This window comes from Ictidomys tridecemlineatus, chromosome 6 (assembly GCF_052094955.1).
Source record: "Ictidomys tridecemlineatus isolate mIctTri1 chromosome 6, mIctTri1.hap1, whole genome shotgun sequence".
NCBI classification, from domain to species: Eukaryota; Metazoa; Chordata; class Mammalia; order Rodentia; family Sciuridae; genus Ictidomys; species Ictidomys tridecemlineatus.
This window is the reverse complement of record NC_135482.1, coordinates 145,922,593-145,994,681: the sequence shown is the minus strand read 5'-3', so window position 1 is coordinate 145,994,681 and position 72,089 is coordinate 145,922,593.

Genomic DNA, 72,089 nt, shown 5'->3' with positions numbered 1-72,089 from the left:
ACGATCACTTTTTAAACCTATTGGCTATTGCACATTTTATTTTGAAATGTCTATTCAGATCATTTTTCATTTTAAAATTGAGTTATTATTAGTTTCCATACTTTTGAGTTATTGGAGCACCTTACATGTTTAGGATATTAACCATTTGTCAGACATAGATTTTGCAAATATATTCTTCCATTCCACAGTTGGTTCTTCACAGTGCTGATTGTTCCCTTTTCTGTATGTCAGAATTTTTACTTTGATATAGTTCCAGATGTTATTTTTGCCTTTATTGACTGTGCTTTTTAGGGTCATACCAAAAATGTTATTGGAAATGCAAAGTTGTGAATATTTTTTTCCAATCATTTTTCCTAATATTTTTTGATGGTTTTCTGATCTTACATTTAAAGCTAATCCATCCTGATATTATCTTTCTGTGTAGTATGAAATAAGGATATAATATATTGTGGATATTTAGTTTCTCACCTTCATTTATTGAAAATATATTCATATCCATTGTATGTTCTTGACATTTTTGTTGATAACCAATTGGCTGTAAATGTGTGGATTTATATCTGAACTCTTTTACTGTTCTATTGGTGTATATTTGTTTTCATGCCAGTGCTATATGCTTTCAATTACTATAAACTTGTAGAAGTTTTGGTTAAGCTGGTGTATGATTCTGACTTTGCTTTTATTTTGCTTAAGAGTATTCTGACTCTTTGGGGTCTTTGCTCTTTGAATTCTATATAATCTCTGACAACAGAATTTACCTTTTGCTGAGTCCTTTTCGTAAAATTCACAACTTCAGCAAATTAAATCCATGAACCTCGGCTGTCAATTTAATATATAGCTGACATTTTCTCACATTGTTAAATTTGTTCATCCAAAGTAGAATGTGATGTAGAGAATGATGAGTTGTTAGATTATTTGTTGACAGAAATGGAACATGCTGGAGATGAATCAGATCTATGCATCCAGTAGTATTCAACTGATGTTTAAGCAAAATTAGGCCATAAAAAGATACTGAATTTATTATTAAATGGATTGAGCTTAACAGTTTGATATATACAGTGCTTCAAATATATATATATATATATATATATATATATATATATATATATATAGAGAGAGAGAGAGAGAGAGAGAGAGAGAGAGAGAGACGGGATTAAGGAAAAAAGCTGTTTTTTATAATACTTGAATAGACCCTATATTATTAAGTATGTAAAGTTAAAAGATGAATTGTTGAACATAAATAAAATATTAAATAAATCCAATAGAGCTACAGAAGTTTATTATCAAACTCTTCACAAATAGAATCTACTCTTTGGTTATATTAAATTCTTGGTCATTCACAACATTGTCTAATGTATATTCTATTAAAATGCATATGCATAAAATCAGGAATTTATAACACTTTTTAATCTCTTTACCTATTGGCATTTAAAGATAAATAAGTTGCTATTCATGCATGGAAATAAAGCCCATTTTATCACTGTATAGACAGAGTAATAAGCACACGTATACATGCATGCTTTGATTTTAATGTGTACCCTCTAATGCAGGTATTAGAAAGTAATGGCCAATGTAATGGTATTAAGAAAGGGCCTCTAAGAAGTTATTAGAGGTTGGGTCCTCCTCACCCTATAAATTCACTCAATGCTCTTATAAAAGAGTCTGTATGCAGCTGTGGTTGGTTTGTTCTGAATCATTCCTTATTTATTATTTCTTATTTTACTTTTGGAGAATAATATGATTTTTCTATAACTTTTTATATGTTAAAAGCTATAATTCAGAAAATTGATTTTATTTATATTTTTAGTTTTAGGGAATTTTGTACTTTGTTGCTTTGTTGATGATATTTATTTGAAGAAGAAAGAATTACTCTATCAATATAAAATAAAAGAGAAATCCTTAGCAACTATTCATTAGTACATGCCCTATTAAATAATTCAACTTAAATATTGCTTTGAATTCAGGGTATTTTTTTCATGTCACAATTCATTAATTGCATTTAAGATAATATGTCAACATTGACAAAATATATATTCTTCCTTAAATTTGGGGGGCTAAAATGAGCCATTTTACAGCCTTGGGATGTTTAATTCTTTTTTTAAAATGAATTTTATTAAAATATTGTATAATTACATAATTACATACTGCCTTGGAATGAAACATAAAAAATGAAACATAAAATATGATTGGAAAGGTAAATGATGGGTTGTAGAGGCACTAGGTGTTGATTAAGGAAAAAATTGAGAATTATTTTTGGCATTTATCTCTATTCACATTTATTAAGGTAACAGGCCTTTAAGCAATTCTATCTCCAATGGAAAAATGTTACTGTGGAGAGAAAACACAATAAAAGTAAGCAAAACTGATCAATGTTCTCTAATTGAGAAAGGATACTATATAGAAGTATACTGATAATCAAGGTTCATCAAGAAAAAAAAAACCAATCACCTACAGACTTTCCATCTTAGCAACATTTTATTTGAACACACTTAGAAAAGCCACAAATAAATTCCTTTAGAAATATTGGACAATATTGTAGAAATCAGAGGAGAAAGAAAAAAAATTCCCTGATGTGTGTAAATGGTTGTATTTCAGATAATAAACTCAATGTTGGGTTTAAGCTACTGTGGGAACTAATTATCTGTAAATCTTCCTGTTGAAAGCTTAGATAGTAGCAGGTTGGATGTCAGGGGCTACAAACCCTATCCTCAATCTAATTATTTTAGTAGTAAAAGCTACATATCCTATTTTACAGGTGCAATAACAACCTATAACTCATTGGATCAATACAAAACATTACAGCTGTAAAGTTTGCTTTTTATTTCAGTTTTGAAACATTGGGAAATGTGTTTAGTAAAACATTAACATAAACAGATACACACACACACACACACACACACACACACACACACATATATATATATATATATATATATGTTTATCATACTAAATTTTAATTTAAAAGAAGATTGGGCCTCTATTTACAAAGGATGGTCAGGTTAGGAATGAGTGAATATTCTCTTCCCCTTGAGAAAGGTGAAATGCAACATTATGTACATTTATTTCATTGTGCCTTTCTGTAATATTTTTTATGGCTCCTTTTTTTTACCCACCATATTCTTTAACATGTAGTCCCTCATGCAGAAATATCTTGCATATCTAAATTTTTAGAATATATTTGACACTGGAAAACTTTTGATTAATGAGCTTATTGTTATTTGCTTTAGTTAGATCACATTGAACAAAAACATCCTTTCCTCAATTTCAGCCAAAACTTATTTTCAAGGTTACCACTGAGACACTCAAATGTAACCCTACATGAGTTTTCTTATACCTTTATGAAGCAGAGCTTCAGAACAGGGTATGATGATGGGCTTCTCATCAGCAATCCTTTCCTTTTTGTTCAATCAGTACATTTGTTATGTAGCTAACATGTCTAAAGAGTTTTACTATTTTTATTCAAATATAGTTTGTTATCTAAATTAAACTTTGTGATCATCATTTGAGTGAGTACACTATCAGAGAATCCCTAATTCATTCAAAAGTTTCACTTCTATTTATTCTGCTTACTGCCCAAGGGATTTTTATCTTAATCACTGTATTTATTAAGAGGAATTTATTGTAATACCTTACTTTGTCCATAATGTTCTGAGTGTAGTAATTATTTTACAAGAGTTACAGATAGACATTATTTAATAATATATAAGAAACCTTCATTTGAGTGAAAGCAGGATAAATTGGAGAAAGTTAAATTTGGCATAATTGAAATTTACTTGTCTTTTCAGAAAATATGAATGTTTTTCAATTAAGATGCATATACTTTCGGTAACTTGGGAAACATTCACACTTGAATTTCATTTTATGTTTATAGAACAAATAAAAGATATATTTATTACTATTTATGACACATCATTAATAGTTAATCACTAATAAGTTAGAATTTCCTTAATAATTATCAAGCTTTTATTCTGAGGGTAAACTGGACAAGGGTATGTCAATTCATTTATTTTGTCTGTCTTCATCATTCACACACACACACACACACACACACACACACACACACACAGAGAAATACATATATTTATAACCGGGAGATAGATTATCTAAGAACATTGTGTATGTGTATGGTTTTGTGTATTGTGTGTATGTGTTGCTGTTGTAAAATAGATCAAAAAACCACTGCATCAGTTTTTAAGATGGCCAAATAAACAGCAGAGTATTCATATGTCTAAAACCAGTGAATTTTTCAAAGAAATCCAACAATATGGTATGAACTGAAAGCAATTAAAATATAAATATAAAACCTTTGTTATTAATTCAGTTGCAATCTATCAATTATCTTCATATTTGCTTATGTTAATATATTTGCAACATAATATGGTTTCTGTGAAACAAATTATGTTACTTTTGCATACTTCATTTTTAAATTAAAGTATTAACTTTCTTGTAAGCAATCACTGGTTCCACAGAACATTGGGGAACATATTGGAAATTAACATAATTATATCAAGAGTTCCCTAGTGGTCAAAAACATTAGTACTCAAATTGCATTATGAATATGCAAACCTAGTATTTTTTATTTAGGTCATTTGTCACTAGTATCAGAAATCGTAAGTCATTGCTACTATCTAAAATTTTTTAAATCTTTTACATCACTAGGGAAAAAATTCAAAAGAAATTCTGATTCATCCACAATCTCCCCAAACAGCTTAAGATTCATTGATAGGCATATTTTTAATATGTTATTTTACTTAAGTACGAATATTCATTCTTTTTTCTATCCACCTCATAGTTAAAAGGATGCAAATGAATTGAATGAAGAATAGTTTACTGAAACTGGTTGGATCAAAAGCATTCACATTTGGATTCAGAATCAAACTTCTATTCTCTTTGCTTGCCTAGCTAGTGCTAGCTAGTGGAAGGATCACTACTTTTTAAAAGTGGGTTCAGATCATTACTTTATTAATTTTAACCGTGAATTCAGATATCCAGCTTGCTGTTGGATTTATATAGCATGCAAACACTTGTTCAGAACATAAAACTTGGACAGGTCATAAGTGCACAAATGCTATTGCTAGATAGTGCAGGCTATGACAAACAGGTGCAGCTCAATGAGTTGGATATTAAAATGTTATATTGTAATATAATCCAACCATTCTAGTGAGGAGAAGGCCACTGCTATTTGCATACTAAATATTTCTCTGAATTAAGTCATTTGATTTAGATGCAAATATGTGAAGGAAAAGAAATAAAATAAATGAATGATCAATAATTTTTAAAAATCGAAATTAAACAATAGTGGTCAGAAAATAGCTCAAATGTAGGTACTTCCTTGTTCCATAAATTTGTCAAATTGTATAAACTCTTCTGTGGACACAACATCTTTGTTTGTATGTGGTGCTGAGGATCGAACCCGGGCCGCATGTATGCCAGGTGAGCAAGCTACTGCTTGAGCCACATCCCCAGCCCTGTATTTATTATTTTTAAGAAGTATGTATCTGAAATAAGGAGTATTGTCTATTATTTTACAACTACCTCTCTGACCTCATTTCCTATCAGTGTTCCTCTCACTAAGACCTACTCTCATAACACTGGATTTCCTTGCTTTTTGGATACTTCAGTCGCATGCTTTACATAGGGCCTTTGCACTCACTAATATCTCTTCTGTATCTAGACATGTGGCTCACTTCCTCACTCCTTTCAACATTTTGCTCAAATACACTCTAGCAATGAGGGGGCTTAGAAAATAATATATGACATTAAAATATTTTTTAAAAACTCTAAGTAAAATAACAATATCCCCACACCTATCCTTTATAGTTTTCTTTGTTTTTTAAGAAATCTTCACTATTTAGTCTATAATACATTTATTGTTCCTTAATTCATTATCTTGTTTTCTAACTTCCTATTCTAACTAAAATGAAGATTGTTAGGATTTCTAAGAAAACTGTCCCATTGATTGAATGTCTTATCTCCAGTAGATACAACATCAAAACCAATAAATCATTTTTAAATGAATAAATTTAGCACAAATGCATTTTTTTACTATTAAGCTACTAAACATAAATTAATATACTAAAATATTTGTTAGATATGATCTAGTCTTTATGTTTGAATCTGAATCAATGTAAATCTAGATGTTCTCAGTTTCTAGAGTAGGTTTTCATGTTCATTTCAAATAATTTCTAAGCAGTCTTAAATTATTATTTTTTATTTAATAGATGCAAAATGCATCTGAGGGTTTTATACTATGAATCAACAGCTGTCAACAACATCACTTCTAGATAATAAAATTATTGATTGCTGGTCTCCATCTTGAATGCTAGGCTGGAAGAAAAAATATTCTTTAAGTATGCACACTAAGTTTACACATTGTTTATCAAGGGTAAATTGTATATGTTATAATATAATAACCTCATAGAAAATAAAAATAAATACAAATGCTATTTCCTTGAGACTATATAATATCTTAGAGATTATAAGATACACTTAATAAACAGTATAAATTATAGACTATTATGAATTAAATAAAAAATGTAAAATATGAACCTTGAAGAGGTATTTCTTACATATTTGCAAAATTATCATTGAGAATGGAAATTAGGTCTTTGTATAAGAAAAATAATTTTACTCTATATAATTATTTTTTAAAATTTCTACTCAATATCAGAAATATGGCTTCCATAAATTATGAACCTCACAATACAATTCAAATACAATTGAATGCTACACAAATAATTTTTTTAATGTGATTAAGAAGATGCATAAAATATTCATGTTATGATTCACCAGATATGAGAATTTTATTGCCAAAAAATGTTCTGGAGAATCTTATCAGTCTAATTATTATTAACTATTTCTTCTCTCTTTTCCTAGTATATTGCTTATTTCTACTAAATATATTCACAGGTAAAAATAATGTGAATTGCAGCAAGTTAAACACAAATGTCAAATACTGCACACAGCATTTCTCTGTGGCTATTAGTAGCAGGGTAAAAAGGTCAGCCAGTACATTAAAACTAGATGATATGAAGTGAAGTTCTGTATCAACAGAAATACTTACCATCAAAAAGAGAAGCTTATTAATTAGGCACCAAATCATCACAGTACCTTATATTGCTTAAATTTAAGATTTTTCAAAAGAAATTTCAATTGTAAAAAATATCAAATCCATTTATTTATTAAATTTTGTGCTCTCAGCAAATATGACCAATGTAAGAATGTAGAATTTAAAAAATTATTTTAATATAGTACATTTTTTAATTTGCACAGAAAACCATGATGTTTTAAGTACAATGCAAAATGATTTCAAAAATTCTAAATGTTTCTGAAAATAACCTAAATTTGTTCATTTATTCTTAATAGGAAGTGTCATCTAAGTTAATATTTGCAAGAATCACAATTGAAAGATTATTTGGTCTAAAGTGAAATTTCTTAATAGTGAAATGTGTAGACCAATCCTGACTATGTTACTTTTTTTCTTTTTAATCTTTCAGTATATATAATCCTTGAATCTAATACATCAGAATTACAAAATAATTGCCAAATTTTCTTATTATCAGGGAACACATATCCATCCTTAAACACCATCATTAAAAAAATGCTACCCCCAATTTGTTAATAAAATCTCTTATTTGCAGATATTTATTTAAAACAAAAGATTAATTCACTGTAATATGATCATGTTCATTTCTTTATATATAAATAAGAAAGTCTTTCTTAGATGTTAGAAATCACAGCAATTTCCTTTCATGAAGTTACTTCATTTGCCTCTATCATACTCCTTTACAAAACTATCTGCAACCATTTTGTTATTATTACTTATTTTATTTAGTTAATGTGACTTCACAAGATAATTCTTTTTAAAACTTTCACAGTTTTAAAGCATATATATATATATATATATATATATATATATATATATATGCATTTATTCCATTGCTCAGCCTTTTATAAAGTGAACAATTTCACAGTATTTCTTTCAAGGAATTTATTGTGATTTTGCCAGATGATGCTTCCTTAAAAATTTTTTATAGTATTTTAAATATATATCTGAGTGTCAAGTATTTTATAAGGCAAACATATTTTGTATGATTTCTTATAAAGTGTTTTTTTCTGATAAGGGAAAGATGACATACGACATGCAATCTTCACTCACAAATCTCCATGATCTCTACACCTTCTCTATCCTTTGAATAGCCAAAGTCTTTCTCACCTCAAGACTTTCTTTCTTGCTGTTCTAACTACCAGGAATGCTCTTTCACTGGATGCTCAAAATTATTCCATTTTTCTACCATTTGATCTTAAGGCACATCCTTACCAGAGTGATTTCTGATGATATTATTCAAATGAACTTGTCTCATCTTCCTCATCAAGTCATATATATGAATGTAGTTATGTATATATGTATGTGTGTGCATATATGTGTGTATGTGTATATAAACACATATATATAGTCACGTTCTGCTCTGTTTATTTATTTCAGAGCACTTTTCACGAGATACAATTAGCTTATTTATTCACTTAACCTTGAATCTCACCTTTCTTCTGCAAGTAAATCTTACTAGAGACTGAATATTAATTTCTTAAATTATTTTGTTTAATTCTTCAAAGCTAACACCAGCCTTCCATAATTTTTTTAAATACATACATTCATTTACAGAGGTTCAAGTTTCTCTGAAGATGAAAACTAGATAAAGTTTTATAGATTTGATGACATTTAAGCTGGCTACTATAGAATTAATTTATCATTTCCAGAAGAATGAAAATCCTTCAAAGTTTTTGTTTGTTTGTTTTTTAGAGAGAGAGAGAGAGAGAGAGAGAGAGAGAGAGAGAGAGAGAGAGAGAGAATTTTAATATTTATTTTTTAGTTCTCGGTGGACACAACATCTTTGTTTGTATGTGGTGCTGAGGATTGAACCCGGGCCGCACGCATGCCAGGCGAGCGCTCTACCGCTTGAGCCACATCCCCAGCCCCTTCAAAGTTTTATGTAAGTAAAGGAAAACATATCTTTTAGTGGAAGTTTTTTTGTTTTCAATTAAGAAAGCATGAAGCTGTGAGTATTTTTATCTAAAATGAATGCAAAGGCATCATTTGTACCAAAAGACCCAATTCAAACTTTGTGAAAAATATAAGGTAATACTGCAAGTTTACACATGTATGTGTATTGTCAATTAAGTTCCTTTATGTTTGGTGTACTGTACACCATTTACAACCAGATATATTATTCTATAGCATAATAATAATTTAATATAATAATAATCATGACAGTGATGTGAGTCTAATGTAAGCGACTTTTGCCCCAGATTTCTGGTGTGACATTACTGTATATAATAATGGAGAATCTCCTTACAGAGCATTGTCTTTTATTCTGCTCTTATCAGCTATATTAGATGAAAATTGTCATTGGGTTTCCTTCCCAAATCTAATTACTGGCAGGGAGCATATGTCAGGGTGAATAGAGAACATAGTATGGTTACTAGTATGTTTGACTATCAACCCTAAAGAAAGGCAAGCAATTTTGAGCATCAGTCCTAGATAACAGATTTTGCATAGTGAAATTGGATGTCTTTTTATATTCCAGTATCATTACCATTAAACCTGAACAAACCACCTGCAGAATGTTTAATCTTGTAGCCATAATGAAATTGTTACAGAAAATACAGTTCTCATTTTAAAAAATTATAATCCAAGAACAAATGCTGCAACTATTGGACTTCTGACTTGTAAGTGCACCCATATCTATATAAATTTGTAACTAGAATTTTAAGCCAATGTAATTTAAAAAAAAACATTTTTAATGAACATGGTAAACAACATTTGGTATCATCATATATACTGTGCATAATGAGGAATGATATTCTGTAAATAATATTTATTATCTCAAAATGTTTTCACCTGGAGCTAAGGTTAAATTGTAAAATTTAACATGTTAGGATATATCACTGGGTATCCAAGTTCTGAGGATGTTCATCAGGTGAAAAAACACTAAAAGGTTGTTTTTACTGAAAAAAAGTGACTCCATCTATACAATGCACTGCCAGCCAGTGTTTCCATAGACAGCAATATCTTCATTGAATTATAGACCTAATGATATAGAGATATATCTTTGACTTCCTTTTATGTGTAATTATCAGCTGAGTACATAATTCTACCAATTTATATATTCATGAGAATCATTTGATGTTAACAGGCTAACTTCTTCATCCAGTTACTGTATTTTGAACAACACCTGCTTTTACAAGGAAAAAAATATTAGAAAACCATGTAAGCTGATTCTCTGCTTCTTAAAAACAAACAAACAAAATTAAAAAAAAACAAAAAAAAAGCTTTTTTAGAGAAAAAATTCACTAATCTTTTTTATCAGAGGTATTCTAATAATATAATCTTTTAGAGAGAAATGTGTAATATAGTCATATATTAGTTAAAGACAGTAAAGAAATTTTATTCCATATAATTGCAATTGGGGAAAGAATTTACAATATAGAACTGGGTTTAATTTCAAATACAAGGAAGCCAAGCTTGGGTTTATGGCCAAAGGGCAGAAGAGGGGATCCATAGATGAAAGCTGACTACTAGAGAATCAATTTAGCCTTTCCAGAAGAATGCAAATACATCAGAGATTCATGTAAGGGAAAATATCATTGATATGGAGATATTTGCTAAATTGACTTAGGCTTCTTGTTAATGGAAGGCCAAGATGGATCAAATATCAAGGGCAGGGGTTGAGGAACTTGAACAGAGATAACAGAGAAGATTATGAATCAAGGGTGAGAACATTATTAACCCCTGTACATAGTAGGATTCCTTCAAAAGCAGAGTAGTAAAGTTGTACACCAAGGTGAGACCTGGATGAATAAAAGGGTCTCTTAAGCCAGTTGTGCTGGCATACATATGCAATCCCAACTGCTGAGGAGGCTAGAACAGGAAAATAACAAGTTTAAGTTCAGCCTCAGCAATTTAGTGAGGCTCTAAGCAAGTTATTGAGACCCTGCCTCAAAATAGATAGATAGATAGATAGATAGATAGATAGATAGATAGATAGATAGATAGAGCCTAGAGATGTGGCTTAGTATTAAATTTCTCTTGGGATAAATCCCTGGTACCCTTTTGGTGGGGACTCTTGGAGTCTGTCAAAGTTTGGTGAACAGAGAATCTTTATCAAACCTCAAATTTTAAAGTCAACAGTGTGAATTGGATTTTTTTAAATACATTTTTAAACTTGATTCTTTCCCAGTTTCTCATCTCATTAAAAGATACTATTGATCATCTAGTTGTACATATAAAATCTCAAAGTCCAGTACACCAGGGAACCAGTTAGTTCTACTTCACAAGTACTTTTTGAACCTTCAATCTTTAATGCCAAATCCCTAATCAGTACTATTATTAGTCTCACACTGTTTCTTGCAAAAACCTAACTGATCTTATTTATTCCATTTTTGCTACCCCATAACCTCCCAGACAGAACATGCTTTAAGAGTAAACAAAATTCTGCTCAAAATCCTTCAATTGCTACTTATTGTGCTTACAATAGCATCCACAACTTTTTTTATTTCTGAAAATGTTCAGCACAATTTCACTTCGGCCTAGTCTTCAGCATTAACTTCTACCACTGTATTTCTTACTACTCTCTGAACATTCAGCCTCTGTAGCATATTAGTGATGATTTAACAAACTTTAATGTGAGTCCAGTGTTCTCCTTCCACCAGTGTTATTCCCCAAAAACATTCTTCTTTGGAGAGTAGATGGAGCATGTGACATATAGAAATGAGAATATCCAATAGCTATCTAAACTCTTATGTTCAGGACAGCACCATTCACAGTAGCTAAGTTATGAAATCAACCAAAACAATACAAGATTAAATGATAAAGAAAATAACAATATGTATATAAATTGGAATATTTATTCAGCCTTAAAGAAAAATAAAATCCTCAACATTTGCACCGATATGGATTAAATTTGTAATGGTTAATCTGGATTTTCAATTTGATCAGATTAAGAGGTGCCTAAATTAAGAGACTTCTGATGTGGGTGTGTGTTGATGAGAGTGTTTTCATAAATGAGTGGCACATGGACAACACAGAGAAGGGTGAAAACCGACCTGAATATGGGCAACAAAGTTCAATAGGCTTTGGGCCTGGATGGCATAAAAAAGGAGAAGAAGAAGCTCACACAGATTCAAATGCAAGTCTTTTTCAGCAGGCACTTGGATTGCTGCTGATTGTCTAAGGAACTGGGCCACTAGCTCTTTCACTTTTATAATGTGAATGGACTCTAATAAGTTTCCAAGGAGTTCCTAGGCCTTTCATCCTGGGCTGGGGCTGCATCTCTGGTTCCTTTTGCTCTGAGACTCCAGTTCCATGGACTGAATAGCTAGAGAAAGCAGTGTTCCTACAGAATTCATAGATTCATATTTGTTCCATTTATTGATTTTTTTCTAGTTTCACTCAATAAAAATGTGGTACTTAGAAGACTGAATATTAGGATACATTTTTAATTCTCTAGTAGACCTAGTAAAATGTGAGCATATGGGAAATGAAAATCTTAATTGGAGAACTGACATTATGAAAAATAAATAAGTAGGAAAATATTTCTGTTAAATACACTTGAAAATTAACACAATTAAGTCACTAATATATCAGTTTACATAATTCTTGAACTTAAAATTGTGTTTTTAATTTTATGTAAATATTTTAGAATCCATTAATGTTTAATTTGGAGAGAGATTGATACCTAGTAAAAGGAAAAGGTATAAAGTATTGTTTAATAATACCTAATAATCTTCACTAACAAAAGCTACTGTTTTTAATCGTTTTAGTTTCTTTTGTCTAAAGGTAATAGCAAAGTATTTTTTGTCAATATAAATTATGGACATAAGATAAATACATTTTGTGGATTTATTTTATTTAATTTTATAGTATTTTCTAGTTTCGTTTCCATTACCTCTGGGGTTGTTTCACTAAGAGCAAACAGAAAGACTATAGGAACATAATTTGTAAGTTTCCTCCAGCAGATTGATTGATCTTGCCTTGGTTGGTACAGACTGCCACCATAATAAAATAACTATAACCTTTTTGTTGTAATTAAAAATATCATAGCCAAAAAGATAATATTTTTGGAGGAAAGGAAATTCATGTAAACAAGAGTAATAGAGTGAAAGAAGACAGGTTTATTGGAACAACAAGCACATATTTAAATAGTGAAAGTGATAGATGATATATAAAGTTTGCATGAGAAATATGCATTTTTGTAAACAAATTTTCTGACTCTAGTGTCTCAAACAGGTAAACAGGCATCTTGGTACTAAATAAACTGAAAACTTAAGAAACCACATTGCTTTTATCTCCACTCTCAGAAAACATTTGGGGGGGGTGACAAAGATTAAGAAAATGTCTATATTCAACTACCTTTTAATATGGCTTCAAAGTTTGTGTCTTGGATGAGTCCAGCTATAAGTATTAGCACCCTTTTATTGTTTCTAAAAATGTGTATGTTGTCACAAGTCTTCTTTAGTAGTGGTAGTATACAGATGTACTTTTGATTATGGAGGAGTAACAGCGTGACTTAACCATAGGGATCATTCCTAAATTCATTGTTCAAAATAGATAACAGTGTCAACTGCCAGGCCTCCTGAATTGAATTCAGCTCTTTGTGTTAAAAATATATGGTATAATCATGATTCTTTAAAGGTCACTCATCATTACCAGATAAATTTTGGAATAGCTATACTGAATTACAATGGGTACCACCACCACAACTTTTGTCATCCACATCACCTGCAGAGTCCTTCTGCGCAATCAAAACACATCACTAAGTATAGTATACTGCCACTCAGCTGGAGGCAGTGCTGTATTTCACTTGGTAATCCTTTCAATGTTCTCATGAATCTTAGGAAACTCAGAGATTTTAGATTTACTTTCTTACACATAAGAAAAATGAGCAAGAGATAATTTGAATAAATATTCAGTTTTTCATTAACAAATGGTAGAACTGAAAACAGTTGCCATTGTTAGTTGCCTCCTATCTGAAAATTACTCATGCAGTTAAAGGCCAAATTGTCTTAAGATGTAGGTTGTACAAGGTAAAGAATGCATGTGTGTGTGCGTGCACGTGAATCAGTATGAGTTTATAAATATATGTGTGTATGTGTTTCCATATTGTTCCTCACATGCTTGAACAGTGCTTGGAATACAAAGATGCTTAATGAATATTGTTAAGTGACTGTATGAAGGTTAATATTATAAGTAAAGATGTGTGAGTGTATGTTTGTGTGTGTGTGTCTGTGTGTGTGTGTGTGTGTGTGTGAGAGAGAGAGAGAGAGAGAGAAAGAAAGAGAGAGAGAGAGAGAGAGAGAGAGAGAGAGAGGGTGTCAAAAGTGAATTTTTTGGCTTAGAAAAAAAGACTAATGTGGTTAATTTCAATTTTTCTTTCTTTTTATTTTCTTGTTTTTATGAAATTCCTACATAGCAGTTCTGAAAGAACTCTAAACATATAAGTGTTATTGAATCAAAACATGGTCCTTATGATATTCTTAAAAACTAAATAAAGAGTTGAAATTTGATATGTCTGTTAAAGTGTTACTTGCATCTGAAAGGTGCAGATTATCCAGTTGCAAATTTAGAAGAGAAGAAATGTTCTCAATAGGAGCAATAATGTGACAAAGCCATCTACGATTTACTCAAATGTTGCAATTCTGTATGGCCAGCATGCATGTACAAACATAAAAAGAACATTTATGTTTAATACATAATCAGTTGGTCTTTTTTGTACATAATATAATTGCTAATACTGTGGGGTAAATTCAGTTTTAATTTACAGGATGTGTAAATGAGCAATCATAAGGCAGTCCCAGAAATGTAGCATTGCATTGTACCTAACCAATTACTTAAGACCAATTTTAGGTTTTTTCCCCTTCATTTGCTATTTATATGTTTCATTAAACAGAACACCTGGCCACTTATTTCTTTTGTATTAAAAATGTGCCTTATATGGGAAAAAATCAACTAGTTGGCAAGTCAGAAATAAAAATAACTAATCAAAGAGAGCTATATAACATTTCTAATCTTGGTAATGAGATAAATAAATTATTTCAATCTACATTGCAATATTATTAATTTGTCTATTAGAAAATTATAAGGGGTGGATTTTTACATATCTGATATAAAAATTCCAAGTAATCTCAATTTAGTGAATCAGGCATGGTAGTGCATGGTAGTGCATCCCAGCAGCTCAGGAGACTGAAGCAGGAGGATTGAAAGTTCAAAGCCAGCCTCAGCAACAGCCAGATGATGAAACTCAGTGAGACTCTGTCTCTCTATAAAATACAAAAATTGACTGGGGGTGTGGCTCAGTGGTTGACTGTCTCTGAGTTCAACCTCTGGTACTCCCCCCAACCGCAAAAAAAAAAAAAAAAAAATCAAATTTAGTGAAATTCATCATCTAAATTTGGAGATTTCCAAACATTTATTAAGGTTTTAAGTAACTTTCTGTAAAAATGTAAAGACTGTTAATATTATTTTAAGCCCATAAAATGAAAACAAAATACAGGTTCAAAGTAAACTGAAACATTTATTTTAAAAATCCTACCCAAACTGAACTTTTAAGATAGTTATGTAAAACATTCCTTAAAACAACAGAATATATATAAGTTTGCATATTAATGAGTTCAAATTATCAACTTCTTACTTGTATTTCTTTGGTTTTCCAAGAACATAAACAATCATTTCAGTTTTCTTCTGGTGGTAAAATATAAAGTTTTTACCCTGGGAACATAAATCTATTGTGACTTTTCTATCCAGTTTCAGTTGTTTTACTGCTATTGATTCCAACATGCCACACTGTGTAGGAACAATGGAAATTAACACTACATTGAAACTGCCAAATTCATTTCACACAACAGTAATCACAATAATAATCAAAATAATATATAATCATTCTTGAGAATAAGCACAATTCCATCAATCAGAGTCCCAAAGAAATCAGTTTCAGTCTAAAGAAAGGAAGACAAATGTTTTTAAAGATACTAATTATTCTGTTCCTTGATTTGTTTTCATGAGCATCTGTTATATGGGAATCAATTTTGTTTTACAATTTTGACTTTTTTAAAAGCAGGCAGATGTTTGTATTTTTTTTAGTCTACTATTTGGGGGAGCAATTAGAGGTAATGAGAATGGCAACAATGAGGAAGTTTGCCAAAATATCTTGGTTGGGCTGAATTTTCAAGAAACTAAAGGTGAAACAAATTTTACTTTATTTACTTATGTAGAATAATTAAAAACACCTCATATTCACAGTTTGTCAGATATTGATTTTGCTGGTTAGGTAGATGCAGTGTTCCAGTTTTTGGAAACTATACAATGTGAGACTGGGTCAAATCTAACTTATAGAAGCATGTGAAATTTCTGATCTGTCTTTTTTTCATTCCTATTCTCTTTTCCTTCAATTAACCCTATCTAAAAATCCTCCTTCTTTTTTCAGACAAAAAGCCTTCATAAGCCTCAAATCAATTGTGCATTACCATATTGTAGATACATAGTATGGCTGTACATTTTTTTCCAATGCGCCTCAATTCACATGTATGTATAAATTCAGAGGGTGATCTTTGAAGTATATTAAGAAATGCTGATGTATTAGACCTCAAATGACTCAGCATGTAAAACTAGGCAAATTTACAAAAAATATGAAAAATATTGACTATAGTGACCAGCTTCAAAATATATGAGAAATAAATATATAACATTTGCTGTAGGGGACAGTACACATTCATTCTCAAAAATAAATTTTTAATTTTTTAATTTATTTTATTTAGGTATATATGACAGCAGAATGCATTTTGGTTTATTGTACACAGTTGCAGCACAGCTTTACATTTCTATAGCTGTACATGATGTAGTGTAACACCATATACGCAGTCATACACATACCTAGGGTAATGAAGTCAGTCTCATTCTACCATTTTTCCTGCCTCCATGCACCTTTGCTGCATTCTCTCCTCTTTGTGCAAAGTTCCTCCATTTTCCCCATGCCTCCCTCTTTCCCGTTATGGATCAGTATCCAATTATCAGAGAGAACATTCAGCCTTTGTTTTTTGGGGGATTGACTTACTTTGCTTAGCATGATATTCTCCAGTTCCATTCATTTACCTGAAAATGCCATAATTTTATTCTCTTTTAATGCTGAGTAATATTCCATTGTGTATATATACCACACTTTCTTTTTGTAAAAATTAATTAATTTATATATTTTAATTTGGTATATATTACAGTAAAATACATTTCGATTCATTGTACACAGTTGCAGCACAACTTTTCATTTCTCTGGCAATACATGATGAAGCTTCACACTCTATGTGCAATCATACATGTACCAAGTAATGATGTCCATCTCTTTCCACCATCTCTCCTGCCCCCATTCACCGTCCTTCCCCTTTTCCCAATCAAAGTTCTTCCATTTTTCTCATGTCCCCCTGCCTCCCTTTTTTGGATCTGCATCTAAGTGTTACAGAAAACATTCCATCTTTTATTTTTTTTTTGGCATTGGCTTATTCACTTAGCATGATGTTCTCCAACTCCAGCCATTTACATGCAAATGCCATGATTTTATTCACTTTTAATGCTGAGTAATATTTCATTGTGTGTGTGTGTGTGTGTGTGTGTGTGGGTGGGTGGGTGGGTGTGTATCACAGTTTCTTTATCCATTTATCTATTGAAGGGTGTATCTCAGTTGCTTCCACAGTTTATCTATTGTGAATTGAGCTGCTAGAAATATTGATGTGGCTTTGTTACTATAGTTTGCTGACTTTAAGTCCTTTGGGTATAGACCGAGGAGTGAGATAGCTTGATCAAATTGTGGCTCCATTCCAAGTTTTCTAAGGAATCTTCATACTACTTTCCAGATTGGTTGCACCAATTTGCAGTCCTACCAGCAATATATGAGGGTGCCTTTTGCCCCTCATTCTTGCCAATTTTTATTGTTGTCTGTATTCTTGACAACTGCCATTCTGACTGGCGTGAGATAAAATCTTAGAATAGTTTTGATTTGCATTTTTCTAATTACTAAAGATGTTGAACATTTTTTTATATATTTGTTGATTGTATATCTTCTTCTGAGAAGTATCTAAAAATATTTTTAATAAGTCAAAAAATTTAAGCATGCAGAAAAGCAATCAATATATGTACATGTATTAAAATAAACTGCTTTTTTGGTATGTAGTATCTTATAAAAAGTGATCTAATGAGAGTATATATTTGCAATATGCACAATATATTAAATAATATATTATTAATAGAAATAATAAAAATATTTGTGAGTTATAATCTATGTTTCCATATATTTAAAAATAAAATACAAATAAGAAGAAAAGTAGGTAAAAATAAAAAAAGATCACAGAAAAAGCAAATGCATAGTCAATAAATACAAAGAGATCCTCAGTCTTACTATTTATTAGAAAAAATAACAATTAATTACCAATATTTATTCAAATAAACTTGAAAATAATAAAAAATGAATCAAACTTCAGAATCTGTAAGGTTCTGACAAACAAAACTCATATGCCATATTAATGTAGATGATTCGGTCTTAGTGAAGAATAATATGGCAGTTTTAGTTGAAGGGGAAATGCATATAACACAATAATCAACTCCATCTACAGAATCTGTACAGTGTGAAAATATAGAAGATATAGATAAAATACACTGGGTTATTAACTATAGTATAAAACATGTAAGTAATGAAAATTTTTCTTAGCATTGGATGAATAAAATGAGTCACATTCATAACAATGTACACTATATGAGAGTTAAAAGAAAGTATTTTTTATAATTAACCATAGGGACGAACCTCAATTGAAGGTCTTAAAAAATTTCACATATAAATACTCATGACAAATACAAGCTAGACAAAATTACAAAAATCTCAGTACTGTCCAAATTAAGAAAAATGATTTTAAAGGAGGAATAGCATTAAAATCCAAGTGAAACATTATCTAAATTAAATTTAAAAGTTATTAGTCATTGTCTACAAAACATAATAGGCTTTTAACATTGTTGGCAATCTGTGGAACATTTTACATCAACTTACAAAACTTGTTTAGCTTTGTAGCATAGCTGCAAAAAGGAAACCTTTACATAACAAGGCTCTTATACAACACCTTGCTCCTTTCTGGATATTCACATTTGCTTATGTTAGAATAAACCAGAAGAGGAACCGATATATGGTATCTATACTGGATTTTTTAGATTTTAAGTTTTCAACATGGTTGCAAAAGGACCACATAATCAGTTCAGAGCAGAATGTGAAATGTGTCTTTCAATTGCACTTATCTTCAGTTAAGAAACTCCTTGAGAAATCTTAGTAATTTTTACTGATTATAAGGCAGGTACAATGCCTGATATATTTCTTCATATTGTAATTATGAAAATGTCATACTTAAGAAACATTAACTGAATTCATCTAACAAATTCTGAGTTCATATATCTAAATCAGACATATACGTAGAAAGAGACAACTAAGTTGAAAAATCTAAGGAACATCGTTTGGATATGCAATGTCCTCCAAAGGCTTATATGATAGTTTTGATCATCTTCTTACAGCTCTATTGGGAAGTGGTTGAACCTTTAGGAGGTGTGGACAAGTGGAAGTATGTCAAGTATGTCAGATTATTGGGCATATGCCCTTGAAGGGGATATTAGTATCCCCATCCCCTCCTTCTCTGTTTGATTCCTGGCTGCCATAAGATGAACAAACCCTTTACCACTTGCTGGTGGGAAAATCAGCCATGATAGATTGTCTTGCTACAGGCCCAAAAGCAATGGACCAAACAATCATGAACCCAAACCTTCAAAACCATGAGACAAAATAAATATTTTCTTCTTTGAATTGATTATTTCCAGTATATTTTCACAGAAAAAGAGAAACAGCACAATCTATTATAACATAGTTTTTGTCAGTCACTATTATCTTCTGCTTTTTCTTCTCCATTATTCTAATCTTTTATCTTAATTTTCATTTGCAGTCACCACTATTTGACATGATTGTTTTCTGTCTGTCTTCTTTTCTCCCACCATTGTAATATAATCTCATATTGTTTGGACAACGAATGCTTATCACTACTACCAATGTGTATAAACATTAAATAGAATGACTGGTTGATTGCATCAGTGAGTAAAAAATGGGGTGAAACACACAATAAGATGACATCTAACTTTTTATTTGGAGCAGTGTAGTGGTACTCATCACTTTTGAGTGAAATTTGAGTAACACCAAATTATCATTTTAGGAAAAAAGAAATGTCCTTTCTATAATGATTTAAATCTTTCATTTCTAATTGGAAACACATCCAATAATTGGAAAGACATATTTACTACAGGATGGAGATGTACATTTTAGCTGCAAATTATTTATCCTTGCACAAACAATCCTATATCCTAATGATCTTATAGTTATTTGAACAATGTTTGTGAAATCAAGTTCCTCTCAATCATTAATATTATGTCAGTTTATTATTTGTGTATATATACATATATATATATACACACACACATATATATTTATTCTTTTTAAGCATGAATATTACTGATGTTTCAGCCTCTGTTTTTCTATTTTTTTTGTTGTTGTTGTTGTTGTTTACAAGTCTCCTCATGCACTTATTTTTTCTTTTGGTTTTTACTGGTGCAGTTAATTATACAGAATGGTGAGTTTCATTGTGATAGATGAAGCATTTCAATTGACCTCCATTGTTCCACAAAATGTTTCAAAGTAACTGAAACCTGTAGATAATGTACTCAGTATGTAGAACAGGAGGAGTGGCAGGTGGAAAAGCCTTCAGATTGCTTAATTCCCAGATATTATATACCATTTTAGCAAGGAATACAGAAATCAGAGAGATTATAAATTTCAATGGAAGTATATTTCTGATTCAGAGCAATGTATGCATTAAATTATGCTTGTTATTGCCGAGGGTGTTGTATCTGAAGTTGAATTTTCCCAATTTCTCAGAAGTGACAGTTAAGTTATAATCTCAGCATGTTCAGCATGCTTAATGAACTCCTTGGGGAGACCAGAATATCTGTAACACAATTAACTTCCCATTCTTATGTAAATGAGGAGTTTCAGAGTCCCTGATGGAAGCCTGCTTTTTGGCTACAGTTAGCAAATGTATGCTATTAAATGACACACAGAGCCTTAAGCTGAAATTTAGACTTCACTAATTTGTGCTGTGACATGTGCAAAGTGCTTTGGAGGAAATGTGAAACCCGGTTGTTTAAATGTAGTTGATGAAATAGGGATTATCACCCTTGGCTAAACTGTCATCAGCAGCCTGACTGCTTTCGCTATTTTCTGCTCTTACAGAGGAGTATTTGACATATCTTTCACTTGCAATATTTACTTTAATATTATTATTATTTTCTCATTAAATAACTGAGGTTATTTATCTCAGGTAAAATAAATACAATAAAAAAAGTTTTTCTCAATTATCCTCAAAAGAAAATAATAATTCATCCAATTTCAATATCTAAAATATGCCATTTTATTATTTAAAATTATTAAAAATTAAAATATAAATAGCATAAATAATATCAAGAAGAAAAGTATAATAAATAAAATTAAATGTTACTTTTATATCATTTATTTTACATTTCTTTTTTAAAACTTCTTTTTGTGTAATTTTTAATGTGTGTAGTATCTACAGAAGTTATATTCAAACTACTTGATAAATCAAAATATATATCTGAGAATTTTTTTTTTAATTTTGATATGGACAACACAAAAATAATACTTAGAATTAAACCATCTAGCAGAGAAATAAACAAACATGAAAAAAATTCCAAAAATTTCTTTACCTATGAAGAAGCTGGATGGCTACTTAATGGACAGGAGATTTTCTTTGCAGTGATGAAACGTTTTGATACAACATAGAGATAATGATTACATGGCACTGTGAATGACTTAAATACCGCAGAAATGTTCACAATGAAATTATTAATTATGTTATATAAATGTTGCTGAGAGCCATAGCTAAGTAGGAATGACACATGGCATTTTTGGTTGAAAGCAAAAGAGGGAATTGGAAAGGGGTATATATCCCCCAAAGATAAACTTAAAATAACCCTTTTTACTCTAAACTTTTAAAATTTGGATTCATCAGGGCTTAGTGCTGCAGAAAGGCATATGTATTAAAAAAATGTACATAAGCCTAAGGTACTTTGGAAGGATATTCTAACAGGACAATGGAAAGGTTCTGACCCAGTGATTGTCTGAGTCGGGGTTCTGTTTGTGTGTTTCCACAGGGAGAACAGCACCCGATTCGGATTCCAGAGCGACTAACCAAAGCGATTTCTACAGACCAAAAAGAAGAGTTTTTAAACATTGCAATGGAGATTTCACCTGTGTAAAGCTACAAGGCCTTTACTATTGTCTTATGTGTTGTATGCTTGTGTGCACACTTGTGTTTTGTTTTGTATGTCTGTGTGTGCGTATGTCCATATATCATATATAAGGAGCGCTCATGAAAAAATGGATCCGAATTTTTTTTATTCATGTGATTTAAATGGCTAAATTTAAATTGGGTAAACAGCTGTTGAGTATTGTTTTAATATGTGAACAAATAAGGAGATTAACAGATCTGTTTGTTTACTTTCACCTTTCCTTTTCATTATATTTAATAATTCTATTCAGGATAATGTAAATTGTTCAGCAAATTGTTTTCTTAGTGCCTGTTGGAATGTTACATAATTTTTTTTTTTAGCCATCATTGCCAGATTTCCTAACTTCCTCCCAGTGCTGGTGAAGACAAAGATAAAATCAAACTATAGCTTCTTCAATAGCTATCACAGTAAACTGTATAAACTGATGCATCAATGAATAATAACTCAACAAGTAATGCTCAATCAAGGAGTCGATTTACTTTGGGAGGAAATGGACATATTGATAGATTCCTCCGCTTTGAACTGCTTGCAGAACTTGCCTGGACTATGTATCACTTGTATACATTGTGAACTATCTGTTGGTACAGCGAATTCTGGTAGTGCTGGCGTATCTTTGCTGATGGTGTCACCAGTGATACAATTTTTCCAAAGGAGCCATCAATTGGCTTGGTGTCATGGCATTTCTGTATCCTCTTCTCTTCTACTAGTGATGGTCTAAAATTTGGGGGCCAATAGAGGTGAGGCAAAGAACCTCACCACCCCCCACTGGCACCAAGGCCAAATTTGGGGGCCAACAGAGGTGAGGCAAAGAACCTCACCCCCCCACACACTGATGCAAAGGCCTATCCACAAGTATGGCTGTATAATGAACCGGTAGTCAGTGATGGATGCGATTCAATTGCAGTGATACCAACCTAAGAAAGGAGGCTGACGCCTAGAGGTCAGCTCATCGAATGATGGGTAAGTACCATTATGTTGTATTGGACAACCTAACAGGCACGGTCCCTAAGCCACATTGCTTGTTGATTAATTAAACAGAAGGGGGGAGATGCTGAGAGCCATAGCCAAGTAGGAATGAAGCATGGCATTTTTGGTTGAAAGGTAACACCAGCAAGCCATTGAGATGATAATGATTATGTTAAGATGTGCATTCAATTGGAGATTAGACCCCTGCTGTCCACCTCAGCCTGCTACTTTGGAGCTCTCTTGGGACTCCCAGAGAGTTCCCATTGGTTGGGGAAGTGAGGTAGGAGGGAATTCCAGAGGAGGGATTTCCTGTTGGTGTAGTGTGTCCCGAGAGAAGGCTGCATGAGTGGTATTTGAGGGAGTTTTGGAAATAAAGTTTGTTCCTGCTTGAGTGGCTTGTGATTTTCTGCCCAGCCAGACTGCGGCAAAATGTAACATTAATTATTATTAAAAAGAAGAATGAACCTAAATATATTGTGCTCATCTTAAAAATATAGAATTTAAAGCTAGGGTAAAATTTAATTTATTGGTCTTGAAATTTAAGCGATTTATAAATATAAATGCCTCAAAATATAAAACATTACTTGCCTGTGTTAACATCAGCTCATAAGCCTAACAAGTAGAAATTTGAGTCTTGTCTTATTCATTGGTTCATAAATTCCCCACCAAACCTTATATTCAGCACTTAGCATGGAGGCTTGAACAAAAACCAAAAGCCACAAGTTTCTTTGATTCAAAATAAATATCTGATTTGAGTTAAAATATTGAAGATAAATAAATAAATAACAAATAAATAAATAAATAAATAGAATGTGGTCTTTGACATCTGCCCTTCTTTTACCAAACAGTTTGCTGCCACACTTGAACTGATTTTATTGTTTAGACTAAAGCCAGAATCTGGCATTGAAATAATTCTTAATTTTTGTAAGGTAGATATGTTAATGGCACTAGTTCTAAAAACAAATTTGTTTTTTTTAAGAGTATGGAAATATCATTGTTTGTTAAAATGTAAGTCTACTCATAATGAATCAAAAAGGTGATAGAACATTATTGTTTTAGTTAGCTTTTTTCTTCCTCCTGTGACTAAAAGACCTTATAAAACAATTTTAGAGAAGGAACAGTTTATTTGTGTGTTCACAGTTCCAGTAGTTTCAATCCATAGACAGCTGGCTCCATTCCTTGGGGCAAAAAATGAGGCAGAACATCATGGTAGAAGAGTGTGGTAGAAGGAAGTGGCTCACAAGATAATCAGGCAGCAGAGACTCCACTAGCCAGATACAAAATGTATACTCCAAAGGCATAGTCCCAAAGACTTACCTCCTCCAGCCACAGGCTACCCCCTTCAATTTCCACCCAGTTAATACCATCAGTGGATTAATTCACTGATTGGCTTAAGGCTCTAAGAAAACAATCACTAGTGTCCTCCAAACCTTCTTGCATTGTCTCACACATGAGATTTGGGGGACACTTATTATCTAAACCATAACAATTAGTTTAAGAAGGAATTGAATGAAGCCAGAATTAGACAGGCAGTCAATATAGGTAGGTAAATCAAATCAAGTCAGATAAAGGAAGCCAATTTGAATCCAGGAAATGGGAGGCTGTACCTTGAGAGATTGAAATACCTTCAGAGCCCTTCCTCCACTGGATAAAAGGTTGATAAAAGGTTGTTAGCTAAATAATGTAATATATCCTATCAAGATAAACTGTCCCTGCTCCAACCTGTTGCTAAGGTAACCTGTCCCAGGAATTGTACCTACCTACAGAGAAATGTAAAAGTTGTTAACTAATGGAAAACAGGATACTCTCAAGGTAGAGAGTCCTTCTCCTAGAGAGGAAGACAGTATTCCCTCATTCCCTCCAGTTTCCTTGGAGGTCTCAGGGAAATTTCCAGAGAGTTGCACTTAGATCCAACTCTTGACTTTTGATTGACAGAAAGATAACAGCAGACTTCTAAGTTTCTATTGCACATGGTGAAACTTGAGACAAGTCTGGATCACCTTGTGACTTTGGCCCACACTCATTGGTTCTAAATGGAATTTGCTATAATCATTTTATGGTTAGGGTGATATGCACCTAATTTTAATACCTCTATAAGATTTACAATCTGCTCTATGTAAAGGTCATAAAAATGCCCCACTTAAAGAGATAACTTGTGTTCTCCTTATTGACAAGTAGGAGCCTTTCAGCCTGCATTTCTCCTGCTGATAACATGTTGTTTGCTGAAGAATGTAATATATCCTACTGACTTAAACTAGTCAGGGCTGCAGGTAAATTGCTTATTAAAACAAGGTATGTGGGGTCTGTACAATAAGCCCAGTTTATAAAATTATCCCCTGAATTCTAATATGGAGAAGAAATTATGAAATGTTTAAAATTACAATATGTATATTCTTAATAAAATAATGCATCTAGGCAATAATTATCAATAACTGCTAATATTACACCTACAAACACAAGATATTATATATTTATTGATGAAAATTTGCAGCACCGACCAATAAAATAATTTTATTTTTAAAAGAATCTTCATTAAATCTCTGGGTAAAACTAAAAGGTTAAAGGGGTAAAAACAAGAGACAAATATATAAGCATGTTAAATAAAGAACAAGAGAATTTCAACAAAAACTCATGACCATTGCTGGGGATATTAGACAGCAAAACTATTTATATAATGTTATTTGGATCTTATTTTCATTTTTTGGTAAATTGATATTTGCTTTGATATTGCAAAACAATGGTGGGAAAAATTGTTGGTGCCTTACCACAATTGAGGAAGTGCTTTCAAGTTATGCTAGTTTTATTGAGTTTGTTTTTACCATACACATTAAAATAGAAGCTAGTTTCACTTATGGAGATCTTCAGTGAAGCACTAATAATTGTTAATTTTATTTGTAGTGATTCTTGATTTTTAAAATTCTATGCGGCAAAATTGGAAGTATTCATGAACTTTTTCTATTGTATACTGAATTATAATGCCCCAAGGTAAAGCACACACGTTTCTAAGAGCTGTGAGGTGAAATGCTGCCTTTGTTTATAGAACATAATTTAGACTTAGGAGCCAGGCTAGGCAATGCCCAAACAGACTCCATTTTACCCTGAGACTCCATATCATGTAAGAAATGCTTCTCTTATGGGGAAGCCCCACCTCTGTACCCATTAATAGTTACCTAGCATAACGTACTTGGCAACACAAAATAGCAATTCTTGCACAATGTAAAGTTGTTCTCTTTGCTTTCCATTTTTCTTGGGTAATGCACCTTGTCAGAAATTGATTGTCTAGACATCAGTAACCATTCTCTAACTTGGACTCAACTAGGGTCATTTTGACCCACTTCCTTTCTGCTTGCTTGCTGCTATGCCAACCTGGAAAGTCCTGTGGGAAATACCAATGTACCCATTGCATTGTCTTGTTAACTTCCCATTTCAGCTTCTGTACTTGCTTGCTTACATTGGCTAAACCCCCAAATGTGCTTTTTTGGCTTAAATATGAGACCAACTGAAGGCAGGCACATCACTCTGACCATCTCACTTTTAAAGAGTATAGTGTCCACCACTTGCCAGCAATAAAGGCTTTATGGGCATAAAACTGTGTGGTCTGAGAGTTATTCAAGGGTCTTGGTGTAATATTCATTTTGGTATAACACATCATATTTGAGACTTTCTTAAGAGATTGACAATAAGATTAGAATAAATTTTTAAATGTATTTTTTAAAGATGTCAAAATTTAGAAGATCTGCACAACTCAGCATATCAGTATTTTTCCAAATTTTAAATCATGGTGTTTCAAACCAATCTAGGTGCAAGATGGAAAAAGATTTTTCATTGAGTACAAGGAACCAATTATTTTTGTTGAAGATTCTAACAGTTACTGACCTTTAGCAATGTACCACCTATTGAGTTTTGTATAGTATCTGAGAAGATTATCTACAATTATCTGAAAAAGAAATTAAATACACCATTCTCAGTTCTAAATATTAATATTTTGTCTATTTTTTCTATGATTATTTGTACTCCAATTTTTAAATTTATAAATATTTAGAACTTTTAATTTGCAATTTTTAATATACTAAATCCTAATAAACATAAGTTGCATAATCAAAATGTCCTTGTCACTTTCAATGTTAAGTAGTCCTGGGATGTGAATGTTTGAGACTTATTGCAATAAAGAGACTAATTACTTAGAGTAAACTGTGGAACCCTCTCTGCTAAGTTCATTATTGAAATAATAACTTCCTAGACTCTTCTGCTCATATTGGAGGAGAGTGAGAGACTTATAGATAAGACTAGACCAACCTAACTGAACCCAGTCTTGATTAGCTAATGTTCAGTGAAATTTAAGAAGAAATTTAAGAAGAATTTATCAAAAATACATTCTCTGAGTTTCACAATGAATTGTTATATTTATAACTGACAAGAGAGATATAGAAAACAAATACAATGGATATTCTTTTGAATAAATAAAAGGAGAAGGAGAAAGGGGAGGAGAAAATAATTTTAGAGCTATAACACAAGGACATTTAAATATTGCTTATTTAATGAAGTTAATAAATAATTGTTATTAATTTCCTAAGTGTGATAAATGTGAGATAATGTTTATAAAAAAGGATTTTTTTTTGTTTTTAGGTATCTCTAAAATTATAGATTAAATGTTTAAGATGGGAAGAATCAGATGGTGATATAGGTGAAGCAAATATACACATGGATTGATAAATATTGAAGTGGATGATGAATATAATAAAATTTGTTTATTATTTTTATGATTTTGAATAGCCCTGAAAATTTCTATAATAAATATATAAGAAAAAAATCCATAATTAGAACTAAAGGAATCATAGAGTGATACATTTGTGATAGTAATAGAGCACTCTATACAGATAGAACTATCTACAGGAAATAGTGACATAAGTGATACAGAGGTTGGAATAACCTAAACTTCACTTTAACAGGTAATCCAAGAAAATAACTTTTTATGAGAAGAAATATAGGGCCTCTGAAATTAGAAAATCATGTCCTTCATTCCTAGATTAGCCATGGAATGGTTTTGTGACCGAATATTTAACTTTTGAGATAACAGCAAATTATTGGTAAAATGGGAAGTATAAGGCATAGTTTGTAAAATAAATATGTGTATTAAATTAAAAAGCACAACAATAAACTGTATGGCAGTAGCACATGTGCAAAAGTTAGAACATTGTTAATGTTACTGGGTCTGCTCTGTAATTTTATTGTTATGCACAGGGAGGTTCAGCTTCCTGTAATAAATTCATTGGAAAAATAATTATTTTTTTGCTATAGTATTGTCCAAAACCTCTGATCACTTTTGTTACAATTTCATTTTGGATAAAAGATGTCAAAGCATATCTCTACATATTTTAGTTTATATTGACAGTCAAAATGCTAATTTAAATAAGTTCAATGCACACTGATGAAAAACCTTGACAAGTGGGTAGATATTTACTTAATACATTTACTAAAGTAGTAAAATGTCCTCATTACTTTATATCCTGTATTTGCAAACAGTTGCTTCTGGCATCATGAACATGAGTTTTCCAAGATGAAAATGTCAATTATCTTTTTCAACTTCTAAAAATCAAAGAGCTAAACATCCACAAAAGCTGTTGCTAGAAAATCCATCCAAAATTTTTGTTTTGAGTCACTGAAGTATGTTTAAAAGTACTTCAAAGTGATTCATAGACATTTTCAATCTATAAGTGTTTACTTTAGACTAAACCAGAGGCACACTTAACTTTAAATATTTTATACTTATGAGAGGCAGGTCACCTTAGGGTGGAGACTTTTTAGAACTGTTGCAGAAATGATTAAAAGAAGAGTTTGAAAAACTGAAAGATTATAATAGAGTGTCTTTTAAGTGCAGTTTTATATCACCTTGCCAATGTCTATGTAACATTATATTATGTATTTTCTAAAATATTTTATTATGGTATAGGGAATAAAAGAAGTTAACAAGAGGAATAAACACAGAGGAAATATGAAACCAAGTATAGAGAGTAAGCAAATAGCTGTGACACAGATAAACCTTACTAAACCTTACAAGTTATGATAAGTATAGATCTAGAAATATACCTGTAAGTTGGAGTAGACAAATAATAACATAAAATGAAATATATGTGAGTTGAACCAAAGTGTAAATAAAGTAAATATATATATATATATATATATATATATATATATATATATATATATATATAAAGAGAGAGAAAGAGAGATGGCAATGACAAATAAATGTTAAAATATTCCCATAAGTGACATTTAATGATGCTTCCATATTACCAGCTCTATCTGCCCTAAATTATCTCCTCATTGGAGACAGAGACTCTGGCCTTATGTGTCTTCTGTCCAAAATACAGCAATAAAATACTAGCTGCTCATTAGGTTATCTGAAAATTACATTTGCCCCCAGATATGCTTGCATCTGCATTCTTTCTGTTGAACAAGTATGACTTGGTTAACTTCAGACTTTGTCCTCTCATTTTTAAGTTCAAGTCATCACCATAGTGGGGAAGTCTGAAACAGCAAGGAGAGGAACAATACACATGGAAACCATACAGTGCAGAATTTAGGAAGTGTAGTTCTTCCATCCTGCCTGCACACTGTCTTAAATAGATTAACCTACTATACTTCTTTCCCTTTGCTCTTGCTCTGCTTTAAATGTATTAAGACAATTTGATTAAAATTCAAATTAATTAATCTATGATTGTTTCTATTCCATTACTTCTGGAATAGTCTTCTTGTAGTGTAACTTCTCTCTGTCTCTTTCTCTCTTTGTGTCTGTCTGTCCCTCTTTCTTGTTTTTTATTCTCTCTATATGTATTTATGTGTGTGTATACTAATATTTTTTATGTGACATACAAATAATATTCATATTAGTGTACATATATAAGTATATAGTATATTTTATGATAAATCAGGAATATACAATTTTTAATCACATTAGAGTTGAATTTTTAATTTTCTAAGCAGAAAAATTGAAGCACAGAGAAATTGCATTTGTGTTTTTTTAATCCTAGTAACTTTTTTCCAAATAATAAGTGATAGGTCTATTATTACATGGACCTGACATAATGCTATGAAGCTTTATCATGAGACTATCATTAAACTCTTTATTGTACTCAGAAGTCTAGTTTAGGCATGTATACGTATATGATGATACTTTAGAAAGTACTGATTTTGACCCATTGGAATTGATTTTACCAAGTGAAAATTTTTCTGACTTGTTAAAAAGAGGAGGGGGGGATTGAGTATTAATTTCATAGTAGCACTCTATAGAGAACAGAAGAGTTTCAAAAATTTTGACTAGTAACTAAGCACTGAACAATCATATTTCACATATATGTATATACACAAATATATATACAAATATTAAATTAATATTTAAAATACCATTAAATATGTTTTAATATATAAGAGCTCCCATTCAAAACTTCATAAATTAAAATACAGAGTTGATCACTCATGGAACTCACCAGATAATCTAAAGTAACCATGTAATAAAGTGTCTTATTTTATGCTGAAGCACTTACAAGTTCCTTTTCAAAACATTTTTTTTCTTACATGTTTTATCCTAAGCCAAATAGGTCTATAAAGTATTTTTATTCTGTGATGATAGTCATCACATAACTAGCCTCATAATTGAACATTTTGTTTCACTTTAGCTCTCACTAATATTTTAAAAATCACTTAGGGAATGCAGTTTTTATATTTTTTTCCAAATACCAAATTCATTTCTGAAGCCTTAATGCCTCTTTTGTGAAAAAATACTTTAAACCTCATTTAAAGTTATTATACTTTTCTGCTGAATATTTTAGAGATGTGTCTCATGGCACTACTAAAACTTAACTAATAACAGTAGAGAAAAAAACATTTCTTGTCAAAAAGCTTAATTTTGTCTTTAATTCATTTAAAATAATTTTAAATAAAGCATATTTCATGTATAATTTTTGGTACCAATTCACATAAATGCATATTTTCCTATACCTATACCGACCAGTTAAAATGGGATAAACATTATAGATATATTTAAAAGTTATCAAAAATGATGTTCTATAAAATATGAAGTCATGATTATGTATTATATATATTATTATGATATATATTATTTTATGCTTATATTTTAATTAATTTTTGACAAAGGCAAACCTGAAATTTTGTACCACGAAGGACAAAATTAAGAAACTAAACAATATGTGAACACCAAATTTTAGTGACAATTAGCCTGGTAGTTTTTTTAGTTTGCTAGAGCTTTCTTAACAAAGGACCATAGACTGAGTGGGCTGAAACAGCAAAATTGCATATTCTTACCATTTTAGAGGGTGGAATTTCAAGATAAGGTGAAGATAAGGTTGTTATCTTTTGAGGCCTTGGTCCTTGACCTAATGATAAATATTTTCTCCAAGTTTGTCCATATAATCTTCCCTCTCTCACTGTCAATATACAAATTTCCTTTTAACAGAACACCAATCATATTGCATTACACTCATGATCATTTTAATTCAATCACCTCTTTTAAGATCTCATCTCCAGGTACAGTCACTTTCTTAGGTACTTAGTCTACTAATGGTCCCAAATCAGTGGTCCTACTCATTTGTCCAAGTAACCAAGTAATCTTTCCTAGCATATTAAACCTGGGATTATTAGCAATCTTTCAGACATAAAGAGTTTCTAGTTCCAAGGAGACAATATGGTAACCAGATATTCATTCCTTTATTGACAAGATAACATGCCATTTTGGTGATTATGATTTCCATTGGTTAAAACAGCAATTCTATCCTTACATTTCCCAGTAGCTAGTCCTCATCCAACAGAGACTACCATATATATCAAGAGATGCTTATTAGGTATTATAACTCCTCCAATTGGCTGTCACCTTAGAAGACTGTTCTAAACCTGAGAACAGCTCATTGATTTTATTTTTATTTTATTTTTTTTCCAAAAGGCCTTGGTCTAGAGGGAATGGAATTAATCCCTTCCTGACCATGATTAGTCCACAGATGCAGAAACATAGCATATGTACCATATTGTAGGTTAATTAAGTAAATCTCGAAGAGATTGTGCTACTTTCAAATCGAAGAAATATTCTATTGAAAAGTGCTAAGCAGTGACTTAAAAATCTATATTTATTGAGAACTGGTTGTATTCCCTGCATTGGGTCGGCTGACTTTGCATAAACAAAGCATATATCTTTTGTTCTATATACAAAAGCACTGCAAAACTTTATTTTATTAAGTAAATTAGTAGTGTTCTATGAATTTAACTGTTTTAAAAGGGAATAAGGACTCCTGGCTTTTATCTGTACTTTCTTTCCCTATGGTTCAAATTATAACTCATTTTCATTGCTTAGGCAAAGTTTGAAATATTTTCTTAAAAATAAATTCTTACTGATACACATTTAGTTACCAAGTAAAACTGATTTTCCTCATTATTTACTCTTTTGAATCTGTCTTTTATTTTTAAGTTAACATAAATCTTTTCTTCTGATGTTACTGCCATTTGCAATGGCCTCCAACTGATTTGCATATTAAATCAGTGTCTTGTATGTATCTATTAGTTACACTTAACACAGAGCCAAATGATGTATCCCTTTAATTCCCATGCTCAAAACACTATATTATTTATCAGTTGCTTACCCAAATATGGAATAAATATAAGACGTATATTGATATTTATTCTCACCATATTTCTATGTCTCAGATTAATTTTTCTATTCAAAATACATTTAATTATGTAATTGTCTCCTGGAAACTTCTTTAATTGCATTATGTGACAATTCACAATATACTCAGCATTTATTTATTTATTTATTTATTTATTTATTTTTTATTGGTTGTTCACAACATTATAAAGCTCTTGATATATCATATTTCATTCATTAGATTGAAGTGGGTTATGAACTCCCAATTTTACCCCAAATGCAGATTGCAGAATCACGTTGGTTACACATCCACAATTTTACATAATGCCCAATTAGTAATTGTTGTATTCTGCTACCTTTCCTGTCCCCTACTATCCCCCCTCCCCTCCTCTCTCATCTTCTCTCTCTACCCCATCTACTGTAATTCATTATTCTCCTTGTTTATTTTCCCATTCCCCTCACAACCTCTTATTTGTAATTTTGTATAGCAATGAGGGTCTCCCTTAATTTCCATGCAATTTCCATTTTCTCTCCCTTTCCCTCCCATCTCATGTCTCTGTTTAATATTAGTCTTTTCTTCCTGCTCTTCCTCCCTGCTCTGTTCATAGTTGCTCTCATTATATCAAAGAAGACATTTGGTATTTGTTTTTTAGGGATTGGCTAGCTTCACTAAGCATAATCTTCTCTAGTGCCATCCATTTCCCTGCAAATTCTATGATTTTGTCATTTTTTATTGCTGCATAGTACTCCATTGTGTATAGATGCCAAGTGCTGGCGAGGATGTGGGGGAAAGGGTACTCTTGTACATTGCTGGTGGGACTGCAAATTGGTGCGGCCAATTTGGAAAGCAGTTTGGAGATTCCTGGGAAAGCTGGGAATGGAACCACCATTTGACCCTGCTATTACCCTTCTTGGACTATTCCCTGAAGACCTTAAAAAGCATGCTACAGGGATGCTGCCATATTGATGTTCATAGCAGCACAATTCACAATAGCTAGACTGTGGAACAAACCCAGATGCCCTTCAATAGATGAATGGATAAAAAAAAATGTGGCATCTATATACTCAGCATTTAAAGTGCTATATGTTCAATAATATTGTTTTTATTTTCCAATTAAAAAAAAACGTATGCTCTAATTTTTTAGTCATATCTTGCATTGCTGTGACCCAAATACCCAAGAACAATTTAAAGAATGAAAAGTTTATTTGGGGTTCATGATTTCAGAGTTCTCAGTTCACAGATGGCTGACTCCATTTCTCTGATCCCAAAATAAGGCAGCACATCACTGGGAAGGGCCCAGTAAAGGAAAATTGCTGATCTCATGGCAGGTTCAATAAGCAAGGAGAAAGAGGGAGAAGTCACAGGGAAGATGCATTATTCCAGGGCATGTCCCCAATCTTCCCCTTTCTTCCATACCCTACCTGCCTACAGTTACCACCCATTCAGTCCCTTCAAATTATAATGGAGTGATTAGGTTACATTTTTCACAATCTAATCACTTCACCTCTGAAAATTTCTGCATTAAGAGGAGGTTTTGAGGGACACCTGATATCCAACCCATAACACTTATTTAGGTTTTATGCCATTTCCACTCAAAGTTTGAACCATGGATAAATCAGTCCATGATTTCTACACTTTACCAGTCAATAGTAATTATCATTGTTGGCAATGTTTGGAATTTCCTATAAAAATTTGATGTATTCTATAGAAGTATGGAATTGGTGGATTTTCTTGTTGACATGGTGATGTCACATGTGGAATCAGCTGAATTCAATTGCATAGCAGAACACCTATATAGCATGGGATGTTTTAATGTTAGATCGTCCATCTACACTAACATAAACTAATATAAAATGATATAGAAATATACAATTTTTAACTTTAATAGTCATTTTATTTTAACCAAGCTATTAATTTTAAATATATACTTCAACACGATTAGCTTAATTAGGAAACAAATTTGTATTATTTGTTTTTAATCCAAATTTATTGATGATAAAAAAGTTGTTCTGAGATTTTTGCCAATAAAAGACACATTTTTGTATATATGATAGGACTAAATCAACTTACATCAGTGGAAGTGATTTCAAAGAAATAAATACCAAAGTAGATGATATTAGTTTTAATTGGAAGTGTAATTCCTCACATAACTGAATTTTGTTTTTTGCAGCCATAATTGATGGTGAAATACTAAAGCTAACTATGTTGTCTGAAAATTATTCTGGTTAATTGTTGTATGAGAGATAAATTCTGAAAAAAAATATACACACACACACACACAGAGACAGAGACAGAGACAGAGAGAGAGAGAGAGAGAGACTGAAAATACAGAACAAAACATGCACACATGCATACACACACAAACATAGTAGCTGAGAAATTTCTAAAAGATTATATTAAATAAGTATTTCTGAAAATGTCTGAAGATGACTCTGGGAAAAGAACAAGACTTCTTGTGCAGTTACACTAGAATAAAACTGATTTAGTAAATGTATAACGATAGGGAACACTGGCACATGGAGCAAATAAAACTAAGAAAAACCTTTTTATTTGGCAATTTGATAATGGTATAATATTATATAATTATCCAAAAAATGACCATGCCAAATTTCATCCAACAACCACAATTATCTCTGAGGCATATAACAGATACTACATATAATATATACTCTGAGGTATATAGTAGATACTTGATTAAAAGTTTTGTGTAAGAAAATATTCTACTAGTGCAGCTGTGACAATAGTAAAATGCTCAGAGTAGTTATCATCTAAGTAGCTTGAAGTAAACATAAATCAACATATTCCCTCATCATCAACAAAGTCAAGATAAAAACCAAGTATAAACTGAATTATACAGAGTATTCATAAATTACAAAATGATAGTTTTAGTTTGAGATTATTGTTGAGATTATTCTCTTTATAATGTAATTTACTAGAATATAATCATTAATAGCTATTGTTATATACTTAAGTACAAAAGTTTTTGAGATAGAAATTTCTGGAAAAGGCTTTCTGAATAATAAGAGAGAAAATTAATTGCAACTTTTTGAAATGTGGATGGTTGCTTATTTGTTTTATAATTTCAAATATATTAGAGCATTGATGACCTCTGTTCATAGGAGAAGTACATGATTTCCACTATCAAGACAAATTTAAAAATTAAAATTGAGGATTTATAAAAATATAATTTCTTCATATTTTTAAAGAATATTAAGAGATATTCTGTAATTTGATCGTAATAATCAAAAGAGAAAATTATGATACCTAATCAACTTATATTTAAGGAAGCATTTCAAATTTACTTGGCAGCCTAAGAACATCGTCACTTATTAGAAACTGAGGATTTGTAATCAATTTCTTTCACTGAAAAAAATTTATGATAATCTAAAGCACCCATGTAATAAAGTGTCTTATTTTATGCTGAAGCACTTACAAGTTCCTTTTCAAAACATTCTGTTTTCTTCTTACTTGTTTTATCTTAAGCCAGAATAAATTTTAGGACTTTTAAAGGATGAAAAAAATTTAAAAAATAAAACATCTTATATTTCCTTTTAGATAAATGTTAAAATTCAATACATTAAACTAGGTGAATTTGCATTAAAGTCTCATTTTTTATTCTTATTGATATATTTTTGTAAGATTGTTTTGTATATGATTAAAATAATAATATATGATTATGATTAAAAAAAACATCAAATTGATTCACATGTGCTTGTACATTTTGTTTTGTTTCCTTTTTATCATGTTAAGTTTATTTTAATTACATTTACTGAAATGTAATTTTATATTTGCTGGAAACAATAATTAAATTACTTTAATAGTATATTAATTTTTGTATAATACTATTTAATTTCTCTAATTTATATTTATTTTTTAACCATATCAGTCCACAAAATATTGAAAAATGATATTATACACTTTTTTGGCGGGAGGGGTACCAAGGATCTAATTCCAACTAGGCATTAAACCACTGAGCCACATTCCCAGGCCTATTTTTTGTATTTTATTTAGAGACAGTGTCTTTGTAAGTGGCTTAGCACCTCACTTTTGCTTAGGGTGGCTTTGAACTTGTGATCCTCCAGCCTCAACCTCCAGAGCTGTTGGGATTACAGGCATGTAAAACCGAACCAGCACCCAAGGATGTATTTACAGTCATTACTTATTTGTAGTATGGTGCTATTTAGATTCGTCTTCTGCTACTTAGTACTTAATATTTGCTATGTCATAGCCACTTAACATACTCTGAAGATGTAACATTGCATCCTGGATACTCCATGTATTTTACAAATGAAAAAGTGAGTGAATAAATTTACAAGGCAATTGTGGTAAGCAATAAATACATAAAGTTGATTATAGATAGAAATCTTGAGCTCCAGTTATTTCAGGTTGCAGGAAAAATATCATAAATTTGTGAATTCTTATTCATGATATTTAAGATTTGCCAAAATTTAGCATTTTAAAAACTGCTAGCTAAACCAAACAGAGCTTCAAACTCAACTCATCTTCTCTTTTGCATTTTCTACCCATGGCTAGAACAAAAGTTTTTAATTAATGGTGAAAAAAAAATGATCTAGTTAAAAAAAAACTATTTTATTCCAAAAATAAAGTGTTATATCTCATTTTGGATTTTTAATTTATGTCTACCTATCTAGCTATATTTCTACATATATCCACATATCCTATACTTAAATCTGTAACTACAACAAATTTCCCTAATTGTAGTCCTACATTCCCAATTCTCTACAACTCTGAACACCTGGTATCCAGTAAACATCTTAAACACTACAAATGAATGCTGAACTCATCATGTTTTCAACCATCAGTTCCTGAACATGAATTTCACATTTTTATTAGTGCTATAATTCCTATCTCCAAACTTGTAGTTTCTCTGATTTCTATTACTGTGTTTTCATATACTCCATTGGTGATACTGCATCATGCCCAGCAGTGCTTTCCTATTTATGATCTGCTTTCATAATTTCAGTCTCCAAAGTCCTTCAGTCATTATCATATGTACAAATCATAACAAGATTTCAAAGCCAGGCTAAAATAATCATACCCTACCTGGTCTCCCATAATTCTCTCAACATGGAAATGTCTCTCCCTCCACATTACTCTTAAACACTCCATTTTAAATATCTCTTGCTTTGAGAACAATTTTATTGTATAGAATTATTTCCTATTTGGAGGCAGAAGATGCCATATCATGAAAAATTACACATTGCAATATAATAAAATCAAAGTATTGTGGAATAGTTTAACAGATATTTTTTTCAAACTGTCTGAATAATTTCAATGTGATACAAAGATAATAACCTATGAATATGGGAATCATACATATTTGAACAATATTTTTGCTTAGACTACAAAATAAAGTAATGAGGAAGGATAATATTGTCACTGAAAATAATGATTATAATACATGTTTTTATTTACAACAAAATTAAAGTTTCTTAAATTATGGACAAACTTTATCAAGTTGAAAGCTGTGATGAAAAAGAAAGAATTGTAGAGCAATAAATAAATGGTTGCAACTTATGAACCAATAAATGAAATTATGTTAATTATCAGGAAGAATAACTAACTGACAATAGTTTGAATTTACACAATCTTTAGGAGACATTTCTACATTACCTTTTATAAATTTGTTGTTAGGAGTTCCAGGCACCTAAGAAGAAAGACAAAATACAAATCCACATGTAAATAGAAGAAAGGCAAATGGAAATGTTATTAGCGATTTCTTCTCAAGAATGATTTTGGCAATTAAGAATAGTATCATGTCCCTAAAAATTAAGTTTTAATTTCCATATAAGCTTTATTCCAGAAATGGCAAATATGCCATATTTTTTAGAAAGTAAAAGTAATAGACCTTAGTAATGGAAACATTGAAATTTCATTATTATATACAAAGAAATGTGTAATCTAAAGAAGTGACAATAAGTACAGATGTTTATGTTAATTCTTAGTTATGGTGATTGATTAAAGGGATGATTAGTTAATCCAACCAATATTTATAGAATAATGCTGATATAAACTACACTCTCCACAGCAATACAAATTGCATTTTACATAAACCGTTTCCTCAATGATTTCAATCTGGAGTCAGAGAAACATATAAATAGATTCAATGCATAATATTTGTAAAATTTCTTTAACCTGTTTTAGGAGAATAAAATGAATAAAATAAATAATAACAAGGGAGCAAAAATGACAAAGAAATACATTTTTACAGATGAACTAACTTTTGAAAGATGGATTAGTATGGATGTGTTCTTGTATTCTATTGTTTGAAATAAAATATTCAGAATTTAATAGGTTAAAATAATAAAAATTATTGTATTGGTTTTTCATAGTACTGAAAGTTTCCAGTCTCACCTGGAGAATATTTTTTAGTGGTCTCTGGAGAGTTCTTATTCAGATTGTGACTAGGACTGGATTCCCACTGACTTCTTTCTCACTCATGAATGTTGCTTGATGCTGTAAATTGACTGTGGCTAGATATGTAGTTTTCAGTCACGGTTGGGGGGAGAGAAAGGAAGGAAAGAAGAAAGAGAACAAGGAGGAAAGGAGGGGGAAGAAAAAAAACAAGGCAAAGAAAGAAGCAGGTAAACAAATAAAAAGAATATAAGCGCCTTTCTCATGTTGTCTGGCTTTCCTCATGGTTGGTGACTTGCTTCCTGGGGCCAGTATCTTCAGAGACCAAAGCAGATGTATATCACATTTTTACCACCAAGACTTACATGTCATGTTATGTACTCTCGCTTACCCTATATTTTATTCATTAGGTCACTCAAATAGGAGTGTAAAAGTTTGAGAGGAGGACTTTATAGGAACATAGAGGATGGAACATACTATGTTCAAAGTGTTTGAAAAATACACTCTGCCACTGCCATAAAATATAATGTCTGAATGTATGAATGAACACAATATAGAGAAATGGTACCATTCTGCCACTAGGCCGCATGCAGAGAACATTGTGGTTATTGCCCCATCAATAGTCTTCTACATTTATCTGTCATGAATGGTTCCAGTGGCTGATCTAATCAGAAAATCTGTTCGCTGGTCAGAGTTATTGCTCTAGCAATGGGCACATACCCTTATATTCCAAATCAGAAGAGGCTCAGGATAGCTTTCATTTAAAAACCACTTTACTTTTCTTAAATATGGATGAAAGTTCATGTCGATATAATGACTATTTTAGGAATAAAACATGCATTAAAATAAAATTGAAACTGTATTAGAGAGAAAGGACAGACAAGTAGAAATTGTACATTTTGGTCATCAGTAGAATGAGTATTGGGATGGGCCAGCCCTTAACCCACTTTACCTTATGAGTTAATAAATTCTATGTTCTTTAGGTCATTGTGGAAGGAATTAACTAGAAAATGAAAACACATTGCAGGAAGTTATTTAAAGTGTGTACTATAAGAAAAACAATGTAATTCATTTGTAACAAAGGAAGAGAATTTATCTAATATCTCTTTAGAGGCAATATGGAACACTAATTGAAAAGAGGCATAACTGCAGAACAATTACAGTAAGACATCACTCATTCAAGCACATGATAAATAACTTCCTTATTTAGCAAGTTCAGTGTGGATAAGTAGGTAAATTAGGAGAATCATTTAGGATTTATATGTGACTATTAAAAATCATAAAATTATGTACAAAAGGTCTGGTTAGCGGTGTAATTCAAAGAGATATGGATTATAGGAGGAAAATTTGGATTTAGGAACAAACAAATTTTTCTGTTTAAGTGCCTATATACAGAGAAGGTATGTTTTTCTCTTGTGTCTCTGATTACAATTCTTTGTGTTCATTTAAAAATAAATAAGTAAATAAATAACTATGCACTCGTGTCTTTAGGAATTTGTAGAACTCAATCCAAATTTTGGAGAGAACAGAATTGTAGGCAAATAAGTCATAGACCTCATTGTCAAAATTGATTTAGAGTGTTATTTTTTAAGAAAAAATCAATCAATAGATGCATTGTAAAATTTTACTTTGTGTTTTAATATAGGTAATAAAAATAATAGCAAAATTTAGCATAAGATCCTTTTTGGTAATGCTTCCCATAGTTTCGTGTTCCTCTCAGTATTTCAGCTCCACTTAGTGCTCTTATGTATTATAGGGGAATTAATGTAGGAAAAAATAGATTAATACAAGATGTTCCATGTGCCTTACAAATGAGTGCTTCCTAAGCACTGCTTTCTAACTAAAAATATTTGTAAATCAATAAATTTTACAAAGTACTCCAATTATTAAGGAAAGTCTATAGGTTTCAGGCAATTCTTTCCTGGGGCATGCACCTAGGAAGATTATGTTGCCTTCCTACGTATTTAAACAATTTCCTGACTGCTAAACTGTAATCCTGGATAAAGTGTGCCCAGAGATTAACAGTAGGGGTGTGCTGTTATTGCTGCTCTTATTTTCCCTGCTGGGTAAAAACTAAGCATCATCTTCCCAGGTGACAGTCCCATACAGGCAATGCACACTATGTCACTTGGATGTGGCTTCTAAATGTCATGGAATTTTTTGACCTAAGTTAAAATATTGTACAACATTGATTAATATCTTCCACCTGAATTAAATGGTTTAAGACACTCTGTTGTGATTACCATTATGGCTGCATGTGATCTTACTTTGGAAAATTCTAAAAATGTATCCCAAAATGCCATCTGAGATTCAATCTGTTCTTGAAATAGAGATATCATAATTTTCTCTTCCAAATAATAGAGGGGACACCAAAGGATAAAAGCTTTATAACCACCTGTGGATTTACATCTGGCTCATTTTTAGATGAATGCAAAATTTATAATAGAGTAATGCAGTTTAGAAGTACAGTAGCTAGTCTGGAAAGCAGTAAACCCCAATATACTTTTATACCTTAAAACATCAAGAGAAAATTATGATTGAGAATTACAGAATCTAAATCTGTCTCCTTAATGTTTTCAGACATTATTTTAAAAATTAATTTGACATTAAGGACCTCAAAGAATAATATTGCACTATTTTTAATGGGCATGTTTTAACCAAACACAATTCTTTTTTATTTGATCTGTGTTCATTTTTCTCCTCTGTCATCATAGAATATCCATAAAACCAATTATCTTATTTTTTTACAATTATTTTTATTGGCCACTGGACATTGGCTGTTATTATTACTGAAAGTACATTAATATGATTGCTTCCCCACTATGACTTCTTTAGCAAGTGGCTCTAACTGCTGCCATTGTTACTGAGACCACTGCAACAGACAACAAACCGTTTTTCTTCCTAAAGACAGTTTTAAGGACATATACAGAACAGGTATCTTTCTACAACCTTGAGAGAAAACTCATATAAAATTTTGCATACTAGTTTTCCCCCAGATAATACTACATTAAAGGTAACAAAGAAGAATAAATCAATCAAAAAGCTTCCTCAGAATTTTTTAACAATTACATTGATTTTTTATTAATTAAATATAGATTTTTAGGAAAATAACCTATTATAATGTTTTAAAATAGCAGTTGTTGTTTAACCATAAATGTATAACCCTTAATTTCTTCGAGATTACTTGCTCAAAAAAATAAGGCTTAATAAACACAATATTACAAATAATTTAATGTTCTAAGACATCCTTGTCTTTTAAAAAATAGAGATAAAACTTGGGTTTATAGCAATCTACTTCCTAGAAGGCAGTAGGCAATCAGGGAGAAATTCCTCTCAAATTTGTAAGTTTATAGTTTATAGAACCTTTTATTTGAGAGCAGTCAAAACATGTTTTCAAATGATTTTATTAAAAATCTGGTACTAAATAGGAGAATATCTCTACAGAAGAGCAAAAATTGGGAGAAAAGTACTTAAATAATGCAGTTAAGGCATTTAATATAACATTCTTTTCCCTCTTGTTATTTTGAAATAATTCATTAATCAATTTAGGATTTTTATGACCTTTTATTTCATAATCAATAATAATTACATTGAGTATATATATATATATATATATATATATATATATATATATATATATCTCCATACCAATGTATTATATGGTGCTTTTTTTCCAGTCAGTATCGTGCTTTCAAATGATAATCATGATGTTTCATGTACATTCACTTTACTGATTCAAATGACTATAAGGATACTTCATTGTAGACAGCTAGTTTATCATCACCAAATCTCTTCCACTATATATATCTGGTGCAAAATTCTTTTCATATATTTCCATTATAAATCTATGTGACAATTTATTTAGGAAAGTACTCACAGATACTTTTGGAAGTATTTGTGAGTTACTTCAAGAGTGCCATGACTCACAAATACTTCCAAAATTTTCTACTCACTGTCTCTACTAGTCTGATTATACTCTATTTCATACAAATAAGTCAAAATAATTGATATCATAAAATCAATACATAAAGTAGTATAAATAAATAATGTTTCATATTATATTAAATTCTTCATTCATTAACTAATATCTGGCATAAAGACATGATAACATGGTAGAATATTAATTTTGAGACCAAAGTGACACATATTTTATATTATTTCAATATTTACATTTGATCTGATACACATAAACATATTCATTCATTTGTAAAATGTATAAATATTATATAACAAACTTTGTAGAGAAATCATCTGAAATAATAAGAAAAAAATACATTTTTATATATATTCTGCATCACTTTCAAGTGTCTGTGTGTATTTGTTTAATTTTATATTTTTATACATATATTATACACACACGCTCATACACACACACAAAGGTTGATGCTTCCATAAGGCTTCATATATAAAATGTGATCTCTATTTTTATGACTTCTCAATTATTACAAATATATACGGTTGTATGCTAAAAATAAAATGGAAAAAATAAATATTTTATGTAAGAATTCGAGTATTATTAATGGTATTTGCTAGATTGCTGAAATAGTGTACATAGCTCTCTTTAAGAAATAGCCCAAAGAAACACAATTACAAAATGATATAAGATATTTATATTAGGAATTATAAGAATGTATTCTGTTCCATGGGTAACTGAGAAAAATGACTTTTGAATGAACTTTGAAAAATGAAGATATTTGATTAATAAAAAGTATCCTTTTGCTGTCAATTATTTGAATTATTTAGGTTAAGTACACACAATTTATTTCTATAACCATTCTATTTTAAACAGTCACGGGAAATAGAAAAATAATAAAAGAACACCTCCATTTATTAATTTTTATTTAGTATTTTAACTTTCCAGGCCTGCAAATTGTTCAGGCTTTGTGCTGTATATCAAATTAAGAATGCTCCCTGGGTTCCTTTCTAGTGCATTTTTTGTGTCAAGGATAGATTAATCAAATGTATAAACGACAAAAGTTATTTTAAAAGAAAATCTTTAATCCAGAGTTTTGACTAATGATTTAGACTGAAAGAACTACTCTATTATATTTTTAAAAGATTATTTATAAAATAAATGATAGGAAACTAGGAATAAATGTTAAAGTATAAAGAAGTAGTTCCCAAATTTAATTTTATAATGGGTTTTTAAATGTCAAAAATATTGATTTTTCAGAAAAATATCATCATGGGATACAAATGCAACAAATCAAACAAAACATGCTCATAAAATAACTATATATAGGAAAATTACAGTAGCAGAGTTAGCAATTATTCCTGTTAATTCCAATTTAGAGAACTGAAATTGTAATTAGATTATTTCCTTGTACCACAAAGTCTTCATTAAGTTCTTGTTTTAGTCAGTTTTCGCTGCTGCGACTAAAAGACCTACCCAGACAGGAATATCTTGAGTTCAAAGCCAGCCTCAGCAACTTAGCAAGACACTAAGCAACTCAGTGTGTCCTTGTCTCTAAATAAAATAGGAAATAGGACTAGGGATGTGGCTCTGGGGTCAAGAGCCCCTGAGTTCAATCCCAGGCACCAAAAAAAAAAAAAAAATCATTTTTTACTATAACATTTTCCCTTTGTATGTAAACAGAGAAGCAATTGTATTATAATCCATAATTCCCCACCAATAAAATCTTCATCATCTATACATCTATACTAGGCTACAAGTTCACATCTGGCTTGTAGCAAAATCCTTTCTGTTTTCTTCACAGCTGGAAGTAAAGAATTAAACAAATGTGTGGTTTCTGACTATATTTTATATAATTCAAAAGTTCAGAAAGAATTCCCTTTTCATCAGTATGTATATGTGCAATTGTGTATATCCTTGCTTACATCAAATTATTCTTAAGAACAGAATGCTGTCTCCATATGAAAAGTAAAGAGAAAAGTGAGAATTCTGAACTGAAAACTTTAAAAGTTCAGAAAATACTTGAAATTTGGATCACAATTTCTTGACTTTTCACATTCAAAAAATAATTCTTCTTAAAAATATTTTAAAATTATCTCAATGGTTATTTAAACAAGAGTATATTGCATTTCTCTCATAGGCCAGGTACAGTAGAGAAAGAACAAAAGTAGTGACCCTCATGGAGTTCACATTGATATGAGGGATATGAAATAAACATGATGTAGGAGAACAAGAAATGACAGATAGTCAAGATATTTGCAAGTGCATTTGAAGGGAGGAGTCAGGAAACAATTTCTGAGTGTGCTAATTGAAGTTGTATTGAAGGAGATGACATTTGAGAATGATTTTGTGAAGTCTCATAGTTTAGTGTACTACCATAAATGATAACTAAAACAAAATAAGATGACTAAATTCCAGGACATTTTTAGATAGGGAAACAAAAAGAAAAATAGAAACACACATTGTTGAATGCAACACAAAATAAAATTTAAAAGCAGGGCTGGGGCATAGTTCAGAGGTACTACATTTGTCTAGCATGATGCTAGGGGCTGAGTTGTATCCCCAGAACTACAAAAATTAAATTAAATTAAAACAAAACTACACTGACTTTCTATCTCACTACAGTAAGAATGGCAATTATCAAAAATACAAGTAACAATAAATGTTGACAAAGATTTGGGGAAATGTATATTGCTGGTGGGACTGCAAATTGGTGTAACCACTATGGAAAGAAGAATGGAGACTCCTCAGAAAACTTGAAATGCAAACACCAATTGGCCTAGTTTTTCTACTCCTTGGTTTATACCCAAAGTACATAAAATCAGTATACTATAGTGACATAGCCATATCAATGTTTACAGCAGCACTATTCACAATAGCTAAGCTATGGAACCAATCTAGGTGCCCTTTAACAGATGAATGGATACAGAAAATGTGGTATATATGTACAGTTTTTCATAATCCATGATGAAAAATGGAATTATGGCATTTTGGAAAATGATGGAACTTCTAAGTGAAATAAGCCTATACCCCCAAACCAAAGGCCAAATAGTCTCTCTTATATGTGGAAACTAACACACAATTTGTGTGTGTATGGGGTGGGGAGAAAATAAAATTTCATTGGATTAGAAGAAGTACAATAAACAGAAGGGAGGTGGCATAGGAATAGGAAAGACAGTGAAATGAAAGGACATAACATTCCTATGTCCATACAAGAATACACAACCAGTGTAAACACATATAAACACATATACACCACATACAAACACAAGAATGGGATCCTAATTAGAATATTTTACATTCAATGTATGTTTAATATGTCAAAATGCACTCTACTGTCATGTATACCCAAAAAGAATAATAACAAAAAAAAATCTCAGACTTACTTATGTTGCTTGGAAAATATTGAATTTTTATGACTGACTTGAGGGGCTGACTATGGAGGCTGGAGAAAGGGGTGACAGACACAAAATAAAATTAAAAACCTTAAGTGGTAATAAAGAACACATGCCATATACATGAACTGAAGCTTCACAGAGCATTTGGTTACCCATTGTCAAGGCTGTGCCTACAGTCATGTAGATGTTAATGCTACTCCCAACATGTGCTAAAAGTTGACATCCTAGTGGAATAGCTGGTGTCCTGGGCAGAGATAATCTTTGATTGAAACTTTTTGGAGAATCTATGGAACTTCAAGGTATGGGTGGAGTTTTAAAGCATGGTCTCTTCAGTGGTATTTACAAAGACACTTTGTTCCTTTCAAGATGTTGTTTGATTTCAGTTGATTCATTTTCCCTGTGTTATAAGCATCTTTTCATTACATTTTTTTTATTATTATTTTAAAATTTGCACTATTTTTTATGTAGAACTATGTAAACATTATATAAAAGTCAACATACTTTATAGAAGTTAACTTCAGTTGTCATCACAAAATTGTCAGCTAATTGTAAGTTTATGTATTTAGGGCAGTAACCCATTTTTTAAAAAATTTGTTTTAATTAGTTACACATTTAATTAGTTGACATATCATACATTTGAATCAGATGGGATATAATTTCTCATTTTTCTGAATGTACAGTTCATTACATATTTTTGAGGAAAAAAAAACCCTCAAATGAGCCCTATGGTTCCGCTTGAATACCTCACCAAGCTATTGCCTCATTTTCTCTTCTTTTGTACACATTCCTATAAAGAATAGGAAAAACTTCTGTCAGATTTCTTACCTGTTATGTTCTTTCGATGTGCTGTTTAATTTAAAATTTTAAATTAGAGATTTATAGGCACACATAGTAGTTGGTTTCATCCCAACAAACTCATACATGCATGGAATTTTATTTCAGTTCATGGAATTCAATGCTTTTTTTAACTTGGATCTCTTGACAAACATCAAGACCATCAACAACAACATATTTTAAAGGAGGCTGACCTTTATATTCTGTTAGCTACTTTTACTTCTACCTCTATTAAATTTTATTCACATTGTTTGATGCTTCTTACCTTGTAATATTGATTATAAGTTACTAGATGAATGAGTCTTATTCAAATGATTGCTCCCACTAATAAGACTACAATATGCATATAATGGGAGTTCCATAAATATTTTTGGATGATCAATTGCTTGAATAAATTAATGAATGCTAATTGACTAGATGTTAACTATACAACCTAAATACAATTCAGTTTTATCATTTGAGAACCTACTATCTGTGCATCATTCTGATATGAAGTGGTAGCATAAAGGCAAACAAGTCAAAAGTCTTATTGTGGTTATTGTCATTGGTTTAAAAGAAAGATTGAAAGTGGCCCTATAAATCATAAATGTAATGCAATTAAATATAAAGAAATATGCAAAAAAATTCTTGCCATCATAGAGGAAAGAGCAATATATCTATAATTGAAATGGTATAATAAGGCATGAAGATTAAGTGATGCTTAAAAACAACCTTAGAGAAATAGATGTTTTCTAGATGGATTTAAATTAAAAAAAAAAGTAGTAAAGTAGAGGAAAGAACATATAAAGAGAATTGTGGATTTATATATGTAATGAATAATCAGAAGTAAATTATCAGCTTATGTTTTTTATGTTTTCTGGGATATTATGGGGCTTTATTGAGAAGTTACTTGATCACACATGCATATTTTTAAGAAAAGATTACTCTGAAAGCAAGATGGTAAAAGGATTGGAAATTAGAGAAAGTAAAATATTATAAAAACATTGCTATTTTTCAGGAAATTTGTTAAGAATTTTTAATTTATTACCTTAATTTTAGCATTTGTAAGCATATTTAACTCATTCTTTCAGATGAATAATCTGAAGATAAAGAAAGTAAGTATCAGAACACATAGAAAGTTAATGGATATTAGATTTGAACTATGCTATTCCTGGATCTAAACCCTATGAATTGAACAATCTGCTACAATATTTCTCACAGGATTAAACGACCAGTTACAAAATATCTGACATGAAATTGAACACTATATTTGTAAAGGAATTTTCTCATTTAGTTTTCTTGACATGCTCAAACAAAAGCTATTATTCCCATTTTGTAGATGAGTAAAATGAAGATTTGTGGAGTTAACACTCAGGTTTATACGAATGGTCAGTTATAGGAAATAAGATGATATGACTTTTTATTCTAATGCTTTTTCATTCTGATTCAATATATTAAACCCTAAGTTTTGCTTTCACTAAATTGAAAACAGGAGTACAGAAAGAGATAAGAATTAAGCAAAAATATTGTGCAGTAAAATCAAACTGTTAATTGGGTGAACACTAGGATAAAATGAGAAATAAGAACAATTGGAATTAATGATTTACTAAGAATATCTATGAAAAATGTACTCAAATTGAAATAAGTAAATTCCATCACATTTCTTCCATTTAGTTGAAATTATTAATTTAAAATATTGATGTAAAGCATTAATCAAATTTTATAAATAATAATAACTTTATTTCAAATAGAAAAGAAATCTTGTAGCAGTTGTAAACCATTCTTTAATTTCTAATTTGGTAGCAAGATATAAACAAGTGTACACTTTGATATATCCACAAATGAGACATAAATCATTCTCCCTGATGACATTTTGTTAAATGAACTACATATAACATGGATTAAAAAGAGGGACCTCAAGTTCTGGCTAAACCAGTGGCTTTTCCCAAAACATATGTCAAAATTCAAATTTTTATTTATTTCTCTATTAACAAAATTCAGCATATTATCAATGTAATCCTTATGTGCAGTAACATATGATTGACAATTAAAATGATTCTATCTGTTCAACAATTCAAATTACCTTGATGTTTAATCTTATTCTGTGGGAAATCTTGAATGATAGCAATTAGTGAAAGTCAATTTAATAATTTAACTTGTTTTTTGTATAAATCACATTTCAAGTAAAAATGTAAGGGCAAGTGAGGTAACTGTTTAATGGTGACATGAATAATAAATATATTGAAGTTCTTTTACTGTTATTATTTTATAAGCAATATTTATAAACAGTGTCTTAGGAACAAAGTATAGCAGATTTCAATAGAAAAACATGTGACCATGAGGGTGGGTGGTAATTTTGAATTAAATTGAATATCAAGAGGTACTATATGTCTGTCATGTTTTCCTCTATGAATTATATGTATGAAATTCCTTAAATAATAGCAAACTGCATCTTGGGTCTTATAAAAAGACTTACATACCATGAATGAATGGGCTTTATCTTAGATAGTGAAATAGGATTAATATCTGAAAATCAATTAATGTAAAACACCATAAGGACAAAAACCCAGCCAGTGAACATCTCAAAAGATAAAAACATTTGACTAATTTCAGCTCCTTTGCATGATAAAGATCACTCAACACAGTAGGAATGTGTCAAACCGTCTATCACATGATTAGGAGCCCCTGTAGAAATTCACATGCATCAAAAAAATCTTGAAAGACTGAATGTTTTCCTTTATGAATTAGGATCAGCACAAGGCTTTCCAGTTGCATAACCTCTATTCAACGCTGAACTACCTGGAAAACCCTAAAAATTAGATAAGAAATAATAAGAAACCACCCTCCAGATTTATAGACATGGTCTAAATATTTAAAGTCGTGTTCTCATAGAAATACCTTGACATTTAACTTATTCACACTGGTCTCAAATTATTTTGTGGTGTTTTTTTGTTTGTTTTATCATTTGAAACAAAAATACATTCACATAAAATACATCTCAGTAATAAGAAACAAGGTTTATAATATCTATGTGCCATTTGCCTGCATTTCCCCACCATCTTTCCTGTGACTCAGTGTGTTTCATAACTATACTTTCCATTCTAAATCTAATGCAAGTATTCTGATACACTTTCTATATAAACCTATATTCCTATTATCATCAAAGTTATTCAGTATATCTTCTGCTGCATGTGATTTCATTATATTATTTTTAATGCAATGTAATAATTTGCTGTGTTTTTCACTTACATGATGCTTTAAACTTTATAATAGGAGGAACTATAAGTTTATATGTAATACCCAGTACAAAAGTACAGTAGAAAAATAATAATGATAATAATAATAATAGTAATGATATAGTATATATAATATAATGTTATATACATATATTCATGTGTATATATATATATATATGTATATGTGTATATATATAGAGAGAGAGACTTTCATTTTGTTGCATATGGACTTCCAGTTTTCCCATCACCATTTGTTGAAAGGCTATGTTTTTGGAGTTTTTGTCTAATGTAAAATAACTGTAGTTATGTAGGTTTGTCTCTGTGTCCTCTATTCTGTACCCTTGAACTATAAGTCTATTTTGGTGCCAATACCATGCTACTTATGTTATTATTGCTCTGTAGTATAGTTTAAGGTCTGGTATAGTGATGCCACCTGCTTCACTCTTCTTGCTAAGGATTCCTTTCACTATTTTAGTTCTCTTATTTTTCCAGATGAATTTCATAACTTCTTTTTGTATTTGTATGAGAAATATCATTGGGATTTTGATTGGAATTGCATTAAATCTGTATAGTGCTTTTGGTAGTATGTTTGATTTGCCAATATTAATTCTGCTTATCCAAGAACAAGATAGATCTTTTCATCTCCTAAGATCTTCTTTAACTTCTTTCTTCAGCATTCTGTAGTTTTCATTATATTGGTCTTTTCACCTCTTTTGTTAATTTGAAGGCAGAGCCTCAGGCATGGTGGTCAAATGCTTTATTCCTTTTACCACTAAGCTACATCCCTAGCCTTCTATTTTTTTTTTTTTTTTTTTTTGAGATAGCATCTTGCTAAGCTGGTTTCTTTCATTTTTTTGTCTATAATTTTTTTTGGTAATTTTAATATGTCTACATATAGGGATATTTAAATTTATATTTGTTTGTGTTTTATAAGCTAAGTGGATCTATGTGTTGTTAATTTTGGAAAATTCTCAGTCATTATTTCTTTAAATAATTTTTTCTTTCTTAGGCTCTCTCTTCTAATATTCTTAAAGTCCATATGTTTTTCTTTTTATAATAATAACCCTACTTACATATTATTTTCCACTTTTTTAAATTTTGTTTTTGCTTTTTAGTCTAGTGAGTTTTAACTGACATATCTTGTAGCTTATTGATTTGTTCCTAGCCTGTGCATAGTTCACTGATGGAACTGTCAAAGGCCGTACTCATCTCTGATTCAGTGTTTCTGATTTGTAGCTTTGCCTTCTAATTCTTTCTTAGAATATTGCTCTTCTATCTATATTATTCCTTTGAACTTGGATGTTGTTATTCTTTCATTAGAACATTGAATACATTGATGTTTGTTATTTTAAATATCCTTTCTATTGTTTCCCAAACCTTTTCCATATCTGAATTGCTTTATCTCTTCATTCAGAATTCTTGCCTCATAATCATGCTTATATATTCTTATTGGAAGTTGAACATGATGTATTATATAGAAGAAGTTAGGGTAAAAAAGTTTTTAGTGTCATGTTTTATATTTATTTGTCTAAGTGGTACTCTGTTTACTCTTTGCTGCTTCCATAGGATTCAGAAACTATTGTATTCATTTTTTGTTTTCCTATTTTCCTGAAATTTCCCTAGAGACCACAACTTCTCCACCTCCTCCTCCTTGTCCTCCTCCTTCTCCTTCTCCTTTTTCTTTTATTATTTAGTAAAACTATAGCAAAGTTTGTTAGTAAAGAAAGCACTCTCAAGAATGCCGGGACAGTGGTTCAATGAGAGGACACAGTGATAATGTGCCCCATTATTTTCTAGCTTTATTGATATGAGATCTTGGGGACTTATCTAGAGAGTTCCACCCAAGAACCACACCTCATCTTTTGACTGAGAAAAGGATTGCATCCGATTCATATCTCTACAGTTCATGGTCTTACCCACAAGCACCCAAGTGAAATCCACAGGAGTGGTTATGATTTCACTATGATAATGAGATTAAAATCATATGTTAAGAACTTAAAGGTAACTCTGAGTCAACTTAGTTTTCACTAACTGGTTCTAATTGTAACTTGGTTTTACAGATATTATTATGGAAAGTGAATCTTAATAAGGGTTATGAAAGTCCCAACTTCAGGGTAACTTGTGTTCTTATCAGCAGGGAGGAATCTTATGATCAAGTACTTGTACAGATAGCAGGCTATTTGCCCAGTAATATAATTTATCCTATTCACTTAAGCCAGAGAAGAACCAGAATGACCTTTGGTAAATTACTTTTTTTGAATAAGCATGTGGCCAGGCACAAATTGGCCCAGTTTATAGAATTAACCCTTAACTGTATGTTTTGATTACTCATGTCTATCTGTTACCTATTATTCCCCCATAAAAGACTGGAGAACCTGAAATCTTTTAGAGAAATAGTTTTCAGGATCTCTCTTTGACTGCTTCCTACTGGTACGTGTCATAGGCCTATGGAACAGGTTGCCCATCCTTATTCCCTTTCAATAGGGTATGGACAGTTAAGCATACTCAGGATCAGGTGGAGAGTCACTGCAAATGTCATGGCGAAGAAGAGATCAGAATCTAAGGTTCTTTAATGACAAAGAGTCTAGACATGACAAACCTGGGGCAGTGACCATGCAAATTTGGTGCTTCAGTTTATCAAGAAACTGCTTCTTAAAAGAAAATTCCCAGTATTATTTATTTCAATCTCTGTTATGATTCGGAAGCCTGCTTAACATACTAGTGACATGTAAGATTTTCTATTGCAATAGAGAAAAATCACTTCATAAATTGTTCATTTGAGGGAATGTCTCAACTTTCTCCAGTAAGAGTGCAATTGCAGTTAATTATTTACTAAATTTACTGTAAATAGTCATTATTATTTAAGAATTGTTTTCTGTAGAGTAAGCAAAGGAGGCATGAGTGTAGAAGTTTCTTGTGAAACCGCATATCCCTTTGTCAGAACATATTGCACATCCTACCTATGACTGGAGGCAGGGTGCTTTTCACAGATAAGTAATTCCATGACAGGGAAACCAAATTTTCTCTCTTTGCTCTGCCAATAATTCATGTAGTTTCCTCAAAGTAAATATATTTAAATTTTTAGAAATTGAGCATTTTATGTTTTGTCTTCTTTTCCTATTTCTAAACCTAATTACTTTATAATTGACTTTCCATTTACACTTGTCTCTGTGAGGATGTCTATTTCCCTAAGGCTAGAATTCTTAATTTCAAATTTTAAGGCATGGTGTTCAATGTTACATCAGAACTCAGTGGTATATTTTGAAGTGAGGATTTGTGTGAGTTAAAGATAAATATTTATTTCACTAAGATACAAAAATTTGGGAGTTTATTTCATACCTTACTTCACAAATATGATTACTTTTCTGTTTTTTCTCAACATGCTATATGTTGAGTTTTAACAATCCTGTTGCTTTTTATCTATCCCATTTATTCATTTTTTCAACTTTGCTTTTTCATATCTGAGCTTTTCATCCTAAAGCGTGTACCTCAGTCTGCTCTTTATTTTTAGTTATTATAGACTACTTACATCTTTGTTGATATAGTTCACCCAAATATCACAAAAATGCATCCTTTCCATTGACCATTTAAATATTTCCTTGCATGTAGGATAGTACCTTTTGAGTGTCATTAGGAATCTCATAGCAGTTGGCAAAGGAGCTGCCAGTCTGCTGAAGGTTTTATTTTTACCTCACTGTCCACACTAGCAGTCTTATAGAAATTAATCATCTGTCTAAATGTGTCATGAAACCTCTACTTTCCGTGTTAAATATATATATATATATATATATATATGTTTTTTCTTTGTCAGTTTATTCTCTCCTCTTTCTCTTTTGATTTAGTGAAATATAAATTAACTTGTTAATGGCATGGTTAAAAAGTAAAGACATATTGTTCAAAAATAAAATGCACCTAAAAGAAGAGCAATAACAAATATATTTGTATCCTCACTGCTGGTGATGACAAAGTAAACCATTTTTAAGCTGATTTGTAATTCTTTTTTCTTTTCACTGCATAATCATTCCCTTGTAAAATCTGCATTTATACTCAAACAGGTTTTTCCTTCACTTAGTCAAGAATAATTTAGTTATCTATCTAGCATGTGTCAGTGAGTCTTAGCTTATTCTTGCCTAACTATATGGCAGGAATATTCTTTCTTAGCTGAAATCAGTTCCAGAAAAAGTTTTTATTTTTTAATTTTTTTATTCATTTATCTACTAATATTTTATACATATAAGCATAAAATTATATATGTATATGTTATTAGGCTACCATTTGATCTGTGGCTATAGTTATACATGATATAATAGTTGAATCAAGTTACACAGACATGACTCCTCAGATATATTTAATTTCTTTATGGTGAAAATATTTTAAGTCCTGTCTTTTAGCATTTTGAAATAAATGATTCATTGTTGTTATCTATGGTCACTCTACTATGCAGTAGTACACAGAGCTTTTGGCTCCTGAGTAAAATTTATTATCCTTTGATCAATATCTCCCTATTTCTTTTGGCTCCCATTTCAGTTCTTCTCCACTCAAGAAACCACCAAACCATTCAAAGAGGTTAACTTTTCTATATTCTACATGTGAATGAGATTATGTGGTACTTGTTTTTCTGTGCCAGATTTATTTCATTTAATATACTGGTCTACAGTTATATCCATCCATGTTGTAAGTATGGCACAATTTTATTTTCTTGTTTGTATAGTATTTCATTGTATATATGTACCACATTTCTTTTTCCATTTATTAGGTAATAGATAAATCTGTTTTTTCTTTTCTTGGCTATTTTGAATTGTTCTATAATAAATATGGAAGTACATATGTCTCTTTGACATATTCATTTCATTTCCTTGGACTATAAACCTAGTAGTGGGATTGCTGCATCTTATTGTAATCTTATTGTATACTGATTTATAGATTTTGAACAATTGTTGCATCCCCGAACTGAATCTTACTTGGTCATATATGATAAATGGTTCAATGTCTTATTGAATTAGGTTTGCTGGAATACTGTTGAGGACATTTATATCAAGGATATTGGCCTACAGATTTGTTTTGTTATGGTCTTGTCTGGTTTAGGCAAGAAGGTATTTATGAACTTGTCAAAGATTAGGAAAAATTTTGCCCTCATTAATTTTTTGGAAATAAATTAGAAGAATTGATATTGTTTCCTTTTTAAATGTTTGTTAGAACCCAGCAATGAAGCTATTTGTTCTTGGGATTTTCTTTGATGAGATATTTTTAATTACTAATTAAATCTTGTCACATTTTATCAATCTGTTTAGGTTTTCTAATTTTTCATGATTTGCTCTTAGGAATATTTATATGTCAAGAAAATTTCCATTTATTCTAGGTTATCAAAATTGTTGGTTCAGAGGTATTCATAATAATTTCTACTGGTCCTTTGCATTTCTGTGATGTCAGTTTTAATGCCTCCTCTAATCACTATTTTGTATCTTCTCATTTTTTTTGCTAGTCTAGTTGAGAATTTCTCAGTTTTGCTTGTCTTTTCAAAGAACCAAATGATTGTTTCAATAATCTTTTGTAATGATTTTAGAGACTGTTCAATTATTCTCTGTATTTTTTTCCTTCCTTCTACTAATCTTGAGGGTTTCCCCCTTGTTTTTATAGTTTATTAATATGTAATAATAGTCTGTTTATTTGTGATCTATCTGGTGTTTTGATGTAGACATTGATTACTATAAACTTCCCTCTTAATATTTCTTTTGATGTATCGCACAATTTTGTTGTGCTGTGTTTCCAATTTCATTTCTTTCGGTACTTTAAAAATTTTTTATTTGATTTATTTCTTGATTCATTGGTTGTTCAAGAATAAGTTGCTTAATTGGAGAAAACATTAATACGTTGATTGATATATGTTGAATTTGGGGGACTTTTTTATGGTCTATCATACAATTTCTCCTGGAGAAGGCCTCATGTGCTGATAAGAAAATATGTATTTAAGATGAACTGTTCTGAAAATGTCTGTTAAGATCTTAGGGTAAAATTTAACTTTGCTCTTTCTTTGTTGATTTTATGTCTGAACATTTTTTTTTATTACTGAAAGTGGGATATTAAATTACCCTACTGTCATTGCATTGGAATCTGTATCTTCCTGTAGAATGTTTAATATTAGCTTCATATATTTGGGTTTTCCAAATATATTTTAGGAAACACTATTTCTTCAGATTTAAACCTCCTTATCATTACTGAATGTCATTCCTGTCACCTTTTACTGCTTTTACTTCAAATTCCATTTTATCTTATGCAAGTATGGCTACTCTTGCTTTCTCTTAGATTCCATTTGCAAGCAATTTTTTATTTTACCCCTTCATCTTAAGTTTAGGCATGTCCTTACATGAAGTGAGTTCCTTACAAACAACATTTACCTGGGCCTGTTTTTGTTTTTCCTATTCAGTCACTCCATGTCATTTAATTGGAGAAATTATTTTGTTCATATATTAAGTAATTCTCAGTAAGAAAGGTCTTAGTAGAGACATTTTATGTTTTCTTGTTTTATAATAGTTATTTTTTCCTTTTCTAGTTCAAATTGTCATCTTTTGTGGTTAAATTATTTATTATGTTAGTATATTTTGTTTCCTTATTATTTTTTATTTGTCTGGTATAGATTCTTGCTTTGCAGTTACTATTATGTTTGTTTAAAACTCTTTTGATTTTATCAAGGTATTTAAATTGATAGTAACTTATCATGAATATAAAGACAAGGAAAAGAAATGAAGAAGACAGAGAAAACTATAACAACCTAATAACCTAGTAACAACCCTAATATTGTAGTTGATTTCTCCCCACATTTTTGATGATTGATGTGCTAGATTATACTTTCATGTATTACATCTTTCAAGATATTTATATAGTTATCAGTTTAATTTTCCCTATTTTTAGTCCTTATAAAATATGAATATTTTTTGACCCATATTTACTATGTTAGGACATTCTGAATTTGTCTTTAGAGTGGCTCTTACCAATAAATTTTATACCTTTTAATGTTGTTTTCTTATTCCCTGATATCTTCTTTCAGTTTTTAAAACTTTTAGTGCTTCTTTTAGGACATGTCTAGTGAAAATATAGTAGTCATTATTTATATGGAAATATTTTAATCTCTCCTTCATTCCTAAAGGCTAGAATTGCTAGGAACAACTAGAGGATTTCTTTTTTCTTTTTTCTTAGTGTCTTTCATTCTGTTTCTGTTAGAGTATTACATCTTTCCTGTGAGATATTGGAACTTCTTAAATTTATTTGGAACAGCTGTTTTAAAACTTTCATCCAAGAGTTTGTCATAATTCTTACTATCTGGTCAGTTTGGCCACCATATTTTGAACATGAAGTGAAGTTGTGATTTCCTGAAAGTTCTTGATGTTTGTTGGTATACAGTGTCATTTGAGCATCCAAGAATTACATGTTTATTTCACTCTTCATACTCTAATCTATGACTATATTTCCAGAAACTCTAATTAGGCTTATTTTCTCTGAAGTCATAATCACTTCCACAATTTTAACACTAGATGATGATCTAAGACTAGATTTTCCAAGGTCAGCTCTTAGTATGTTTTTGATCTAGATGACTATCTAAGCCCAGGTTTGTTTCAAATGGAGCATGAGGTGGGAAGTACCTGAAAGAATTTTGCCTCTGCTGGGCTTTACTCTGGGGCCCAGGTATGTCCAAATATATTGTCCACTGTCAAAAGACTTTGTCTGGCAATACAGATGTCTGTCCTTTCTTGAGCAGAATCATTATGGAGGAGCTAGATCAAGAGCCTATCCCATGCCTATGGCTACCAGTGCTGCCTTATTATCATGTACCCTGCACTCATAGCTCACCAATATTAATTCATCCTGTATTATGACCGAAGACCACACTGTTATGAATGCATCCTGCTGAGGTAGACTCATGATTGAAGACCACTACAAACAGGTATAGGTTATATATCCAAGAAGAGAAGTTCAATAGACAGATGCTACATGTCTTTTACTGGCTCTAGGTCTGTTGCAGAGGCTCTGTCCATGGACACTGGCCTAGGAACGAGGGCCATTATGATTTTCCCAGTGTAAGATTTCACCAAACTGCTACTGAGTTCCATGGAAAGTCCTGTGTTTATTATCCTATCCTTAACAGAAGTATTTTTGCTCCAATTTTGCTGCCTGAGAATGGGGTAGTATTAGTGAAGGGAACTCCTTGACCACTGTGTCTTATAGAAGTTTGGTATACCTGAGTGTCATAGCCATGAAATCTGTATAGTCATAGGGGTGCACCCTGGGCCACACTGAAGATGGTGATGATACAGGCTAAGTTCTTTATTTGTGAAAACTATCCTGAATATAGCTGTAATGGTCAAAGTTAGAGAATGTCAACAGTTCCTTGATTGTCAACACAGGGACACACCTCAGCCTCATATGCACAAATACAGTCTTGGTAGGGTTTGGGTTCTTCTTAGCCCACTCTATGACTAGCAATGATGCAAGGTAAAACATGAATCTCTCCTACCAAGTGTAGGTCTATGGTCGATGCTGGAGCAGTTCTACACATTCCAACTATTGCTAGACTGCAGAGGATTCAATTTTTATTTCTGGTATTGAGTCTTCCCCTGTCTTCCCTGGCCCTGAGCTCCAAGACACTTTTCTGTCTCAGCTTTTGTTCCCTGTTCTTCAGTTTGTATATTTTTGGTCCCCTCTCTTTTGCCTTTGATTGAAGGGATGTTAAGGTTTAAGTCTAGACATGTTACTCCCAAAGCATGTGTCTTGAAAGCATGATCTCCAATCAAAGAAGGTTAGATGTGAAAAGACTGGATTAGAAGTGCTATGAACTGATCAGTGAATTAATACATTTTATGTATTAATAATTTGAATGAAATGCTGTGTGGTAACTTTAGGACATACCTTTGGAGTATATCTATCTCTACCCCTTTTCCCGCACTCTCTGCCTCCTGGTTACCATGAGCTAAGCAGCTTTCTTCTCCTCTTACACACCCTTCTACCACAATGTTCTGGTTCACATCAGATCCAGTGCAGTGGAACCATCTGACAATGGGCTGAGACTTCTGAAATCATGATCCCAAATAAACATTTTCTCCTGTAACTTTTTCTTGTCTTGTATTTTGGCCACAGCAACATAAAGTTGAGTAGAACCAGGGAAGGATGGTAGAGGCAGACTCTTAGCAACTTGGCTTAGGTGGTTCCAAAGTCTCAGTCCAAAAGTATTGGCCTAGAGCAAAAGTGAAGGGCTCTGACTAGGAGTGAGTACATCACTGGTAAGTAGTGATCAGTAATGAGCAATAGAATACAAACAAATAATGTATCAGGGTCAAATTTCCTTTAATGGATAACTGAGTGATGTATAGCAAAATGACAGGCATATTAACCCTGAGGATAACAGATGGAAACAAAGTGAGCTATTTAAGAAATACCTCCATTGATGGAAAGATCAATGGAGGTAATTCCTGGCTGGGTCTACTGGCATTATTGTATAGTAATGATTTTTAGTCATAATCTTCTAAAGGTATATTAGAAGGAAAATTTCTTTAGTAGCACAGGTACATTAAGATAAAATTTGCCTGATCGTTGACCCCAGAACCCACATTAACGTAGGACTAGGAGTAAACCTCTTTACACAATGGGATGGTCACCATGACACCCTGAAAGGAACCAACTACTGTCAAAAAATGGCTTACCTGATATGAAGGAAGGATTAAACCTCTGATTGGTGAAGAGACAGAAGAAAGGTGGACCCCATCTCTTCTAGAAGATATTAAACAGTAGTAAATTTATAAGTAACATTATGTTTCCTTTGTCAGTCTCTGATGGAGACAGCCCTCTCTTTTTCTCTTGAGAGTCCTGTTTATTTTAGTTTTTACTTTTACTTTTGTGTCTCTGTTTAAGTCTTTCTTGGCTCTTCATGTCTGACTTTAAATCTTCTTCCACCAGGACACAAGAACCAAGGCTTGGAGTTTCAATCTCCCATTTTCCTGTGATAATTGTAGCAGACCTAACAACGGACTTCATGTCACAGGACTGGACTTACTTCCCTTTCTTTCTCTCAAGTGGAAAGTGTCTCTCTCCATGCTACTTGAAGAGAAGGGAGGAATGAAGTGCAAAACTCTTGCCTGCCTTCTTCAGTGTATCTTATTATTTTAAAGACAGTCACTATGGTCTCTCGCCCTGCTTCCTTAGTTCTCATGAGGTAGCTTGGTACATGAATAGCTGATTAAATTGTGTTTCTTCGGGAAGATGATCTCTGGAGGATCTTACTCAGCCTCATCTGGTTCTGCTTTCTGAGTCTAGATCAATGTTACAGAAGTTGAATCTTACTATTTCTTCTGTGCTTGAACAATGAGAGTATTTGTAAAAGAGAAATGACATTTCTTAACTTATGCTGTTCTACTTTTATTTCAGTAAGTTTTGGAAATATTTCTGTTTTTACTTTTATTTTGACTCCAATGCACAATCAAAAGCACCTGCCCTTCTCCTTTATAGCTAACTTCTTGTTAAGTGGACTTAAAAACACATATTTTCTGGGAAAACATAAGTCTGTCAACTATAAATGTGGAGTCTCCTTAGTAAAACCTGAAGGCTATTTCTTAACTCAGCACTTTACACTCTGCTTGAGCAATCTCCCTCAGTTCCACAAAATTAAAAACTGAACTATCCAAAATTTTGGCCATTGAAGAAAATCCTTGAGTTGTGAGCAACTTCCTTACAGATCCAGAAATTCAATGACACTGAATCAATAAAGATTCATGAGAAAGGAAGTTCCCAAAATAGCCATCAAATAACTCTAAACCAAGATTCTTAGATTACTCTTCTAGGCTAGGATTGCTTCAAAACTTGGTACTTTTTGTCAAGGGCTTTTTTAATGAGAGAAAATCTTGAATCAATTTTATACATGCATTTTTTTTCTGTGGAAAATAGGAAGATCATCAGTCCTACTGACTAAAGTTCCTCTTTAACTGAAATAATGACATTCTTAAAAATTAGAAGAGTGGAATCCTATTCATAGAAGCAGACTTTGTCAATTTAGGAGCAAAATCAGGCAGTGTGGATTCATGAGAACTGGTTATTTTCAGTACTTAGCACATTGAACATGAACTGGGTGTAATTCTATTTTTTATTAACTGGATATAATTCTGTTTTTTACTCCAAAATTTGTGTCTCCTTTTCTCTCTGCCTGAGTTTTAAAAAGTATATTGTTTTAAGCAACAGAACAACAATCCTCAGTTTTTTCTTCCTTTGCAGCTACCTTTTCAGGCTGCAATCTTAACATCAGAAAAAAATCAGTCACAGAAGACCACTGAGTTCAAACAACAACAATAAAATTCTAGCAATATCCCTTAATTAAAAGAAGGGCTAGCCTTATTCTTAAAACTCTCTGGATGACTCCAGTTTTCTTTAATTGTATTTGCCATAATGTGCCTACTGGATTGTTTAGACCTTTAGAACAAAAACCCCAATAATACTTCTCTGAATAAACTACTGAGCCAGTATATGCATTTTCATAACTCTCTCCTATCCCCAAGTAGTATAAAAAATGAATAAAACATTTGGAATTCATTCTAGTCATAGCCTCAGCACCAAAATGCTATGTGATTTAGGACATGCTCCTTAAGCTCTCTGTGCTTCCATTTTCAGACTTGAAAAATAGAGACAATGCTTATCAGGTTATCATCAAAGGATTAAACAGAATACCATGGCAGGTTCTGCTATAGGACCTGATGATCATAAAAGATTAATCTTCTCTATCCAATATCATTAGGACTAGACAATTGATCTCATGTGTACACATACAATACACATAACTTTATTCACAGAACAAATAGTTATCCCCTTTTCCTGAAATTTACTTCTTCAGTCAGGCACCATGTTTAAAAAACAGAATATCCTGACAATGAAATAGATACTTCTTAGAGTTAAGTATGGAAATGTTGAAACACAATGAGATTAGCTTGCTAGTCATTAAGTAATCATTCTTTATAGACATATGATACGGTAACTAAAAATTCCTAGGGCAGCTACTGAACTCATATATTTCTCCTGTTCTGTAAGTAGTCAAATTTGCATGGTGTGTGTGAACAAGTTCCCTGTGTACTGGTTATCAACTTGTCTTGAGTCTAGCAAGACAGAGCACCCAATTACCCAATTATGCAGAGTGGGTTTGTTACCTACTGAAAGGCAGCAAAGGACAGCCAAAGCCTAGCATGGTTGACAGCCAGTCTCCCAAGGCTCAGTAAAGCTTACTAGAACAGATGGTGTCTCTTTTATGCATTCTTCACTTCCTGCACAACTGAGGGACCCTGGAAAGCAGCCTTCCTTGTGTTTTAAACCCTGTGACTATATGATTTACTAGGACAAACTGGTGAAGGACATCCTGTTTCTAGGGGATACTAGAAAAGAACCTGGATTTTTTGGGCTGATTCAGGTCAATCCAGAGATCAGTCTTGTAGCACAATAATGGCGATAATATCTAACTCTGGAAAAATTTCCTATCTCTCAAAGAAATTCAAGTTTGTAAATAATATAAGATGGGAGGTCCTTGACACTGAAGTACATTAATGGAAATATTCAGGCACAGGGTTGTGAGTTTTTCTATTTTGAAGTGAAAATTTGGTATATTATTAGTATATGATGAAAACAACTTATTTATTAGGTTGTAAACCAGAGGAGTTGTAAACATTAATGAAACAGAATAAAAAAGAAAAGTCACAAATGTAAATAAGAATATTTCAAAGAATTTAACTTAAATTATAAACATTTAGATTACAGATTCATAGAGAATATAATAGGATAAAATGTAAAATTAATATGTTATTGCATTAAGAGTAGTTTTTAAAAAGAAAGTCATAAATGACATCTATTGAAGACACTGGAAAAGTACCTTATTCATACATATTTAAAGGCTTAGTTATTAAACTTTTTTAATATTTTTTATTGGTTGTTCAAAACATTACAAAGCTCATGACATATCATCTTTCATACATTTGATTCAAGTGGGTTATGAACTCCCATTTTTACCCCAAATACAAATTGCAGAATCACATCGGTTACACATCCACATTTTTATATAATGCCATATTGGTGACTGTTGTATTCTGCTACCTTTCCTATCCTCTACTATCCCCCCTCCTCTCCCATCTTTTCTACCCCATCTGCTGTTATTCAATTCTCTCCCTTGTTTTTTTCCCCCTTTCTCCTCACAAACTCTTATAGATAATTTTATGTAACAATGAGGGTCTCCTTCTATTTCTATACAATTTCCCTTCTCTCTTCCTTTCCCTCCCACCACTCATCTCTGTTTAATGTTAATCTTTTCTTCATGCTCTTCCTCCCTGCTCTGTTCTTAGTTGCTCTCCTTATATTAAAGAAGACATTTGGCATTTGTTTTTTAAGGATTGGCTAGCTTCACTTAGCATAATCTGCTCTAATGCCATCCATTTCCCTGCAAATTCCATGATTTCGTCATTTTTTAGTGCTGTGTAATACTCCATTGTGTATAAATGCCACATTTTTTAATCCATTCATCTATTGAAGGACATCTAGGTTGGTTCCACAGTCTAGCTATTGTGAATTGTGCTGCTATGATCATTGATGTGGCAGTATCCCTATAGTATGCTATTTTAAGGTTCTCAGGGAATAGAGCAAGAAGGGCAATAGCTGGGTCAAATGGTGGTTCCATTCCCAGCTTTCCCAGGAATCTCCATACTGCTTTCCATATTGGCCGCACCAATTTGCAGTCCCACCAGCAATGTACAAATGTACCCTTTTCCTCACATCCTCACCAGCACTTATTGTTGTTTGACTTCATAATGGCTGCCAATCTTACTGGAGTGAGATGGTATCTTAGGGTGGTTTTGATTTGCATCTCTCTGACTGCTAGAGATGGTGAGCATTTTTTCATGTACTTATTGATTGATTGTATGTCCTCCTTTGAGAAGTGTCTGTTCAGGTCCTTGGCCCATTTGTTGATTGGGTTATTTGTTATCTTATTGCTTAATTTTTTGAGTTCTTTGTATATTCTTGATATTAGGACTCTATCTGAAGTGTGAGGAGTAAAAATTTGTTCCCAGGATGTAGGTTCTCTATTTACCTCTCTTATTGTTTCTCTTGCTGAGAAAAAACTTTTTAGTTTAAGTAAGTCCCATTTGTTTATTCTAATTATTAACTCTTGTGCTGTGGGTGTCCTATTAAGGAATTTGGAGCCTGACCCCACAATATGTAGATCGGAGCCAACTTTTTCTTCTATCAGGCGCAGAGTCTCTGATTTGATATCAAGCTCTTTGATCCATTTTGAGTTAACTTTTGTGCATGGCAAGAGAAAGGGGTTCAGCTTCATTTTGTTGCATATGGATTTCCAGTTTTCCCAGCACTATTTGTTGAAGATGCTATCCTTCCTCCATTGCATGCTTTTAGCCCCTTTATCAAATATAAGAAAGTTGTACTTTTGTGAATTGGTCTCTGTCTCCTTTATTCTGTACCATTGGTCCACCTGCCTGTTTTGGTACCAGTACCATGCTGTTTTTGCTACTATTGCTCTGTAGTACAGTTTGAAATCTAGTATCGCTTTACCTCCAGATTCACACTTCCTGCTTAGAATTGTTTTTGCTATTCTGGGTCTTTTGTTTGTCCATATGAATTTCATGATTGCTTTATCTATTTCTGTAAGAAATGCCGTTGGGATTTTGATTGATATTGCATTGAACCTGTAGAGAACTTTGGGTAATATTGCCATTTTGATGATATTAGTTCTGCCTATCCATGAACAGGGTATATTTTTCCATCTTCTAAGATCTTCTTCTATTTCTCTCTTTAGGGTTCTGTAGTTTTCCTTGTATAAATCTTTCACCTTTTTTGTTAGGTTGATTCCCAAGTATTTTATTTGTTTGAGGATATTGTGAATGGGGTGTTTTTCCTCATTTCAGAAGTTCTGTTGCTGATATACAGGAATGCCTTTGATTTATGCATGTTGATTTTATATCCCGCCACTTTGATGAATTCATTTATTAGTTCTAGTAGTTTCTTTGTAGACCCCTTTGGATCTTCTAGGTATAGAATCATGTTGTCAGCAAACAGTGATAATTTAAGTTCTTCTTTTTCTATTTTTATGCTTTTAATTTCTTTTGTCTGGCTAATTGCTCTGGCTAGTATTTCAAGAACTAAATTGAATAGAAGTGGTAAGAGAGAGTATCCCTGTCTTGTTCCAGATTTTAGAGGGAATGCCTTCAGTTTTTCTCCATTTAGAATGATGCTAGCCTGAGGCTTAGCATAGATAGCTTTTACAATGTTGAGGTAAGTTCCTATTAAACTTCTTAATGAAATACAAATTATAGTTGCTGTCACTGTATCTATTTTGTTTTGTTACTGGAAACTGAATTCAGGAGCACTCAACCACTGAGCCCCATCTCCAGCCCTCCTTTGTATTTTATTTAAAGGCAGGGCCTCACTGAGTTGCTTAGGGCCTCTTGATTTCTGAGGCTGGCTTTGAACTCTCAACTGTCCTGCCTCAGACTCCCAAGATGCTGGGATTTGCGCAGGGGCTCAAACCTGTAATGTAAATAAGAATATATATATGTGTATATATATATATATATATATATTAATTATATAAATATATAATTATATTTTTTTTCCTTTTGTTGGGGCTAAGGATTGAACCCAGGACTTTGTGTAGGTGAGGCCAGCACTCTACCTACTGACGTATATCCCCAGCTCCTTGGCCCTATATCTTGATAATTATAATTTGGTCTACAAATTTCCCCTTGCATCTTCCATGTGCTTTAGATGAAGCCACTCTTAATCTGTGAAATCTCACAATTATTTTGGGGGGTTGGTATGTGAACTAATTCTTGTTAATTAGAAGCCTATTTATCTCTTTATGAGAACATTTTTCTTTGCTAGGGAGCATCTATACATGTCCATTTGTTCTGTCCCTTGAGATGGACACAGAAATGTGAAGCCCTGGCTTTTATTGGCTGTATCTTGAGACTAGAAAGAGAAATCAGCCTTAAAATATTATGTATATAGAGGATGACAATTCCAATACCTGTAAAGTGATTCATTTTTGTACCCTAACAATGATGCATACTTCAATCCTTGTATTTTCTATGTAAAAAATGTAATAAATTCTGCTAGCTAAAATCCCCTAGAAGAGGCAATACTCTACAATTGCAGGTATTATGAGATACTTCAGCCCTGGAGCTCTCCAGGTAAAAAGCACCTGTTTTCTAGATCCTGCCTCACCATACAAAGTCTTCAAACTCCTGAGCACAGGCTTTTAGAAACTTATCTTTGACTTCCATAAAATTAGGGAAATTTTAGCTTTAGATACTCTTATGACTTGGATTCAATTTTTAATTTCTGGCATCTAAAATTTACCTACCTTTGTTTTTGCATTGATGTTCATTAATTACCTCAAGATAACAATCTGGGAATAACAAAATTTTGGCCATAGAATTGTTTATTACAGAAGCAAATGATTTCAGTATAGTGGTAGCAAAAGGCTGTGACTGAAAGGAGTCCCAAAATCTCAGATACAGGCTCATTAGTCACCACACTACTGGACTGCATGGGTCTCCAGGTCTCAAACCATCACAGCATGCATGCAAAGCAATTTGTACCAGGAAGGTGAAAATCTGCACATGGTAGGAGTACCTTCCATAAACTGGCTATGTAAGCACATTCCCACTACAGGGCCAGCCTAATCTATCAAAATCCCTCAGGCTTCACAGAAGCCAGGTTTAAATCATAAATCCAATTACTATTACTAAATAATGCTGACAGGATTGTATGGCTTGCTCCCAAAACAACTCACAAATGTGTGGTCACAGAATGTTATTTATTTTTTATTTAATGTATTCCACAGTTCGGGCTCCAGGGATTTGGCATGCTCTCAGAAAGCTTGGGGATAAGTATGAGTCAATTCAGAGTAACTGAATAACCAGTGATATATAGTCTCAAATGTATCTCTTATCTAAAACTGATTCTGCTTCCTTATTTTTCTGGAACTTTAATTTGAAAATAGAGAAGGGAGGTGGGGAAAACAACCCCTTAATATCAACTCAATTGGTTCTAATGGCTGAAAGTCTCTTGGTTTACCTTCTTGACATCTAAAGAAATAAAATTTGAGAGGAGTGCAATTATTTGTTCAAGATGTCAAGGTAGAAATGAGATCTGATTTTAAAACTGGTTAAAAATGTCAATAAACACTACTGTAAAGAGAGCATACCTGGATCTGTATAAATCAAAGTGAAATTGTCTCACATAAAATCCTTTACTTTCTATATCATTGGGTTTGTAATTTAGTTAGTTTGGACCGTAATGCTATGAGTCTTATTTTTTGTATTTCTTGGATCCAAGAGAAATTTGATGGTCATTATATTTTGTCATGAAGACTTTCGGTGTATTTTTCAGCAATAATGGTAGAGTAGAAATAAATATAAGTATTTAACAATGTAAATATAAATACATTGAAAGTGTGATTTTCCCCATCAACCAAAAATTATTAAAGTGCTGTTACTTATGTTCTGCTTTATTACATGAAAGAGTTGAACAGAATCATCCTGCACATTTAGAATTCTAGTAGTCACAGGACAAAGCTTTAAATCTGCTTTTTCTATCTATAAAATAATCTGTTACACTATTCCATATTTCTTAAAATATTTAATAATTTTCTATGAAGAACTAATCTTGTCTAATGCAGTGCAAGTCTACTTTGAAAATGACATATAATAAGATTCTATTTTTGCTTATTTTATTAGTAGTCTTTAGTTAATGAAGACTGATAATATATTGTTCAAAAGAAAAGTATTGTAATTGGTAAAAATCTATTTTATAATTTCATTCACCATTCTAATGTCTCCTAATGCCCTTATCCTAAGCTCTGGATATATGCCTTTTAAAGCTTTTCTAACATTTGCCCATAATATCAATATCCTTTTCATTTACATCCCTGTCCGTTGTATATTTTTTTATATTATTTATATTGTGAAGCTCTTTATTGGCAACTCCTCACAAATTGTATAAACTATCCATAGTAATTTGTTAAGTTGATACTGTTTTTCTCTTATTGAATCAGTCCCTTACAAAAGAATCATTTATATTTTAAGAGAATACTTTTGGAGAAGAATGCCTAAGTTCCAAAATATAGATAAAATTTAAGAGATTATTAAAAATATTAAGAAATAATTTGAAGTACCCGATTTATTTGTGTCATTTTTAATTACCACAGAAAAAGAATTTTAAGGACAACTCAACAACATTTTTTTCCAACAATAGAATTTATCTTGTTCCACTTACTCAGGTCAAAAACTTAGAATCACCCTTGGGCTGTCTCCACATTCAATAGACCATCAAATTTAGTCCTACCCAAGTGTACTTTGCATCAACAATTCATCTACATTTCTGCTACTACTTTGGTCCAAATATTCAACATTTCTAGCCTGGCTCACTATGATTGCTTTTTAATGATCTCTCAGCTTTTTGCCATCACCTCCTTTCAGTCTGTTTTAAACATAGCAGTCAGAGGGATCCTGTTTAAAGATGTGAGACTATGTGCTTCTCTGTTTGATAACTTCTCACAATAAAAGCTACACTCCTTATAGAATCCTAGAACTCCCAGTGCTTTTTTTCCCTTCCTGATCCAGTGTTTCAATTTCTCCTGTTCCACCCCTTGCTCTTTCTGTTGTTTTGCTAACCTTGGAATTTCTCAAAAATGAAACACAACTGCACTCTCCTGTATTGTGTCTATTGAATTTCCTCTTCTTTTCATCTCAAAATTTCTTTACCAGACATACATGTCACATCATTTCACCAGATTCATTTGTTTCTTCAAATGCTCCCTCCTTACTGAAGCCAGCCCTTGTCACTCTGTGTGTTTCCCATCATCTTATTTCTGCTTTAATTCTGTTCTTCTTCTTTATCACTTATAATGTTGATAATTTATGGAATTTTTTTTTCTAATTGCAAAATGAAAGTCACTGAACGTGGAAACTGAAAGAATGGCCAGCCTCTGTGATTAATGTAGCTACTAAAAAGTATTTTAGTTTCATATATTACTTAAAATGTAGATTTTTCCCTTTGCAAATGCTATTACATTACAAAACAGATTATTTGTATGTTACCCAGTAAGAGTCAAGGCACCCTAAAATAAATATAAGAATCTCTAAGCCAGGAACAACATTTATTTTATTTTACAATAGCAAGGAAAAATAAACTCTCAACTTCAAGGTTTTTGTTTTTGTTTTCCTTCTCTGCCTGTGATTTTATCACCTTGACTGAAACTATTATTCAATAGAGAAGTCCTTCAAATGTAATTGCAAAGTCAGGGACCTACAGGGAAATGGGGATCAAAAGCTCTCATCGCTCCAGATGCTACAAAGCCTTCGCTTCCAGATGCTACCGATTTCACTCCCCAGGTATTTTTAAATTAGGAATCTGTCTTAGCTGGTGCAGGAAGACAAGAGGTCAAGCTAAATCAGATGATTCACCTAAACCTACTTTAAAAAGCAAGTGTCCTAGGAGTCTTGTTGTTATTGTAAAGGATTATTTAGTGAATCTGATACTGAGTTTCTAAATATCCCAGCAGTTTGACAAAACCTGATATCTTGACTTGATCAGACCTGAGTTTGAAAATAGTGAAACCTTTCAGACACTCTGAAGTCACAGAAATACCAATGAGTAATACTTACTGTGAAAAAACCCAAGGTGTTGCTGCCCAGACTAGAATGTCACCATTATGTTTTTAAGACTCACTTCTTAGCAGGAAACAACATGGCATACTTAAGTTTTTAATCCTGAAGTATGTTAATAATTAATTATAAATAATTTTAGAAAGTAGCTATGTTTCTGAGCAAGTAATGAGGGCACAATTGTTGACACACATCAAAGTTGTTCTCTGACATTTGTATCCAAAGAACGTGAGCATAGATATATGCTTATTGAATTGAAAATGTTGCATGTCATTAAGACAATTCAGTAGTGCTAAATCAAGTTCAGAGTTACCCAAATAATAAATCTTTATAAAAAGAAGAAGAGTGGAGAAATACAGAATCATGAAAGACAGAAAGAAATTAAGGCAAATGCTTTTAAATATGGTGGTAGTTATTTAAGAATCTAAGTAAAGCATGATATTTAGAAAAGAAAAATATCATACCTAGCAAAACTTCAATGTCAAGTGGCCAAAAACTAGCTGGGGACTAGGCAAGTTTCAAAAACTCATGTGTCTCTGTATTCTCATGTATGAAATAATGAGAGCAATTTCATTCAATTAAATGATGGAGAAACAGATACCAATCCTTTTATTGGAATATTGTAAGGATTAAATGAGAAAATAATATGAAATATGACAACTATAGCTATTACTATGTGAGTTAAATAGAGATAATAATGCCTATAAATGGACTTATTAGAAAGGCTAAATAAGGCAAACACATTTAAGATATTAAAAGATTAAGAAAGTTTTTAAAAACCCTAAATCAAATTTTTATTGCTTTACAATTGAGATTTCTTTTTTGAAAAATTATTTAAAAATTCCAAAGTTTACTAATACACTTACCATACTGAAAAGTTGATAGTAATATTGCAGACATGAATTAACAATTGTTTAATGTTTCTAAGTGTACTTTAATATTTAGGATTCTCTCTAAATATTTTAAGTATATAAGATTATTCTTATGAAGGAAGATATTATGTAAAATTAGAGATTTAGAATTTATTGGAAAAATTAAGCTTTTTTGATTTTTTAAAATCAGAAAATAAAAAAAAATATTTTGGATTAGAAATAAAAGCATATTTTACAATTTTGTAGTAAATGCTATATGATATTTCTTATTGAAAAATATCTTTTAAATAACTTTCTGTACTAGTGCCATTTAAAATAGAGGAAAATAACAATATAAAGTTGAAAATACAAAATATAAACAAACTATTGTATGTGAAAATATTATAGATTTTCTTATCTATACTCTTTGAAGTAAAATATATATTTTAATAATTTTATGTGAGCCTTAATTTTTGGTATCTTAATACATATTTTCCCCTCAAAATTTTGTGTGTTCACTATGAACAAGAATTTGACATCTAAAGAATGTCTGTACATTGATCTTTATAACCGTAGGGCTTTTACCACCTGTCAGAAAATTTCATAGCATTAATAATTCATTCCTTTTGTTAGTTCTCCGTTTCATCTAACATCCTCAAATCTCTCTAAATTCAATACTGTGGTTTATTAGGTGGTCCTCTGATTGAAAGCTCCCAAATTGGTTAGACTGGAAGGATTGAAGCAGAAGATGGAGAGAGTGCTATATA